The 72,089-nt window shown below is 39.2% G+C and overlaps 1 protein-coding gene across 2 annotated transcripts; it reads right to left on the reverse strand.

The window, feature by feature from the left end:
• Nucleotides 1-38,187: 38,187 nt before the first annotated feature.
• Etaa1 (ETAA1 activator of ATR kinase) lies at nt 38,188-59,368 on the reverse strand. 2 transcript variants are annotated; one of them, XM_038331191.1, is made up of 6 exons: nt 59,067-59,368; nt 58,038-58,166; nt 57,509-57,585; nt 54,344-54,456; nt 51,621-53,560; nt 38,188-39,720 (listed from the first exon to the last, which is right to left on the reverse strand). In XM_038331191.1, exons 1-6 carry the CDS (start codon nt 59,269-59,271, stop codon nt 39,590-39,592), a joined length of 2,595 nt encoding a protein of 864 aa, XP_038187119.1. In that variant the 5' UTR covers nt 59,272-59,368; the 3' UTR covers nt 38,188-39,589. The 2 variants fall into 2 exon arrangements, with proteins under 2 accessions (XP_038187119.1, XP_038187127.1); XM_038331199.1 differs by lacking the exon at nt 59,067-59,368 and having other exon boundaries at nt 58,043-58,166.
• Nucleotides 59,369-72,089: the final 12,721 nt, after the last annotated feature.

Genomic DNA, 72,089 nt, shown 5'->3' on the forward strand with positions numbered 1-72,089 from the left:
TGGCCCCCCCAGCTGCCATCAGTCTTGTAAGCTCACCCAGCAGAGGTCTTAGTGCAGAACTTGAGTCTGTTCCTACCAGTAAAGGGTCGGGAGGTTCATGGCTTTTTAATTAGCTGGGCTTGATTTCAGTGGTGTCTCTCCCTTACATCCAGTCTCTATGTATGTTTCAGTGTACGAGGAACACAGCCTATTCTCCATTCAGAGACACCATACCTTTCTATACAACCCTGTTATCCAAATATGTCTCATACAAACACCTTAAAATATATGAGGACATTTACTATTTTAATCCTTTCAGAGAGCTTAGATGGTTTTCCTAACATGTTCTCAACTCACCTACTGGCAAACCTCACGTCATTCTACAGTAGTCTAATGGGTTTGACAGGACGAGAAACTTGTTCTTCCTATTGGCACTTATTATCCATCTTTTCAGGATGCTCAGCGGAGAGGACAAAGCACAAGAAAGCAGGATTTGCTCAACACTTCAGTGTTTACGCTCTATCAGGTTGACTCAGTACAACCTGGCAATAGAACAATCTGAATCTAGGGTAGCCCATGAAAAATGACATTTTTTTGAGACTGTCATCTAATAAGTAGATGAGGAAGAAATACTACATCCATCTTCCCCATACATTTGCAGTGGTTATTGAGAGTTCCAATATATCTATGCTCTTTTCGAATTCATTGATGGGATCTGACAGTGGATAATACTGCAAGTCAAGTCCTCTGTCTGCAGGGGGGAATGAAGATGTGATTACAGGCTTTGATCATTGTAAAGTTAGCCCCAAACATTCCAGATATTTCGTGGAAAGTGTAGGTTGAAGTACAGAACTGATAAATGCGATGGGGAAATGTTTTATTTGTGAACATTTAACAATTTCCTCAAAGAGTAAAGTTTTCATAAGAGGTAGTGATTCTTGTGAGCTTAATACAGGTGGAGAAATAAAAAAGGAAATAAGAATGAATTTATCTGAATATATTATTTAAATACCTAAAATACTTTAATTATTTTTAATGATTAAATTATGATCAATAAGACCCTTTAATGTGACGAAGGGATTGCTAATCAGCAACAGTCAAACTGCAGTTGTGGTAGACTATATGTCTCTAAGGATGGACATCCAGTCTTTATGGTTTAAACCTGTAAAGATGTCTGCATGCATATCTGCAGTCTTGCCCTACATATGTGTCTACATATGCATGCATGCACATGTCTGTAAGGAACACCTGTTTTCTGACACCTCCTCATCTGCCCACAAGGGCTCTAATGCCTTCAGTCTGTTGCTTGAGAAAGAATGTTCCTGGAACTAATTAATCCTTAAAGAGATCAGCTGATACATCTCATTGTTAGCAATACATTTTTAATTGTTCATTTTAGTCAAGCCCCATTTGAACACTAGTCAATTTGCAACTTCATTTGAGAACCCAAAAGGCCTGGGGTCTATTTTTTTTTTTTTAAAGAACAGAATAAAAAGTGGGCACAATTTCATAAAGGCTGTTAATCCTCTAATTAATTTTATGTATCAAGCAAGAATTAATGTGTCCTGCTATTTGAGCAGAAGTCTTCTTGCCAAGATGCCCATGTTGTCGTGCCCTCTTCCCAGGGAAACCTATTCACAGGCTTTGAAGCCAAATCCGCTGGCAGCTAATGAGGAGCTTTGAAGCAACGTTCACAGATCGTTTGCTTTGATGGCATTTCGGGGCTTTCCTCTCCTCGTTCTGATTCTATTGTAAGCTGAGTACACATGCAGCCTTTGAGAACTCCACCCATGAAGTAAAGATCTGTCAGGGGACAGCTGACTAGTATTACACATTTCTATGCTCCTCATAGATGACTTTGACACACTTGAAAGGTAAAACATATGAAGGGTATTGAGTGGGTTGACCATATTCACAGGTGAGTTAGTAACACATGTCTCTCTCCACCATAGCTTTACGCCAAAACTCATAATATGCAAGTAAGCTTTCTATGAAACTAAAATGCCATGGTTATCATTCATAATCTGACGACTGATTACCATTGCTATAAAGTCATAAATTCTGGATATTTGCGACAATTGCACTTCAAAATTATTGCATCCTTTAAGAAAAGTCTATCAAGAGAAAGCGGGCAGCTAACACACATAAACGGCAGTGTGAAAGATGCATGTTTTGTGTTTGACTTTGGACTTTCTTAAAATCAATGTTAAAACCCTTACATCTGACTCTTTTCATCCTGTTGTCTTTGTGTAATCCGCCTCAGCACCACCTGATCCAATCTAGGAAGACACAAGTTAAGGAAGTCCTTCAGCTACTTATCAAGGGTTTCAGATGACACATTATAACTATATTTAAAAGTCAATATTTGCTAATCATGTTAGGACAGGAACTGTTCCAGGCCCACAATTCTTAACTTGCAAATGCATTCAAGATTAATTAAACTCCAGTGCCCTGGTGCTCTCCTTCTGCCTCTAGGGAAGGAGAAAATCAATGGCAGCCTAAGCAAGCCTGAAGAACCAGAGTTTCAAATCAAAAGCCACCAACATCTCTTCAGCCCATTTGCGTCTGTACTCCAGAATCCTGATTTGTGGTTTCTTTGCAGGGTAAGGAAGCTTTTATGTTTTAAAATCAAAATCACTGAGTTATCTGCTAAAGAAGAATGGCCACTCCAAGCTGAGAACATTGAGTCATTTGTTTGGGGTTTTTTGTTTGATTGTTTGTTGTTTGTTTTTAATCAGAAGAATGCTGAGATAACACGATTTGGTTTCCCTTGTCCTTTGTGACATATTTTGGCAAATTTGTGGACCACTAAATTTGAAAGCTCTCCTGTTTTTGTAAGAACAAATGATTGGTTTTGTACAATGTTATGTAGGTATTTTACCCCCTGAATGTGTTCCGCTCTTAAAAAGTTGTTGCAGTAAGCTCCTTTCTCCTCTTCTGTACTTTGGAATGAGAGACCAATGTGCAAAAGCCAAGGTTTCTTTACTGTAAAGCCATTAATTAACTAAGATCCATTTGTAACCTGATACTGTGTGCAGAGCTCACGACTTGACTGAGATTGGGTGTCACATAAATTTTAAGTGTTATTAGCCTGCATGGGCTAGGAGAAACCTGGACAGCTCAGTCCTTTAGTGGGAAGGACAGCAGCTGCTGGTGCAGTTCCCTTGGGGGTGAGAAACCAGTGCATTAGGCCAGCCTAACACCCAGGATGTATTGACAGGTGGTTAGTGAAACCAATATCCTGTGAACTGAATATCTAGAATGTGAATCAATATAGAACAGTAATTAGGTTATAAATACATTGATTTTACTTTGTATATGTCCTCAAATAGAGTCTGCAAGTCAGCATACTAAAACGAGACTCTCAAGCTAAGAAAAGGGGTGATCAGGTTATTTGCTTCATTCTCCAATCAGTCCAGAAAGGAGAGGCAAAACGCATAGGCGTAATCAGAATGATGTACCCATTAACATCCCAATTACTATTGGATCCAGTGTGTTAGGGCCTTAGAGCGGTTGTCCCAGAAATCTTATGTCAGCTTTTGTATCCGTTCTGTTCAAAATGAAACAACATTCCCCTTTGAATGATGATATTAAACATGATTCTATGCAAGAATTTCATATCCTGATTGATTCAGATGGACTCAGAATTCACTCCCTTAGTTTCACTGAAGAAGTCAGTGGCTATGATCTTATTTATAAACTTAAATGTCAAAATGTCAGTTTTTAGCACAGTGAGAAATGACTAAAGTAATAAGTATCAATGTCTGCACAATTTTCTATGCACACTGTAAAAACAGGGACTATAGTGCTTTGATAAACTATTCCAGAGAAAAGATACACAGACTGGGTTAGCCTGACCTTAGACCACAAAACTCGAGCAATGAGTCAAGCTAAGCACCACACATACGAGTTTAGTCACTGTGGTAGCCTTGAATGTAATTGGCCCCATAATCTCATAGGAAATGGCACTATTAGGAGGTGTGGCTTTGCTGGAGCGTATATGACCTCGTTGGAGGAAGTGTGTCATTATTGGGGTTGGCATTGAGGTTTCCTTTACTCAGGATACCACCCAGTGTCTCAGTCAGCTTTCTGCTGCCTACAAAATGTGGCACTCTCAGTTCCAGCAACACATCTGCTTACACACTGCCATGTTCCGAGTCTTCCTGATAATGGGCTGATCTGCTGAAACTGTAGGCGAACCACCCCAATTAAATGATTTCTTTATAAGAGTTGCCACTCATGGTGCCTCTTTACAGCACTGAAAACGCTAACTAAGACAGAAGTCGGTATCAAGGACTGGGTATTTCTGTGATATGCCTGACCATGCATTTTTTTTCATAGTAATATGGATTTTGGTACTTTGGGTTATGAAATCAGCAGGATGCTTTAAGCACTGCTTAATGGGCCATAGTAGTAGGGGCATGGAAGACAGAGGTGCTAAGAGTTATTTGAACTGTCAGGAACTCACTCCAGAGGTTTCAGAGAATTTTAGTATGTTGCCTAGAGATCATTCTTTCGATATTTTGGTAAAGAAAGTGGCTACCTTTTGACCCATACAAAAAGTCTGCCTGAGGCTAAAGTGATGAGCTTTGGATTAATTTCATTATCAAAAACAAAATGCCAAAGTAGCCCCAGTATAGACTCTGTCATGTGGTTACTAGGATTTATGCTTATAAGGATTTATAATGAAAAGAAGCAAGCTGAGCAGGGCAATTACAAAATGTAAATTTTGAGGAAAAAAAAGAGTACCAGGAAGTGGAATGGAGCTAAATCCTGTGACGATAAAAGAATTAATAAATGGAATAGAAAGAGTAAGTGGTGAGCTCAGGGCAAGATCTCACCCAGCTATATTTCCAACTTGTGAAAAGGACCTAAAGAAGAGCTTAGAGCTAAAAGGGGGGAACTTTAACCCTAGCTCTGGGAAAACAGAGACTGGTGGATCTCTGAATTTAAGGCTAGTCCTGGTCTACAGAGCAAATTTCAGGACAGCGAAGCTTAGGCAGTGAAAGACAGAAAGATGATGAAGATGTAATTGATGATGGGGCCATGTTTCAGCCACAGCAAATAGCACAACTTGGCAGTTTCTGGCATGTAGTTCTGTGTTTAGAATTAAGGATAGAAGGGAGTTATGGAATAAAGCCACTGAGACCAGGCATGTATTTGGATATCCCTGACTGGAGATCTAGTAGAAAGACCATTTTGTGAAGCTATGAAGGAGAAGCTTGGAATGCCTTGGAGAATCTAAGATGTCAGAGATGTCTAGAGTCATAAGATACCTGCTGAGGAAAGATGCTAACAGGGAGTGGAACCACCCAAGTGAATGATGTTGTAGTCAACAAAGCTGAACAGAGTTGGAAATCTGAAGATGTTTTGACCATTTGGCATTTGCCTAGCTGGTTTTTGGTCTTGCTTTGGTCCAATATTTCCTCATTATATTCCCTTCTCTGTGTTTTGGAATAGTAATATATAGTAATATATATCCTGTGCCTTTATATGTTTGAAGTATGTAATCTGCTTCTTGATTTTAATTTTTTTTTACAGACAATTACAGTTAAGAGATGAATCTCAGAAGAGATTTTGAACTTTAGACTTTAAAACTGTGTTGAGATTGTGATAGACTATAGGGGCTTTTGAACTTAAACGAATTTTGAATTATTATATTGTTACAAGTTTATGGGGATTAGTGAGTGGAATATGGTAGTTTGAGTATAATTGGCCCCCATAATCTCATATGATAGAGGCATTAATTGGAGATATGGTTTTGTTAGGGTGGGAATTGCAATGATATAGGGTGCTAGAAAGCAGATTATTTTGGGAGTAGGTTTATTCCCCATAAGTGAGGCAGAAGACCCAATGGCTTTTATCAAGCAAGGATCAAATGAGAAAGACACAAGTCACCCCGGAGAGTTGTCATTTGAGGAATAGGGTCTATAGGGCAAAGGTTAAAGGACCCAAGGGTTCATGAAAGGCACAGGCCACTCAGTGAGTCATCACACAAAAAGTGGGGTCTAAGACCTCTGAGCCTAAGACAGTCATGGTTGCCTGGTACAGGACTTAATAAGGTCAAAAGGTGAGAAACCATGCTCCAGAGATGAGACAAGTCCTTACTTGTGGGAAATAGCCAGTGGTGGAGAGGTGGGGTGTTTACCAATTATGCCACGGACCCAGCAATCTGGAGAAGTGAGGCTGTCCTATATGGACCATATTACAAGATCCTGGGGTGCCTCAAACTACCTGCAGGAAAAAGAAAGTGCCAGGAGAGCCTTTCCTGGTCAGGGAATGAATGTTGTAATTTTAAAAAGCTGCAGGAGAGAGAAAGAAGCCATGTGACAGAGTTTACATGGAGGGGTTTTTATTGGACGATAGTGAATGGGAAAGGGGGGAAGACCAGCCTCTGCAGACAAGAGCAGTAAAAGAGACTAGAGAGACAAGTTCTAATTGTCCTTAATAACCAAAAGCTGGAGTAAGTTGTTAGGGGTGGAAAGTGAAAGATCCAAGAAGCAGAGATCACTAGTTCTTACCTCTATGAAATCCTCAGGCTGAGTGAGGTACCCTACCTCTACAAGTCCTCAAACTGAAAACCTTCTCTTTGAAACCTCAGACTGAATCCTGAGCTCCCATCTCCTCCTGCCTTATAGTCCTCTCTCCACCCAGCTATATCATATCCAATCTCTACCTCCCTAGTGCTGGGATTAGAGGTGTGAGCCACCACCACTTGACTCTATTTCTCTTTTAGATTGATCCAACCTCAATAGCCCAGGGTGGCCTTGATTTCACAGAACTCCATCTGTCTCTGTCGCCGAAGTGCTAGGATTAAAGGTATGTGCTAGCACTGTCTGTGACTAATAGTTACTCTGTGACTAACTATTGTGGCTAGATCCACAACTCTGATCTTCAGGCAAGCCGGATTTGCTAAAGCACAAATAAAATATCAGCACAGAAAAAAGTCTTAGTTCTTTGAAAAGATTAATGTATTCTTACATAAATTTACCAACAGGAAGAAAAGACCCAAATCAGCAAAATCAGAAATGAAAAGGGAGACATTACAACAGATACAGAGGAAATCTGGAGAATCATGAGGACATATTTTTAAAATTTACATTTCACTAAACTGAAAAATCTAAAATATGTGGATGAATTTCTAGATGCCTATGACTTACTAAACTTAAACTAAGAGGATATAAGTGTTTCAACCGACTCATAACAACCCAAAATACAGAAACAGTAATTTCAAATCTCACAACTAAAACAGCCTAAAGCCAGATGGATTCAACACAATTCTACTAGATATTCAAGTAGAAACAAACACAAATATTTTTCAATTTTTTTTCTAAGGTAAAAATGAAGGAACACAATCAAATTCTTTTTTACTGGAGCCAGTATTACCCAGAATCAGATAAAGACCCAATAATAAAAAGAAAATTCTAGGTCATTCTCCCTGATGATCATAGATAAAAAAAAATTCTCAGTAAAATACTTGCCAAAAGACTTCCAGAACACAATAAAGATTATCCACAATGATCAAGTCAGCTTCGTGCCAGAAATGCAGGGAAAGTTCAGCATATATAAATCAGTAAGTATAATTCACCACAAAAATAGGCTCAAGGACAGAAACCACATGATCATCTCATTATATGCATGCAGAAAGAACCTTTGATAAAATCCAACACTCTTTCATCATAAAAGTCCTAGAGATTCTAGGGATACAGGAGACAAACCTTGGAATAATGAAAGCAATATACAACAATCCCGCAGCTGAGCTCAAGCCAAGTGAAGACAAGCACAGAGTAAGTCTACTAAGAGGAGAAAGAAGACGAGGGTGTCTACTTTGTCCATTCTTATTCAATATAGTGCTAGAAGTCCTAGCCAGAGCAATAAGACACTGAAAGGTAATAAAAAGGATACAAGTACAAATGTTAAATAAAAGGTCAAATATCCCTATCTGCAAATGGCATGATTCTATACATGGGAAACTTCAAAGATTCCATCAGGAAATGTGTATAGCTGATAAATATTTTCAGCAAAGTTACAAAATTAACAGAAAAATCTGTAGTCTTGCTGTAGAACAAAGAAAAATACACAGAAAATGCACAGAAATAGGAAAATACACAAAAATCAGGGAAACAATCTCATTTATAATAACTCAAAGAAAATACAATGGGACAAACTTAACTGGTTTTTTTTTCTGTTATTTTAGCAGCTGCACCTGAATCTACTGATCCTTTCACTTCCGTGAATGACCCCACAGCAGCATTCAGCGCCCCACTGCTCAGGACACGGCCCAGCAGGAGATCTAGTCTTGCTGGCACCAGCTCTGCTGCTGCTGCCAAATGTAGTTTTTAACTAAGTCACTATCATTTTACTTACCAATAAAGACTCAGGAGTCAGATGCTGGGGTAAAAACTTGCTAGCTCAGAGAGGCCAAGAAACAACCAGCTGATCTTTCTTTTTGGCCAGAACCCAGCAAGAAAGAATTTCTCTAGTCATCCCAAATCAAAACTTCCAATCTATCCCTACTCTCTGGGCACATCTCTCCATCCATCTGCATGACTCCTCCATACTCTCTGTTGTTAAATCCTGTCAGCTAGTTACTGACTCTGCCCCCTAATTCAAGGTTGATTATATTAACTCAGTTTCAGGTTTGAAAGTACAATCAAATATCCTGCAACACTTCACTGAGGAGGTGAAAGGCCTATGCAATGAAATCTCGAGGAAAGAAACTGAAGACACCATAAGATGGAAAGAGATTTCATTTACATAGAACTGTAGGATTAATACTGTGAAAAATGACCATCCTATCAAAATTAACTTACAGATTCAATACAAACCTATCAAAAGTCCAATGCATTTCTTCTCAGAAATTGAAAAAAAATCTTAAAGTTGGCAAAGAAACACAAACAACCTCTGTCAACCAAAACAACCCTGAACAACAAAAACTGCTAGTTATCCCCATTCCTGAACTCAAATAATACTGCAGAGACAAAGCAGTAAAAGTAGCATAGTGCTAATATAAAAACAGACTCATTGGCCAGTGAAACAAAAGGAAGGACTCAGATATAAGTCTATGCACGGACACCCCCTGGTTTTTGACAGAAGCCAAATGTACACATTAGAAGGAAAAAACTCATCATTTAATGTATTGTGTTGGGAAAACTGGTGTCTGCTGTGGACTATTCCTTTACACTGTGTCACTGTGATTGGTTTAATAAACAAGCTGACTGGTCAAGTGCTGAGCAGAATATAGTGAGGTGGGAAAGCCAAACTGAGAATGATGGGCTGAGGAGGGTGGAGTCACAGGAGTGATCAGCAGAGGGCTCAGGAGATGAATGTGCCACGCTAATAAAGGTACTGCCACATGGCAGAACATAAATAAGGAATATGGGTTAACTTAAAACATAAGAATAGCTAGTAACCTTACCCAAGCTGTCAGCTGAACATTTATAATATTAGGCCTCTGAGTGGTTATTTGGGAACTGATGGGCAGGGGAGAAACGTCTGACTGACTACAGTGTCTACAAATAGAAAAACGACATTTGATCCTTCTCTCTTTGTCTTCACATAGGTCAGTTTCAGAGACTCAAAGCTTTCAATGTTTGACCTGAACTTCTAAAAGAAAGAGTAGTAAGTATACTTGATAACAGGTTTAAATAGAAACTTTATGAATAGAAACCTACTTGCCCAGAAAATAGGACCAAAAATCAATGATTAGACCTTCATAAAATTAAAATGCTTCTATATTGTGAAAGAAAATATTGATTTATTTAAAAAACAGCCTAGAAAATGGGGGTGGGTCTTTGCCAGCTATACATCTCACAGAAGATTAGTGTCAAGAATATACAAAGAATTCAAAAGACCTAGCACCAAGAAAATGAACAACTCAATTAAAAAGTGTGCCAGAGAAGTGAGTAGAGCTCTCAGGAGAAGTAAAATGGTCATCAAAGAAATGCACATTAAAAATCTGTGTGACTTCATCTTATCCTGGTATTTAAATTTTTAATATTTTTTAATCTTAATTGCTAAGATTGAGAAAGCAAATAACATCAAATACATCCATAGATGTAGGGAAAGAGGAGTAGGGAAACTATATTCCCGATTTGTGGGAGTGCAAAATGATGCAGCCACTATGGAAATCAGTGGGATGGTTCATAAAAACTCAGAAATATATTTACCATATGACCTAGATAGTCCACACCTGGGCATACTGTATTTTCTATTGCAGAGACACATATTTATTTCTGCACATCACTGCTTTGTTCAAAATAGTTAGGACATAGTAAGAGTCTAGATGTCCATCAGCCGATGAATACATAATGAAGTATGGTACCTATACATAGTGAAATTTGTTTAGCTGTAAAGATAAATGAAATTATAATTGATTATCGCTTGAAACGCACAAGTGTAATGTACTCTGATTCATTATACCAGAGTCTGGAAATCTAAAACTAACTCCATTCTTTGTAAGACAAAGGAAGGAGTAGTAGGTCTTTTTGCAAGGGCGCACTATACTACATTTTATAACAACTGACAGGACCCAGGAGTGCAAACATTTGAAAATGTATGGAATGCCGGGGTAGCATATCATATCAAGGAAATAAAGTAAATATTTGACTTAAACCACTTAGAATCTGGTGAGGTGCACTTGAGCAACTCCGACACCCAGTTAAGCAGTGAAAGCTAATGATGAGGGCTAAAGCCAGTAGTCAGACAACTTCCCCAACTGCTCAGAGCATAGAGTGTGGGTGCAGAACTGTGAAAGCACTGGCGAGGGGCTCCTGGTTGGCTTCCTGCAAATAAGAAATTAAATAAAATGGGAAGTTTGAGGCAGAAGGAAACTAAGGGGGTGCCATGATTTAGGGAAATTGGTCACCAGGGTAAAGGAAAGCTGTGTGCCTGTGGTGGCATCACTGACGTCAGCACCGACAACAGCTGCTCTGAGGGCAGGTGCCCTGGAGGGACAGGCACTTCTAACAACTCAAAAGAGAAGCAGCCAAGTCCCCACGAGGCAGAAATGTGTACAAAGTTTAATTATCTCTCACACATCTTTTGATATTAATTAACGTGGGAAAGAAAAACTGAGACTTGATTAAGATGTATGTAAACTGTCCAAATATGGCCTCTACTTGAGCAGTTTAGAGTCTGTTCCCGAGATCTTGTTGCCTGTTTTCTTCACCTGGACTTCTAGTTCTGAACAGTTCCCTTGATGACAAGAATCACTCTGTATTGTCTGGAACTGGCTGTGAGTTCGGGCTCTGAGATGATTTTGTCCTCTCAAGGTTGTAATATTGTTTACATAAGATGATGGGAACTATGTGGCTTGTGATAACTGCTACGCTGAGGTTATGGGCCAGTGTTACACACCACACTTCTTTAATCCCCTGTGAGCAACAGTGGCCTCTGAGAAGCTGGTTATGAGGCCTTCCAGGTGTGAGGCCTTCCACCTGTGCGGCCTTCCATATGTGAGGCCTTCCAGGTATGATGCCTTCCAGTGTGAGGCATTCCACCTGTGAGACCTTCCACCCGTGAGGCCTTCCAGATGTGATGCCTTCCAGGTGTGAGGCCTTCTAGATGTGATGCCTTCCAGGTGTGAGGCTTTCCACCTGTGAGGCCTTCCAGGTGTGAGGCCTTCCAGATGTGATGCCTTCCAGGTGTGCGGCCTTCCACCTGTGAGGCCTTCCAGGTGTGAGACCTTCCAGGTATAATGCCTTTCAGTGTGAGGCCTTCCACCTTTGAGGTCTTCCATCTGTGAGCCTTCCAGATGTGATGCCTTCCAGGTGTGAGACCTTCCAGGTGTGCCTTTGCTCAAAACCTGCATCTAGTCACACCTGTTTCATCTTTTAGTGAAGGAGAACCCAGGAGGGGCAAGATACCCAAATTTTATAAACCCAGAATAAACTGAACAACAGTGGTTGAAGTAAACACTCATTTGAGGAGCAAGGTTAACCAGAACAGCTCCTTGGGATATTTTTAATGCTGACTCTCAGAAATACTTAGTTCACACCCTGACATTTGAAAAGCAGACATAGATGATGTTAAAGAGAGCCCTTGAGCATCCCAAAATTTACCTAAAAATAACTGAATGAAACTCAAGTGCTCTTATGTCTCACCATTTGGGGATTGAAAAGTAAAAAGAAATCACATTTTAGTCACGGTCAATGTATTTGGAGCTCGAGAGGTTCTTGTAACATTGTGTAAAACAGCATTACACTCAGAAAATGTAATGACGGGCATCTTATTTCCAAAAATTTTGAGCTTCTATATAGCAAATGGTAAGATTTTTATATTAGCATCTCCATTTAATGCACTCTTCAGTGGTTAAAAAAATTATGGGGAATATTGGGAAGATTACTTCCAGAAGAGATTATAATGAAACAAAAGCAAATATAGAGAGCCCTGGAGCCGCAAGAAACTCTACAGATAGGTTGATAAAATTAAAATATTTCTCTGGCAATTGATGCTACCAAGTGGTAGAATTGTAGCTCAGGGAATGAAGAGAGGGCCAATACTATCTTGTTTTTAAAAATCGTGAGTTCTTCATCCATTTCTCTCTTAATATTTTATTTAGAGAACTTAATAAAATCTGTGCTCACTTCATTCAGAATAAAAATACAAGTGCCTATTGTCATGGCATTTTCTAGGTGGGCAAGAAGACTGTGAGCCTTGGAAAGCAGAAGAAACTCCAGCAGATACAATATTTTGAAGGAATGACTGTGGTAAGGAAACTCATATACCCATACCTTAGGGGAAAGCCATTTCCACACATGGAGATGGGGACCCCAGGAGGTCTCTAAGTGAGGTTCCAGCTGTGCATGTGTGCAGGCAGTCCAGTACTTCTGCCTCCCTCCTTCAAAGCAGCCCATCTGAGTCCATTTGTTTATTTCATTGCTTTAGACCACAGCTGTTCAACCCCATGAAGTATTAATGTGGTCTTTGAAAAATATATTTAACATATAACCTCACTTTGTTTTTCTGCACAAACAACATGTATCCCTGTTTCCTAAGTTTTAGAGTGTTTGGTAGTTGTGGTGGTTTGAGTATGTATGGCCTCATTGACTCATGTGTTTGAATGCTTGGCCTACAGAGAGCAGCACAATTAAGAGGAATGGTTTTGTTGGAGTAGGTAAGTCCTTGTTGGAGGAAGTGTGTCATTGTGGGGGCAGACTTTGAGGTATCATATGCTCAAAATATACCTGGTGTGGGAGACAGTTCAGTTCCTGTTGCCTGTGGATCAAGATGCAGAATTCTCGACTCCCTTCTCCAGTACCATGTATGCCTGCATGTCACCTCAGAAACTGTATGCCAGCCCCAATTAAATATTTTCCTTAGTAAGAGTTGCCTTGGTCATAATGTCTCTTCACCGCAATGAAACCCTAACTAAGACAGTAGTCCTGGGCAAAGCTTTATTTTCTCACCTGATCATGGCGTTTGTATGATAAGACTAGAAGCACATGGAACGTGTGTAGCAAAATGTCTAGTAAAGAGGAAATACTTAATAATAATCCATTAATCATGTACCACATATTGTGTTAAGTATCAAATAACAATACTTGTATGTACATAGTTGAAACAAAATGGGTATTATTAAATTAGTGGAGGTCCCTTCCTCTCTCCATTTTGTTATTATAAAGGGAGAACTAGGCAACACACAGTCCATTCCCAGGGAACCATTGATCCAATTACATGGTTAAAGTTGAGTCCTGTGTTCAAGTCAGGAAGCATCTGAAGGCTCACTCCAGCCTGAGTTTGCTAAGGTTTGCTGAGATTTTCTTTTCCAGTTTTGCATTTGGTTTTTAGGCTCAGCAGACAACCATTCTGATTCTTGTGAAACAGAATCCCCAAGCAGTTTTGATTTTCACTTCCCTGATTGCCTAAGCACACACTATAGCGTTCAACTATTTGAGGAAAGTATCAAAGCCATACTTTGAAAACACTATGCAATCACTTCAAAAAATGGTGCGAAGAAAAGATACCCACCTGCAGAAGAATGGAACTAGATTCCTATTCAGTTCAACATCTCACTTACTTATTGACGTTTGGGGGGTTCTTGTTTAATTTTTTGCAGTTCTTTATATATTCTAGCTATCTACTATTTTCTATTTTGTAAAAACAGTTTGAGAGGCACTGATTGTTCTTCCTTAAACATTTGCTAGAATTCATCTTGAGTCTATCTGGTTCTGAGCTTTTCTTTCTGTAGATTATTTTACTCCTTCAGTCTTCTTGCATTTTAGGACTCCATTTAATGTTCTTTTGATTTAATTTTGGTGCTCATATGTGTTTAGGATTTACCCATTTCTCCCCGATTTTCCAGTGTTTTAGAACATAAATTTTCAAAATACCTTGTGTCCCTGGATTTCACTCGAGTCTATTGCAATATCTCCCTTTTCATCTTTATTATGTCTGTTCTTAGTAGTTCAGCTAAAAGTTTGTCAACACAGCTCCCCGCCTCCACCCAAAGCCAAACTGCTTCTTAACTGATTCTATTCATGTGTTTTAGTCTCTATCTTTGACTTGTTGTCATTATCTTTATTATTTCCTCTATTTTGTATCTTCTAAACCTTTATGTACATCCTCCTGATTGAGATTTCTCTGAAGTTTTTAATGTTAATATTCAGAGCTGTAAACTTTCTTCTTAGACTGTCTTAGCTATGTCTCAGAAGTTCCAATGTGATATGCTGTCATTTTCATTTGGTTCTAGGAATTTCATAAGGTTTAAGTTCAACAAAAATTACCATATGCCCAGGCATGGTGGCATGTATATAGAACCCAGGAGAGAAAGGAAAAAGGGACACAGGAATTCAAGACAAGCCAGCCTACTTGGTGAGTTCCAGGTCTGTCCCATATACAGACAAACCCTATATCAAAAAGAAAAAGTCAACATTATGATTTATGTATACATGTATGCAAAATATATTACTTATATAATTATAATATATAGCATATATCATATATAATTTTTCTTCCATTTATTCATATTTCCAGATGATATTTCTATACATACCACTTTTGATGGTCAGATTATCAATGGCAGCACTTGGCAGGCAAAACTGTTGAGTTCTGATCGCCAAGGGGGCAAAGAGACATTTTATGTGTCTAATTATGACCAATAAATTGTATAAAAATGGCATATGTCCAGGCTAGACTGTTTAATTACCCATTAAGACCTTCTACAACTCCTAATTTCATTTTTGAACTTTTGAAATTTTGCTCACATAATGACTCCCTACTGTTAGAATAAAGAGTGACTTTGATTTGTTTTTAGTGTATTTCACAGTCGTCATCATAGGTGAGTATCACTGAGTTATAAATTAAAGCCCACAGTGGCATTCTTAAATGTCCTATTCCAAAGGTTGGGACACAAAACCACTGGCACGACCGTGCTGGAGGGATATGTGTTCTGGTATTGTTGGTTCTCCTTTCAATGTTTATTAAACACTTAGGCTGTGCTAGTTACTATCAAAATTATTGATTAAATTAATTCTTGCAGGATTGTTCTGAGGAAAATATTAAGGATCCACGTAAAGTGTTCAGTCATCCAGCTAATGAAAGGCATGTTGTCCAAGTCTAGAATACAAACTCCAAATCCGTCAATGGTATGCAGAACCTAAAGACCCTCCATAATCTGAACCAGAGTGTAATGGATGTTGTCTGGGTAAAGGCAATGATGTTCCTCAGAATGTCTCCCCTTCCTCCTTTTTGAATTTCTCTACATTCTCAGATGACATTTCCCATGAAAGGCGTTCTTCATCACTCTTGCCAAAAATGGATCAAGTTAGCACATCTTCCTTGGCTTCATTTTGTATTGTTTGTTACTTAGGTTCAGTTCTTTAGGGCTCACCATAAATTCCAAGCTCTTTAATGTTGGTAAGAAAAAAAATGCTAAACTTGAAGAGGATGCAAAAAGGTTATAAGAGACAAAGGCCGTGGATAACTTTGAGGAGACAGATTTCCAGACACAACAGAGCCTGTGAAAACATGCACAAGGCCTGTACAAGAAATGCATGTACAGTATGTTCTAACAAAAATAATCTTAACTTTGTATCAATAATCAAAAAAATCCAAGACAAAGTTAAATATTTAAAACTAGTAGTTGCTTTTTTGTTTAAAAGTAGATTCAATAATCTACTTTTTAACCCTATTTCTATATCCCTCCTAATTTCTTTTCAAGTAGATTCAATAATCTATCATTATATTCTATCATATTTATATCTCCCCTTTTTTCAAAACAAGAAGTCTGAATCTAATCTACTTTGTATAACTTTCTTCCTGACCATAACCAATAACAACTTGTAACCAACCCCCCTAAACATTACAAATATCCATAACCCACTGAATTTCATAAGGTTTAAGTTCAACAAAAATTACTGTATGCCCAGGCCAAAAACTACCTCTTGGGAATGTGGGCATCATTTTATTAAATTTACTTTCTGCTATCTTGGGGTGACCATATCTTTAGGGAATCCTGAAAAGAAAATTTTGCATTGTCAAGTCCGGGGAGAGGTAGTTGTATTATTTGTTGTCCAGTCTCTGTGTAATGGGAAAGTGCAGGACTGGTCTCAAGTCCTGGCTAAAGTATTCTGTGAGACTAGATCATCTCAGCTAGCCACCTCAAAATTGCCCTGAACAGTTCTTAGTACAAAGTCAGTCTTTAGGTGATGTTTTCAGCTTGGCGATGTTATCATAGTTCTGGTGGAATCATTATTCTTCCTCCTTTTGGAGACTTCAAATATCACTGTTAAGCATAGTCTGGTTCACTGCATAAAACTTAAAACATTTTAAATGGCATCTGCAGCAGATCTCAAAGAGGTTAAAGATAACCTTCAAAGACTCAAAATAGAACCAAGGGATTATGAGATTAATGACAATAAAGTAGTTCTTTTATCAGGTGGCTTTTCTGACACGAGACAGAGATTTTGGATTATACTTTAACAAACATGCTTGAGTTAGAGAAGGAGAGATCCACACTCAAATTCCAAACCCAACTTTAATTTTTAATTAGACTGGGACTACAGAAAAACATTATATGTATGTAGAGAATGGCAGAAACAAACACTTGGGAAGATTTATCAAATTTTATCCTGTTGGAAATGTGATTAAAAAAAAATGGGACTTTTTTTTCACTGAATGATTGTCCCTTTTTTTCCCTCAGAGTCTCATTTGTCCTGTGGTCTTTGGATTCCTTAGCTAGATATCTTTACTCTCCTGAACAGACAAAAATAAAATCCTTCCTGAAGTTGTATCTGATCAAATGAACTTCATTTGTTAGATTTAAAGTTAGTTTAGATTGAATAGTCATGCAGTTTGATTAAATATTATCTCTTTTACCAATTTTGATGATATTCATAGCTTTTTTTCCCTCTGTGTAAATAGAAGAAAAACCCCTTCTCCAATTTAACACATGGCCTGGTTACCTTTCTGAAGTCAACCCAATTTTAAAGTATACCAGCTGACTTAATTTCATAGTTTTTTCACTATCCAATGTCTCTCTGCAGCTATTGTCCTGTTCTCATTATCATTTAGAAAATTTAAAGTTAATAAAGCATTATGCCATCTATTTCTAGGAGATTTGCTCTTTCTATAACTGTCTGCTCTGTAGGGTTGTGTAGTATACCTGTAATATGCTTTATATTATAAAAAGCAAAAATAAACCTGTTTTATTTTCTTATAGACATATGCTGGAACATTGTCTGCCTTTATTTGTACATAATTTCTGGCAATGTGTGATTACCAAATCAGCCTTTTCCAAACTCAAAGCAGTTGCCCATTTAAAACCTGAATATGTATCAATAATATAGTGTACATATTTTAATTTTCCAAAATCTACAAAGTGGAACACATCCATCTGTCAGATTTCTTTCTTGGTGTACCCATTGGGTTACTTCCTGCAGCTAGTGGTGTTTGTTGTATTAAAAACAAGGAAAATGTTGACTTGTTGACACATGATGAAAATATCTATTTTCTTTTTTTTTTTTTTTTTTTTGGTTTTTCAAGACAGGGTTTCTCTGCAGCTTTTTTAGAGCCTGTCCTGGACCTAGCACTTGTAGACCAGGCTGGCCTCGAACTCACAGAGATCCGCCTGCCTCTGCCTCCCGAGTGCTGGGATTAAAGGCGTGCGCCACCACCGCCCGGCTGAAAATATCTATTTTAAAACTTTGCTGTTGACATGATTTTTTTTATGAAATGTTGAGGCCTATAGCACATATCCAATCAACAATTGACCAATTTCTGCATTACCTTGTGCTAGAGGACCTAGCAGACCCATATGGAATCAGATAAGTATTAAGTATATGGGACAATTTGTATTCCTGATAATTTCTTGTAACTTAATAAATAATAAAATCAATTCTGTATCATCTGGTATAAATTCAGCAGTTTCAATATGCAAAACTGCAAAACAACTCTTTCTGCATATTGTGAATCAGTAAATATGTCAAGAAGTTCATTAGAATCCATTGGTACCATAAGAGGAGCATATAATTCTGAATTTTGAATAGAAACATAAGGACTTGATCCATTTTGCTTAAATTTTCTGATTCGTAACCTACCTTTTCCATTTGCTTTAGTATAGAATGTAGGTTATTGGTGTTCCCCAACAAGGTGAGGAAGGATCCAGTTAGTTGTCTTTATAAGTTGAATTCTCTTGTTTGGGGGATATTTGTTGTTAATCTCTCCCAAAAATTACTGTAAGTTCTTTGCTAGGGTTCAGCTTCTGCCCATAACTTGTCATTTTAACTTTATGAAAGGTACTACTGGGTCTATTCCTGCTAATTGACAAAGTCTCAATTTTCCTTTAAGAATTAATTTAGAGATTTTTTTCCACTTAAGTTTCTCAGTTTTTTTTTTAACTTGGTTTATGTGGTAAAGAGATTCATTCTAAGATAATATCTTCCCTCTGCATTAAAATTCCTATAGGGGCATGCTTAGAGGGTAATATGACCAGAATGCAGTTTAGCTTCAGATCCACACAATCTACATGTGAAATCTGTAATTTCTCTTCCACCAAAGTTAATTCTCTTTCAGTTTATACTGATAGTTTCCTGGGAAGATTTAAGTTCTTGTCACCATCTAAGGTTTTGTTTAAATTAATCAGGTCATCAAGTTTTATCCCAACAAGTGGGATATAGATTGTAAATGTATTTTAGATGTCTTCAAAAGTCATTAAGAGTCTGCAATCAATGTCTTATAATTTGTATCTCTTGGGGTTTAATTTTTTTGTAAACCCATTTCATAGCCTAAATAAATAAAACAAATGGTCTCCTCTTTGTATTTTTTTCAGGAGCAATTTGAAATCCTCAACAAGGCAGAATTTTCTTTACTTCCTTAAACGTTCTTTCTAAAGTATCTATACTTGAATATCATCCATGTAATGGTAAACTATAGATTGAGGACATTGCTTATGTATTATTTCCAATGACTGACTAAAAAATATTAGCACAGGGTAGGGCTATTGAACATTCCCTGTGAGAGAATCTTCCATTGATATCTCTTATAGGGCTGAGCATTATGATAAGTGAAGGCAAATTTTTATCTTTTGCTTGTAAAGATATAATGAAGAAGCAATCTTTTAAATCAATAACTATCAGAGGCCATAACTTAGGCAATAGAGATGGCAAATGAATGCCAAACTATATAAACTCCATTGACGTAAACACCTTATTAACAGCTCTTAATTATTTTTATCATTATCAATTTTCCAGATTTCTTTTTAGTGACAAATACAGAAGAATTCCAAAGGTTGCTTGATTCTTCAATATGCTAAGCATGTAACTGCTCCTATACAAGCTTTTTTAAAGCCTGCAGTTTCTTTGTTATTACAGGCCATTGCACAACCCATACAGGTTTGTCTGTCAACCATTTTAAAAGTGTGCTGTTGGTGCCTTTGAAATATCAGCAGCTGTTGTGACATGTTCTTTACAACCTGAATGATCAGTGACTGTTCTTTATAATACTTTCTAATATTTTTCCCAGAAACATGTTAATGTATGGTTTGTTTCTGAGATTGAAAGAATGTCAATGTGAGTATTCCATTGCTGTAACAAATCAAGTACCCATTGCTATGTTACCACATATATCTTAAATTTCCTCTCTGACCTTCTTGTCCTATATATTCAATCCATCTTGCACTCTGTTTTACTTGAGACAAGGTTCCAATCCCTAAAGGGTGAATATAAACCTCCTGAAGAGGTCAATTTGGATGCCAAGATTATGGTACAATTATCTTTTCATCTGCACCTGTGTCTACAAGGCTTCAATGACAGGGCCATTAATTCATATTTTTTGATGTGGGAGTCTTCTGTTTGAGTTGATTTCATTGGCTAATAAAGAAACTGCCTGGCCCATTTGATAGACCACCCCTTAGGTGGGTGGAGTAGACAGAACAGGAAGAGGAAGTGAGGTAGAAGGATCAGTAAGATGCCACACCTCTCCTAAGTTAGTCAGACTGCCTTGCCTCTCCTCAGAGAGAGATGCGATGAAGCTCCAGCCCAAGATGGACGTATGCTAGAAACTTCCCGGTAAGACACCGCTCATGGTGTTACATATATTATTAGATATGGGTTAGTCAAGATGTGAGTAAGAGGCTGAAAATAATGGGCCAGGCAGTATTTAAAAGAATACAATTTGTGTGATGTTATTTCGCGTGTAAAGCTAACCATGCGGGAGCCGAGCTGGGCGAAAAGCAGGCCCGCAGATACTCACTACAGAATGGCACCCAACGTGGATAACTGAATCCACAGAAAGCTTGAGAAAGCTTGGGAAAGAATAGAGTAAAGCATGGCTTCTTGGTAGCAGCAATTTCTTGGGTCCTGAATATGTGTTTTTCGGTTTTCAGCCATAGCAGGAAAAAAGCTGTGCTGTTTTAAAATGCCAGCTTTCTGGGCCATCCTGGGCCACCTCTTTCAAGCAGGAGGTCCTGACTATGGAGCTTTTGATTGTTGTTTGACACTGTCGCAGCTTGCTTGCTGGCAGGGACCTTGAACAGCCACAGAGTTGTGGTGATAAACAGGGCTACAGCCCGTACCTCAGACACTAGGCTGGAATCGTAGAAAGCTAAGGAATGGGCTGGATCTAGCTGTCAAAGCCATGGCTTTAATCCTACTTATATTGCTTGGTAAATTAAAGACTCGTGTGGTCAGAAAAAGAGAAATATACAGTAAAGAAAGATTCAAAGACAAAGAAAACCTCTAAATGGTTTACAGCGTGTTAAAATTATATGCAGGCTAAAGGTTAAAGTTCTTAAAAAACAAAAAAGAGAGAGAAGTTTGTTGTGGTAGTACACACCTTTAATCCCAATACTTGGGAGGCAGAGGTAGATTGACCTCTGTGAGCTCAAGGTGTGGTAGCACACACCTTTAATCCGAATGCCTAGGAGGCAGAGACAGACAGATCTCTGTGAGTTCAAGGTGTTGTAGAGCACACCTTTAATCCCGGCACTTGGGAAGCAGAGGCAAATGGATTTCTGAGAGTTCAAGGACAGCCTGGTCTACAGAGTTATTCGAGGACAAAGATATACAGAGAACCTGTCTCAAAAAGTAAAAGTAAAAATAAACGAAATAGAGGTTAAAACAAAACTGCACAAAGATGGAAAATATACGGAGAACCTTGATACTGTATGCTATTATGCTCTCTTTGAATTGTTTGAATGCTGAGGAAGGAGCAACAGCTGCTAAAAGATATTTGTTTATAAATGCTGCTGAACTAATCCAAGATAGATATTTTGAAAATACCTTGACTTCAGAATTTGGATCTAAGGATATGATACTTTGGAAAAGAGATTCTTTTGTTTTTACAGAAAATGAGACCATATGGATTGCTTCTATCCCAATATGGTATGATAGACCACGCCCTCCTGAAAGGTTGCTACGAATACCCTCAAAAAATTACTTTGCGCAACTGATAACTGAGATGAACCTGGCACACACAGGTTATACCATGAAAGACCTAAATAACAGCGTCCCCATTCAGCAGGAAGCAGTTTGGAGAGAAATAACTGCGCCCATATTCCCAAATATTGCTTATGAATGTTCTTTTACATTTAAAGGGGGATATGATATAGATATGAATAATTTGTATTGGTATAGATTTTAAGGTCAATTTTGTTATATGTATATGTATTTCTGCTCTTGATTAAGGTATTGTGATTGTGTAATTCATTTAAAAATGTAATGTATAATTAGGAAATATAGGTTGTTAATGAATAATCATTGATAATAGTAAAACTTGTAGTCATGTTAGTTAGATTTTCTAGATATATAGAGATATATTTCAGTTAGATAGGCATACTTCATATCTTTCAAAGACTGCAAAATATGGCATTTAATGTTTTAGTAACTTAGGACTTTTCATGACAATGAGACATGTCTGCTCCTGGCAGCACCAATCTACTTCAAAAGGAAGATGGGCATCAAAGAGGATCCTTATGGAGTTTGATAGCCATTTGGGCAAGAAACTGCTCTTGCCTGGACTATTGCATAAACTGGACATAGAGAACCCTCAGAGAGAGGACTGCTGAACTTGCCTAAAAGTGAGATGATCTTTCGGGATTCCTGATTCATGAAAGAGTCTGCAAGACATTCTGCAGGACACAGCAGAAAGTGACTGAACTGTCTTTGAAATTTCTTGCTTTATGGAAATTTCTGCTGGAAACTATGGGCCTGAAGGCCGAAGATAGATGCCCCAACGGTACAGAGGAACTTTGGGTGACTGTCCAGGCAGCGAGATGTCTCTGTCATTTCTAGAGTTTTGTAAGTTGCTTACTTCTTATTTACTTAGGTAATATTATATCCTTCTGGAGTCTTTGATGGAGTTGAAGAATGGATAGATAGTTAAAGTTTTCCTTTGTTATGATAAAAGATAAAATGGATATAAGTATTGTAACTAATTCTTACTTGATAACTATTTTGTTATATGTAATTTTACTATGTTAAAGTTAAAGCCTTTCTTTTATTGTTTAAACAGAAAAAGGGGAAATGATGTGGGAGTCTTCTGTTTGAGTTGATTTCATTGGCTAATAAAGAAACTGCCTGGCCCATTTGATAGACCGCCCCTTAGGTGGGTGGAGTAGACAGAACAGGAAGAGGAAGTGAGGTAGAAGGATCAGTAAGATGCCACACCTCTCCTAAGTTAGTCAGACTGCCTTGCCTCTCCTCAGAGAGAGATGCGATGAAGCTCCAGCCCAAGATGGACGTATGCTAGAAACTTCCCGGTAAGACACCGCTCATGGTGTTACATATATTATTAGATATGGGTTAGTCAAGATGTGAATAAGAGGCTGAAAATAATGGGCCAGGCAGTGTTTAAAAGAATACAATTTGTGTGATGTTATTTCGGGGCATAAGCTAGCTGGCGATCAGGAGCAGGGTGGCAGGAACGCAGCCTGCAGCTCTACAATTTTTAATTTTGATCTTTGTTCATTTATAGAAGTTTTTAAAAAATTTGCTTTATGGTTTCCCCTGAATTTTTTCTCCTCTATAGATTTTCTATCATTCAGAGCAGTATGGTTTCTTATTTTAAGCATTAGGTCCTTTAATTGCTGTAGGAAGGAATTTCTTCCACAGTTACAGGAAATGATTGAACCAAATTTGGCATGGAGACCTGCAAGAGGACCTCAAGAAGTTTGCCAAAGGCAAATCATTACCTTGACTTTCCCTTGTTGACCAATGCTCATTGATCCAATGCCTGCATTTACCCTACATTCTGCATAATACAGAAGAAGGGGGTGTTCTGTTTGAATTATTCTGAGAAAAACATTGTTTCTAGGAATTCCACATTTACAGTCCATTTTTTGGTGAACATGTTTGCCATAATTGAAACACCTAATGTTTTGATTTTTCTTCAAAAATCATCTGTCCTATCTATGCACCATCATTGTCATGAGACAGAATATTGATTGTATCTCAGATCATTCCTCCAATGGTGCTAATCTTACCTTTAACAGACTGATTACTCTTTTGCATTGAGAATTAGCATTTTCAAAAGCCACAGTTTCAATTATTCATCTAGCTTCCCAATCTGGTATTATTATATTTACTGCTGATGTCAGTCTTTGTACGAAATCTGCAAAGTCTTCCTTTGGGCTCTATATAACCTTAGCAAATGACTTAATTTTCTTTCCTACTTCTCCAATTATGTCCCAAACATTCAAAGCTGCTGTATGGCATAAATCAAGGATGTAGCCATCATATAGAGATTGTCTTTGTATATCAGCATAATATCCCTCTCCAAGTTAGTCTCAGAAGAGTTTCATACCTTTAGGCCCAGTTTATTGTTCAATGGCCTTAGCTTCTTTCAACCAAGTTATCTATTGCAATTGAGGAACAGACTCCAAGACCACTTTAACCAAGTCTCCCCAGTCTCTAGGGATAATTCTATTACAAGTTGACTGTGAGTTTAACATCTGCTTCACAAAAGGTAAATTCATGCTATATGAAAGTATCACTTCCTTGATTCTTCTTAAATCTCATTTTTCCACAGGAGTCCATTTAACTCCTGCACAGCCTTAGAGATAATCTGCTATTGGGTTCTTGTAAGATAACTGGATAAATTAAAGTTGGTTGTTTGAAAACTTTATGTTGTTCCTTTCTAACAGTATAATGTAAGGCTGAAATTGGTTCTATATTAAACTCCTCTGTCTTGATCTGAATATCTCTATGATCTGTTTTAAGTTTTTCTAAAACTTGTTTCTTAACACTCATATTAACCAACGTTCTTAGTGAAAAAACAAAAATGATAAAACTGATAATGTTTATAATTGACATTACATAAGTCCAATCTAAATTAGTTATCCTTTCATTTTATTGTTCCATTTTCAAACTGTCTAGTGTATTATTATACAGAGACCCAAATCCTTCCACAGAAATAGTGTTTCTCATTTTTTTTTAATGTGGGAAAAAGAAAACATCTCTTTTAACTAATTCCTCCCTTTAAGAAATCCCAATTGTCACCAGGAGGTGGTGGCACATGCCTTTAATCCCAGCACTCAGGAGGCAGAGGCGGAAGGTTATCTGTGAGTTTGAGTCCAGCCTGGTCTATAAGAGTTAGTTTCAGGATAGGCTCTAAAGCTACAGAGAAACCCTGTCTCAAAAAGTCAAAGGAATAAGAAAAGAAGAAAGAAAGAAAGAAAGAAAGAAAGAAAGAAAGGAAGGAAGGAAGGAAGGAAGGAAGGAAGGAAGGAATCCCAATTGTCTTACCAAATCTGCCAACGTCAGTGAAGGCTGAGGCACAGCACATGTGAGTGGAGAACACAGGCTGTGAAGAACTTGACTGCGCTGCTAGCCTTTAACCATAGCTGGGAGTGGCAGCCTGAGAAGAGGAAGTGTAAGGAAATACCAGAACTCACGGTGTGGACACAAACACACACACACACACACACACACACACACACACACACACACAGAGAGAGAGAGAGAGAGAGAGAGAGAGAGAGAGAGAGAGAGAGAGAGAGAGAGAGAGAGCTGGTTGTCTGAATAATGCACAGGGGAATTGTGCAGCAAAAGCACCTGTGGCAGGAGGCTGCCTAAAGCCAGAGCCAGCTGGTCTAGGGTAGGTAAGTTCTGTGGCATTTGAAGGCCGAGTGCTTCTGGAGCTTGGGTGTTAGCTGGAGGCTGTTTCAAAGAGGCTACAACAGGAAAGTCCCAAACTCATTCATTCAGAGGTTTGGGAAAAAGGAAAAGACCTAGCTGGGTCCGGCAGGATCTCTGTGTGCAGCTCTGGCAGGAGCCCCACTCGCAGCTCTGGCTTGTGCCAGTGGCTATAAAACTACAGGCAAGCAGTGTTTTGGTGAAATTCTGCCTTTAAGTTGGTCGCCAATATGTATCACAAGTTCTAATAGGCCTTAATAATAAAATCCTGGAGGCAGAAATTGGGAAAAATGAGGAGACATGAAGGGGCAAGCCACAGCCACACTTACCTTTCAACTTTCCAATTGAAAAGAGACTGAGTTCCTGTTTCCTCTTGCCTTATCACTTCCTCTCTCTGCCCATCCATGTCACTTCCTGTCTGTCTGCACAGACCTCCAGACCTCCATGGATAGGTAGTGACTCTTCAGGCAAGTTTTATTTGTATAAATAAGATATCGTCATTGTTAATGACAAGCCTAAGCTCTTGGCTGAGCATTTATAATTAGTAGTAAGTATGTGTGGTTATTTGGGATCCAGCTGGTGGGATAGAACCAACCAATGGACCAGAACAGTCCACCTACACACACACTTACAAATACTTGATTTTTACCTAAAATGAAAAAAAAATATGGACTGGAGAAAAGACAGTACTTTCAAAAATGATGCTTGCCAAACTAGATGGCTACATAAAAAGAAAATTAAAAGAAATCCATATCTATCTAATTTCTACAAAGGTTAAATGTTGAATGTCCCTAGCCATCCGGGAAGTGAAAACTAAAACTACTTTGAAATTTTATCTACCCCATCCCTAATGACCAAGATCAATCAACAACACATAGTGGTGAAGATATAGGGAAAGAGAAATACTTACTCATTGATGTTTGGAGTGCAAAGTGATACAGCCACTATGGAAATTAGTATGGCAATTCCCCAGGAAGCTGTGAATTGATCTTCCTAAAGATCTAGCTATACCACTCTTGGGTATATATCCAAAAGACTCTATGTCCTACTACAGAGATATTTGCTTATCCATGTTCATTGCTGAACTATTCATAATAGTCAGAAAGTAGAAACAGCCTATATGTTTGATGAATGGATAATGAATAGTATATTCACACAATGGAATTTTATTCAAATGCTGTGGAAAGCAAATTTATGAAATTCTTCAGTAAATACATGGCACTATTAAACATAATCCTGAGTAAGGTAAGGCAGATTCCAAAAGACAAATATTGTATGTTTTCTCTTATGTAGATGTTGGATATTTGTTTTCAAAATGTGTGCTACAATACCAGTAACAACGGAAGTTGTGCATAAAGTAAGGGAATGGAGACAAGAGATCTCCCAAGGAAAGGAAACTAGAATATAATGTTATAAAGAGAAAAGGGAAAACTAGACCAGGAGAATTAAGTAGGGAGGAGGAGGAAAGACAGAAGAAGGAGAATATGGGGAGGGACAATTCACACTAAAGTCCATTTGAAAAACCATATGGAAACTTATAACTGTAGAAGCTTCCCAAAATATGTACTTATATGAAAGGAACCTAAACAAAGTAACTGAATAACTAGGGAGACGACACCTAAACTAGACATCTTTTTCTACCATGTAAAACCTCCAGTGTTAGGAATGGGTTACATGTTGAATATACATTGGCCAAAGCCTCTCCCCACCAAAAAATCTAGCAAACATCGCAGGATATTGAAAAGGCCATTGTGGTAAGGCTCTATTGCTGAAGAGAACCCTTACCTATGTCATTGAACATGCAGAAATTAAGTTGATGCCTAACTATTGGGGCCACCCCTACTGATTAATATGCATAGTACTGGGAGGTATTCTGCACACTACTGGAGGAGAAAGATGATTGGTCTGGGACAATTCTGTATTCTGTCAATTATGTTTTAAATAAACGCTGATTGGTCAGTAGCCAGGCAGGAAGGATAGGTGGGACAACCAGACAGGAAGTAGAGGTGGGTCAGAGAGAACAGGAGAATTTTGGGAAGAAGGAAACCCATTCCTCCTTCAGTCCTGTCCAGACACAGAAGAAGGAAGATGTGACCTATCCTGCCAAAAAAGGTACCGAGCCATGTGGCTAACATAGATAAGAATAATGGGTTAATATAAGTTATAAGAGTTAATAAGAAGCCTGAGCCAATGGGTCAATCAATTTATAACTTATGGAGACCACTGTGTAATTTCTTTGGGGCTTGCTGGCTGTGGGAACTGTGCAGGACAGAAACCCCAACAAGCAAACCCACATGTTATAGATGATTATCATTATCACCCAGCTACAAACCCTATGACCTACAATGACTTGAGTGCTAGATATTCTGGTACATTAGTGGCACAGATGGGAGTAACTGACCATTATTTGATTGGATTTAAGGCCCACTCTATGAGATGGAGCACATATCTGACACTGCTAAAGTGGCCAAAAGCCTTAGACTATAGATAAGTCATGGTTCTACAAGAAAACTTATTACTATTTTTTGTTAAAGCAGTAAAATGATTCCTAATGACATACTGCTATACCCATATATCAGTTTCTCTCTCAACCCACATCAGGGTCACTTCTTGCATTAGGCAGGAATTAACGAGAGACATTGGAGTACTCAGTCCTAAATAATATGTCTTCATCAAAGCCTTCTCACCAATGCTAAGTGTTGTGGTTTGAGTGAGAATGGTCCCCCATAGGCTTATAAATTTGAATGTTTGTTTCTCCATTGGATTTTTCAGGAAGGATTAGATGTGGCCTTGTTGGAGGCCTTGTGTATCTCTGGGAATGGGCTGTGAGATTTCAAAAGCCCACACCAGCACCACTTTCTCTTCCTGCTGCATTCTAGTGGAACAGATGAAATCTCTCAGATATTGCTCCAGCTCTATACCTCTCTGTCTGCTACCATACTCCTTGCCAAGGTGATCATGTACTAACCCTCTGAAACTGTAAACAAGACACCCCAATTAATTTATTTCTTATATAAATTGCATTGGTCATGGTGCCTCTTAAGACTAAAGGAATAGTAACTAAGATACTCGGGGACCTATGCATGTGGCAGAAAAAATCCCTATCATTAAATGTCTGTAGGTAACTATTGAAATACAGACAACCTCTGAATCTTAACTGGAATGTTAGGTCACTTATGTTGCACATAATTATTAATATGATTTTGATCAATTGCTGTTTTCTATTTTTACAATGTTCCTCCCACTTTGTTTCTTCTAGAGTTGCTGGCGCATTTTATGGGTTGGGCAACTAATTTTCTTAGTTCTTGCTTCAGCATTAATTATTAGTATTAATAAATATTATAGTATTAACTATTAGCAACAACAGGGTATCTTCAAGTCATATTATACACCTTAATGCAGACTATGAGAAATATGGTAATGTGTATCTTGCATGGAAATGGAGGAGCATAGAAATGATCAAGTAAGATAAAGTCATACAACCTTAATAGCTATGAAAAACTAAGTTGTTGCATGACTTCAAGAAAGTTCTCAGGTTCAGTGACACTGGTTCAGGAATTTTTGAAAGCAAAAAATTTGGATCTATTCATAGGAAATATTGGGAATTACTTTTTCTGTAAAAACTAAGGCAAGTAGCATGAATGCTGTTTTCCATTCTGTCCCTCCAAATCTTATATTACTTACTATGTGGAGAGCACATTTGCGTCATGAAAGCTTGTATTTCTTTCCCATTGAATTACCTTCTGCAAATTTAAAAAAGTTTTCTTATTCTTGCTTGGTATTCAAGGACTGCTGGGGGATCCCACCAAAGGTCATGAGCATGCTAGCCAAGCACACTACAAGACTTTATCCCTAAGCCTAAACTTCATATTTTTTGTTTTTATTGAGTTATATATTTTTCTCTGCTCCCCTCCCATCCTGTCCCCTTCCTTTCTACCCTCTCCCATGCTCTCCATGCTCCCAATTTATTCATAAGGTCTTGTCTTTTCTACTTCCCATGTCGATTAGATCTATATATGTCTTTTTAGGGTCATCTTTGTTGTCTAGGTTCTGTGGGATTATGAACTGTAGGCTGGTTTTTATGTCTAAAAGTCACTTATTTGACTTTCTGGGTCTGGGTTAACTCACTCAACATGATGTTTTATAGATCCATCCATTTGCTTGTGAATTTCAAGATGTTTTTTCCTCTGTGTAGTACTCCGTTGTATAAATGTACCACATCTTCTTTGTCCAGTCTTCAAAGTTGAGGAACATTTAGATTGTTTCCAGCTTCTGGCTATTACAAATATTGCTGCTATGGACATATTTGAGCATGTCATTATGGTATGATTGAGCATCATTTGGCTATATAACCAAAAGTGGTTATGCTGGTCTTGAGGTAGGTTGTTTCCTAATTTTCAGAGAAATTGTCATACTAAGTTTCAAAGCAGCTGTGCCAATGTGCATTCCCAGTAGCAATGGAGGAGTGTTCCATTTACCCATGTCCTCTTCTGCATAAGCTATCAGTGTTTTTGAACTTGGCCATTCATACAGGTGTAAGATGGAATCTCAGAGTTGCTTTGATTTGCATTTCTCTGATGCCTAAGGATGTTCAGAATTTCCTTAAGTGTCTTTCAGCAATTTTAGATTTATCTGTTGAGAGCTCTCTGTTTAGGTCTGTACCCCATAATTGGATTATTTGTCTTTCAGATGACCAATTTCTTGAGTTCTTTATATATTTTGGAAAATAGCTCTCTGTCCAATGTGGGGTTGGTGAATATCTTCTCCCATCCTGTAGGCTGCCATTTTGTCTTATTGATCATGTCCTTTGCTTTACAGAAGCTTCCCAGTTCCAGGAGGTCCCATTTATTAATTGTTTCTCTCAGTGTCTGTGCTACTGGGGTTATATTTAGGAAGTGGTCTCCTGTGCCAGTGCGTTCTATAAGGTTCAGTGTGGATAGTTTTATGTTGAGATGGTTGGTCCATTTGTACTTGAATTTTATTCATGGCAATAGGTATGGATCTATTTTCATTCTACATGTTGATATCCAGGTATGCCAGCACCATTGGTTGAATATGCTTTCTTTTGCCATTTTATAAGTTTTGCTTCTTTGTCACAAATCAGGACTTTGTAGATCTGTGGATTGTGGATCTGTCTTCGAATCTATTCCATTAGTCCTTCTGTCTGTTCTTATGCCAATACCAGGCTGTTTTTTAGTACTGTAGCTCTGTAGTAGAGTTTGATGTCAGGGAATGTGATGCCTTCAGAAGTTCCTTTTTTATACAGGATTGTTTTGTCTATCCTGAGCTTTTTGCTTTTCCATATATGAATTTGAGTATTGTTCTTTTTAGGTCTGTGAAGAATTTTACTGGGATTTTGATGGGCATTCCATTGAACCGGTAGATTGCTTTTGGTATGAATGACATTTTTACTATGTTAATTCTACCTACCCAAGAGCATGGGTGATCTATTTTCTGGTTTCTTCTTCAATTTCTTTCTTCAAAGATTTAAAGTTCTTGTCATACATGTCTTCCACTTGTTTGGTTAGAGTTACTCCAATATATTTTATGTTATTTGTGGCTATTGTGAAGGGTGATGTTTCTCTGATTTTTTTCTCAGCCCATTTATTATCTGTATAAAAAAGGGCTACTAATTTTTTGAGTTAATCTTGTATCCTCCTGCATTGCTGAAGGTGTTTATGAGTAGTAGGTTATTGGTAGAATTATTGGGGTCACTTTTATAAACTATCATATCATCAGCAAATAGTGAGAGTTTGATTTTGTTTTTATCAATTGGTATCCCCTTAATCTCCGTTGTTTTCTTATTACTCTAGCTAGAACCTGAAGTACTATATTGCATAGATATGGAGAGAGTGCACAGCTTTGTCTTGTTCCTGACTTCAGTGGAATCACTTTGAGTTTCTCTCCACTTAGTTTGGTGTTGGCTGTTGGTTTGCTGCATACTGCCTTCATTGTTTAGTTATGCTCCTTGAAATTCTGCTCTCTCCAAGACATTTATCGAGAAGGGGTAATCTTTTTTGAAGACTTTTTCAGCATCTAATGCGATGATCATGTGTGTGGGTTTTTTTTTCAGTTTGTTTATATAGTGGATTACATTGACAGCTTTTTGTATGTTGAACTATCCCTGCATCTCTGGGACAAAGCCTACTTGGTTATAGTGGATAATTTTTCTGATGTGATCTTGGATTTGGTTTGCCAGTATTTTATTGAGTATTTTTGCACCAGTGTTCGTGAGTGGGAATGGTCTATAATCCTCTTTCTTAGTAATGTCTTTGTGTAGTTTGATATCAGGGTAATTGTATCCTCGTAAAGAGAGTTTTGCAATGTTCCTTTTGTTTCTATTGTGTGGAACAATTTGAGGAGTTTTGGTATTAGTTCTCCTTTGAAAGTCTTGAAGGTTTCCAATTTTCATTTCTGATTTTGTTAATCTGGATATTCTTTTTCTGCCTTTTGGTTAATTTGGATAAAGATTTGTCTATTTTGTTGATTTCTCAAAGAAACAACTCTTTTCTCAATGATTCTTTATATTGTTTTCTTTGTTTCTATTTTGTTGATTTCAACTCTCACTTTGATTATTTCCAGCCACTAATGGAGAAGACCCACGCTGAAATTGTATACAACCAGCCAGTAGCTGTGGATAAGGATGGAACAAAAAGAGAAAAAAAGGACACACCTACTTCTTGGAAATTCATGAGGATGTGGCCACTTTGTTGTTATTATACATACACAGCTGTATTTGTATTGTCTAGAGAAATAGAACTGACAGAATGACATATTAAAATTGGATTATATTGGTTTACATGATAAGGTCCAGGTAATGCAAAAATTGCCATCTCACACCAGTTAGTCCATGGGGCTGGATGTCTCAGCAGTCTCAATCTGGAACTATAGGTCTGTATTCCTGGAGAGCCACTTGTCTTCATTATATACATTGGATGCTCAAGGCAGTTGTTTCTATATCAGCAAAGGAATGGAGTAGGAGGAAAATAGATTGCCAGTAATGGGGAAGGCAGGGAGGTATCACATAGTTTAATTTTTCTATGTTCTTTTCTATGGTCTGCTACCAGAGGGTGTCACCCACATTTAAGGTGGGTCTTCCCACTTAGAAGTAGCTGATTAAGGGTCTTTCATAGGAGTTCCAATGGTTTGTGGTTTAGTTGCTGTGATATCCAGCTAATTTATCCAGGATTACTCAACAAAACATCAGTCTTCAGTTCCCTCAGTCTTTGAACATGGTTTCACACTAGCAGCTCTCTAGGAGCTCCTAAGCTTGTAGCCTCAGGCTGAAGATGTATCATTGGTTTCTCTTTATGAGGTGTTAGATCCTGGGGCAGAGGAACTACTGGTTTCCCATTGGATGGAGCCATCATGAAACTGTCTAGTCTCTAATGATAAAACCAATCATTTTTATAATTGTTTGTATTGTATTGTTTTCTACAGAATCCTATTATTGTAAACAGGAAATTGAAATACTGTTGCCAATACCAGGAGTTAAAAATGGAATACCTAGCCATCTTAGCTCTTAAATTTCACCAAGCATTCAAAGTTTACAATATGTTTTCTTTTAAATGTACCAACAAAGATATTAGTTCAATATGGCAAACATGGATAGATTCCTCACAAAGCAGTTTTTAGGAGACTTCCCCTCCAAGGTATAAAAAGATCCCAGTTTTAAATATTTGTTGCCTAAATAAGAGGCCTTAATTGTTACTACTTCAATAGGGCTTTTCAAAGACTTTCAGGTAAGCTGCTCTGGTTTAAATGCAAAATGTCCCCTCAGGTCCATGAGTTTCAACACCCATTCTCTCAACTGGTGGCACTGTTAGGGAAAGTAGACTTGCAGGAAGTGGGTCACTGGGGCTGGTTCTTGATATTTTACAGGCTAGTCCCATTTCCTATTCAGTCTTCATCTTGACTGTGGATACAGTGTGGCCAGTTACCCACCTCTCCTATTGAATGAACTTTCCCTGTTACAACAGAGTGGATCTCCCAGCAATGTAGGTCAAAACCAACCCTTCTTACATTGCTGGTCAGTTGTTGGTAACAAGGAGAAAAATAACTGAGAATATGGACCTCAATAGTAGGGATATTGAACTAGAAATGTCCTAGGATACTGTAAACAGAACTTAATTGCAGAGGGCTATGGGAATGTACAGCAGTGCCAACTAGTGTTTAACAAGTTAACCCATCAGACTCATGATTCCCTGGTTGGGAGCCCCACCTGGTAAGGCCAGTGGGCTGTGATAACCAGTTATTCCTTCCTGTTTGTAATTTCTCCCATGAGTCACTTCATTTCTTCTCTAAGAACTTCATTTCTTCCCTAATAACAGCTTTGGGTGTATTCCTACTGCTTGTGTTTACTTCATGAAAATATTCCATCTACTAGGCACACAAATAGCTGTGGGTGGTCAGGAAGATGATCCTGATGAATATTAGGATATTTTACATTACTCAGACTGACATAGGATTCTCACTCATAAAGACAGCCTTTTACACAAACAGCTAATTTTAGACTTCAGAACAAATTCAAAGCAACTGGTTGCCCCTACAAACAAATACATGAGGTCATTTTCCCAGGTGTTGTTCTATTGATTCAAGATCAGTTTGCACATACTCCCCAATCTTAAGGTTCAGCCAACTGTTCACTGTCTGGGAACCCTCATCAACTACGTGCAAAGCCGTGGTGGCTCACTGGTTGGTCACTGTGATCCAGAGTTTGTTTGTGAGAAGAGCAGAGGCAGCGGAGGAGTGGCCAGGCTGAGTGAAGGAGCAGTGATCAAAGGGTAGCATCAGCAGAGAGAGAGCAAGAGAATTTTTTCAGAGAGAATCTTTCTCAAGATGAAGAGAAAGCACTTGTGTTTCTTTTTTTACCCTCCAATGGAAGTCTAACCTTTAGCCAGATAAGAATTTTTCCCAAGCTATTGCTGCATTTGCGAATTTTCTTATTTACCTTGGTGCTGACTGAAGACTTTATATGGTACCCAAAGAGGGAAAAATACAGGATTTTGTAAGAAATAATTAAGAGAGGTGTGTATGTAAGATCGTCAAGAAAGTAATTAGTTAAATTGAAGTAAAAAAGTTTACCATCAGAAGAACATGTGCTTGTTCCTCTTTTCTTAGGTTAGCAGCAGAAACTGTGCTTGTTTATTTCCCCCTCAGATAGAAAAGTGTAGCAAGCCCCAAATAAGAATTTTTCCTAAGTCCTGCTACTCTGAGGTTTTCTCTCTTTCTGGAACAGACCTTGGAGCTGGCTTCCCATGGTCTACATTACTTAATGGCCCATTCTGATGAGTTTAGAAAACCAAAAGGTTAAAAGAAACATGGACAGTGGAGACCCAGCTTACCAAGGTTCAGAGATCAAGGACTCCTTCTTAAATTGGGCTAAAGGACATATAGCTGGGTGGTGATGGCACATGCCTTTAATGCCAGCACTAGGGTGGCAGAGGAAGGTGTATCTCTGTGAATTCGAGGCCAGCCTGGTCTACAAGAGCTAGTTCCAGGACAGGCTCCAACCAAAGCTATAAAGAAACCCTGTCTCAAAAAACAAAATGGGGGGGGGGGAACTAAAGGCCGTTTGTGTGCTATCTTGACCACTCTCTCTGCAAAATGCATTCTGCCAAGGTCATAAAAACTTTAATGAAGATGAATACAGGAGTATAGGAGTAATTATTTTGATCAAAGAAATAGAAATTTCAAGACAGGATAATAGTCAAATTGTGATGTGGTTACTACTTATTGTTCTGATCTAGGTCTACACACATCAAGAAGTGTGCAGTTTGGTGAGAGAGTGTCAGCTTAACTTTATAGGCAAGGCAATGTTAAAAAGTAACCGTTAATTATTAGTGTCATTAAAGCCACACTTGACACTATTACTGTACAACAGACAAGCTGTGCAATTGTGATCCACAGGGGCTAGGCCCCATACTGAGCTGGCAGCAGAAACTGACTACAGTATCCACATAATGGAAGTTTTACAAGCATAGAAGATGAATTGAGAAGACCTATGGTCTTTTGCTATGGTTCCAGAGAGCTGCCGAGGCTATGCTATGTGGCAGGGTTGATGTCCTTGCAATAAGGCCCCCCAAGGGCAATGTGTGAGGATACAAAATGAAGATCCTAGGATACTGGAGCTGCCAGAACTATGAGATGTGCACTGAAGCTGCAGTCATGAAGTGAAACCATCTCAAGGGCACTGTGTGCTCCAGGTGTGGGCTCCCACCTTTGGAACCCACATAATTAATTCTACTGCAAGGTTCACTCACTCAATAGTGTTAGAGTTGACAGCATGGCTACTGTTACACTTTAACTACTATAAATGAGGGTGTTAGCCCCGGTTCTATAGCAATCCAGGTTTCAAGGAAAAAGTTTGTTTTTTTTTTTTTTTTTTTTTTTTTTTTTTTTTTTCCCAAAGGCTCATGAAAAACAAATGGTAGCAAGAGTTTGGAGGTTGCTGTTACCAATACCCTTTTATTACCAGTCAGATACCAGAAAAACTCATGGTCAAGCTGAGCTCACTGTAAATACTGACCATAACACATAGAGAAGGCTTTGAAAGGAGAGATTAACCCCAACCCCAGAAGCAAATGTGAGCCCTGGTAGGAAGTCTTCCCTCATTTTCTCCGATAGGCTCTTGTGCTAAGCGAAGAAATTGTTAGGCTCATAATAGACATTCTTTCCAAAACATGGATATTCAACTATTTAGATATTTTGATTTTTATTTGTGCTCTACCTTAATAAATTTTACTACAAACAAAACCAAAAAAAAAAAAAAATCCTTACATGAACTGGCTTTGCCTTTGACTAATTTTACTACACCTGTTCTTAAGAAGAAAAAATAAATAGAATGGAAACGGCTAGCTCAAAGTGCAAATTCGTATTTTATAGATGTCGATTTTCCATGCTGCTAAGTGACCACCTATGTTTCACTCACGCTGTGTAGGTTGTTCAACAGTGTTGCATCACCTGAGGAAAAGCGCACTTTACTTAAAGGAAAACCAATGACTACTGACTTCTCGCTGCACTTGTGTTCTGTCACAAGAGCTTTACCGCTAAGTTCAGATGACCTCCTAATGTGGGAAGTGATGGAGGCTGTGAGTATGTTTTATTGCCATGGGTTAATAAAGACGCTGCTTTTGGCCAACAGTTTAACAGAGTAAAGCCAGGCTGGAAGGGACATAAAGAGAGAGTAGGTGGAGTGAGGAAGAAGCCATGTAGCTGCTGTGGGAGACTGAGGCCAGACAGAACCTTACCAGTAGACCACAGCCACAGGCAACACAGAGATTAATAGAAATGGGTTAATTTAAAAGAGCTAGCTAGCAATATGCTTAAGTGATTGGCCAAGCAGTGTTTTAATACAGTTTCTGTGTGGTATTTCAGGTCTGGGTGGCCAGGAACAAATGAGCAGCCTCTGCCTACACTCTCCCAAGACAATGTTTGCTCTTGTAAGATATATAACAGTGACCTTATTTTGATTATGGAACTTTATAATCTCACTTGGTATTAAACTATTAACTGAGTTTGAGAAAGTCATTTAATCTATTTACTAGATTTCCGTCACATACAAAATAGAAGTGTTACATGATTGTACTGAGAAGAATTAAAAGGGAAGCTTAAAGCTATTCAGTAAGTAAAACATTTAGCAATGTTAAATGAAGCTCACCAACTAAGATTTATTACCCAAAGAACTTTAGAAAGACAAAAGCCTACAATCAACACCTATGCATGTTCACTTATGACACCTAAAAGAAGGCACAAGACATCTGGTGCTCTGTGAATTCACAAGCGCTTATGAGCACACTGGTAAAGCTGAAAATCATAGTCTAATTCGAACAATTTAAATTCAGTTTAACACTTGGATCAATTAAATGTTAAATAAACATCAATTAAATGTTTAAACTTTTCCAAGAAACATTTTCCAACTCTAAAGCTGAATGACTCATAGTTACAATGATTTCAGTGGAAGAAGAAAAAAATTCACAAACAGAATCTGACTACAAATCATTCAGAATATAATTAGTAGCCATCACATATCAGTAGTAAGCATACAGACGCAGAGGAAGGTACTCGTTCTTTGTAATTTAAAAGTATGATAGGAAAAAAATGTGGTTCATAACTAGATATAACTATTTCTGCAATAACCAACTCATGTTCTTGTAGCCAGTTATCTATCTAAACTCTGCAACAATGGTCTTGCTGAACTAAACTTTCTGTGAAACACAAACAGCAAAAAAGCTTCCAGGCCTACCAGCTGCGCCTTGGACTTTTGTGGATAACGTCCCTTGAAACTGGAAAAGTGCCAACCCATGCAGTCTAGGCAGCTCGTCACATGCTAGTGCTTCCAACAGCAACTGAAGAATGAAGACAGTAGAGAGGTGTGAAGGCAGAGGTAGCCTGCTGGAGGGGCACACATCCACCATCTAGAAGTGCTTTCAGTTTTTATGAAAGAGATGACTTCCTACTGAAGCAGATCAGGTATGCGTTCCACAAAAACAGATGCAACAGGCCGGTGTAAAAAGACCAGCAGAACGACTTAAAGCACTCCACAGAAAGAAGTTACAGGAGAGAGAAAGAGAGAGAGAGAGAGAGAGAGAGAGACTTAGAACAGATTGAAGGCTCATGAGAAAAGCAGTCTCTTCACTTCTTTGCATCAAAACTTGCAGCATTTATTTAGGTCTTTATAATATACTCTTTGGTAAATAATAAGAACAACTAAAATATACTTATATGCCATCTGAAAAATGATACACACTTAATAACTATCAGATTGTCACAGCTCAAAGACACCTGAACAGTAGTGAACACCTTACTAAGCTAAACTTTTCTTCATGCCTTCTAAAAGCCATTTAGAAAAACACAAGCATCCTTACCGTCATATACCCTCCCCACTAGTTAAGGCTTACATTACTGACTTATATTTTAGAAGACAAAAAGGAGGTAGGGATGACAGAGGGGAAAAAACAGTGAAGTCAAATAACTGATTAGAAGGAAAATTACAGTAATAAGAAAACTGAAAATAGAAAGTCTAATTTGGAATCCTGGAAAGATCAATTAATTCTATAAAATAAAGAATATATATAAGCACTGTTAATAAGCAGTCCTTAATGTGTTTTAGATTATATTTTAGTGTTAATGCCCCTTCAAATTATTTTAAGTACAAATAGATTGAAACAAATTATGTAATTCTTTATATGTTTAGAAAAATCAATTCTAACATAAACAAAGGTTTGTCTGTGACTTTGAAAGGAAAAGCATGAGCTAGGCATAGTGGTACTCATAGCACGGGGACACTGAGGAGAATCACTGTGTTTGCAGTCATCTGCGTAACAAGAGTTCAAGGCCAGTTAGGACCACATAGCATGACCCCAACTCAAATACACATGAATACAAAGAAAAAGAGCAGCTTGGATTGTTCTATTTAACCTATATGATAAAGGAACTGGATCGGACAATATGTTTCTGTCAATTCTAATATTAATGATGTTTTATGGCTTTGCTTAATCTATTATCTTTTTTTTCCCTAACAGCGACATGTTTTTCAAATTAAATCACATATTGAGAAATATTAAAATTTAAACCTACATCTGGCTAGCAAATGAAAACAATAATTTAAAAAAAAATTAAATAGAAGTTACCTACTTTTCAGCAAGGTCACTAAAAATATGGAAAAATTAATTAAAAATTGTACTAGATAACGAAACCTTAAGTAACTGAAAACACTACAGAGCAGAGTCACTGTTTACTCATTTAATCTGTTAGAAGCTTTACAGCTGTCTAATATTGATGCTCAGTTGCTATCATGTAATAAAGACACATACTTCCCTCTGTAGACACATAATTGCTAACTTTTCAAAAACTTATACATAATTCACATACATAGCCAAGAAAGTTTCATTTATAATGGTAAACACTGATTTATTAAATAATAAAGTAGAAGCCCATGCTTTATAGTCAGCATTAAATTTCTCACAGAGAAATCAAGAAAAAAAAGTCCTATCATAGATAGTTATTAATAGTTGTGAAACCGTCTGACTCCAATTTCATCAAAGCAGTGAAACGGAAGCTGAATGCAGAGCAGGCAACGCCTGTGCTTTTGCCTTTCTTCGAATCAGTGCTTCCTGTCTTTTTTGTTGGATTTCTTCAGGAGAATACTTTCTATTCCTCTCCTCTTCACCTAAAAAGTAAACAAAGCATAGGGATTTAATCTTACAACCTGTTAAGTTATCCTGAATATGATTTAACTTTTGCTTTTCTATTGCACTGGTTTGATCGTTAAATAACACAGAACCATTATACATACATGCACATATACACACACAATAAATACAATGTGCTATGTCAAGATGATGCCAAGCCTCTACCCAATATCCACATTCAAGGATGATAAAAACTGATTTTTGAACCTGAACAAATAATTCTTGAGAACAATGACATCTAATCCACGACTATATAAATTTCTTTTACTACCAACTTTTAAATTATATAAACATTGATACCAAGTAAGAACATTATGAATTGAATCGTCTATCAATCCTTCAAACAGAGCCGAGTAGTGAGTCACGTTTGTAATGCCAACACTCTGGAGATGGTAGGAGATCCAGTGAACACTGCCTGCAGTATATACTGCAAGGTCATTTTCTGCTACCTAAGACAGTCTTGGAGAAAAAGGAGAAGGGAAGGGAAGGAAAAGGAAGGAGACTCCAAAGACCTATGAAGGAAAGCTGGATATTAACAGTTACTTTTTTCCTTAAAAGAGTCACTAAGTTTGCATTTCTTCTACCAGAAAGATTTGAGTGACACAATGAAACTTCTCATGTTCAACTGTGTGGGAAGCACGGAGGTCAATTGTGCTCACTGATAAACACTGGGAGAACCAGTAATGTTAAACACCCAGTTTCTTCAAAGAAAGGGATGCACAACTTATCAGCCCAGAAGGCTGGGATTTGACATGGTAACAGCCTGGAGTTTTGTATGCTGTTTGACTTGAGACCGCACGGAATCCTCTCCCAGACTCTTAGCATGAGGTTGTCAATCTACAGAATATATCTTTATGGAATCTCTATATAGAACCCATATATACTGACGATGTCACATGCACTTTACAAAGAGTTCTTCATAGTCACAACTTAACCACTATTTCGCACATGGGACTGAGTTAATTATTGCAAAGACCCCTAAAACACAAGCTATTTATAACTGTTTAAAATTTTATTTTCATTGGAGAACGTATCAGAAAATTTAAGTCTCTATATGTGTGTATGTGTGTAAGTTAAAGCTTTAGATCAGAAACTACTCATTTAAATGACATGTAATACCTAAGATTATAACCCTAATATACATTTATGTAAATTTACTGATTAAACCCTAACATTTTAGCAGAATCTATATTATTGTTAGAGGAGGAGAAATATTTAGGTAGTGAAATCAGAACCATTTTACACAAATTTCTCTTGTTCATGAAAGGGGACTCAAAATATATCTACTTTCTTGGTATAATCAGAAACTGGAAAGGACAAAGTATTTTTATTTCAAACCAACTATTACATTACAAAAAACAGTGTAACTCGCCACTGGAATTAAAAGTATATGTAGTAGGGCTTTAATCCCTACTTGATGGCGCACACTTTAATCCTAGCACTCAGGTATCTGTGAGTTCAAAGCCAGCCTGGTCTACAAGAGCTAGTTCCAGGACAGGCTCCACAGCTACAGAGAAACCCTCCTCAAATAAATAAATAAATAAATAAAAGTATGTGCAATAGATTCATTTTAGAAACCTCACTGAACTAGTTATAGTTACTTTAAAACAAACTTACAATATTTACAACTATAATACATTGACAACAATTTTTAACATTTCAAAGCACATTGGGCTGTAACATGGAAAAATACTCATTGTACCAAAATTTTCTACCTTTTTGGAAGAAATCTGGTGATAGCTGTCAAATTTCACAACATTCTCTTACATTGTATTTTTAGGAATTAACAAATACAAGTCCACAAAATTCATAAGTTTACATAGAATTCCCACTGTACTGTTTGTAATTGTAAAAAACCTAAGCTTCCCTCAATAAAACAAATCTTACCCAATGTGAACAATCATATAATTTAACATACAGCACACAGGCACTAAAGGACTAAAGGAAACCTACAGGCACTAAAAGAAATGACAGTAATAATTTATTAAGGAAATGCAAAAATCAAACTTGTGTTATCCAATTCCGTCTATTTAAATAAAACAATAGATACAGAAACACACTTTTTATATGCATAAAAAAATCACTCAAGACAAAAAGCATAAAGACTTGAAGACAAAGTTGAAGAATAATTTCTAAAAGTGTATTCCAACAGCAATTTTAAAAAACAACTGCGACATGTAGTACCTCAGAGAAATAGTTAAGAGACTAAACTAGACAGCTAGGGCTGTTACACAGAGAAAACTGTCTTGAAAAAAACAAACAAACAAACAAAAGAAAAACAACAACAACAACAACAAGAGACCAAACCAAAGCACTTGTAGTCTAAGAGAGGGAAAAGACTGAAGGCTCTGAAAGTAGAGCAGTGGTGGCGCACGCCTTTAATCCCAGCACGTGAGAGGCAGAGGCAGGTGGATCTCTGTGAGTTCGAGACCAGCCTGGTCTACAGGGTGAGTTCCAGGACAGGCTCCAAAGTTACAAAGAAACCCATTTTGAAAAATAAACAAATAAAAAAACCTCAAAAACAAAAACAAAACAAAAAGAAAAACAAAAAAAGTAGGGTATAAAAGATCCCAAATCTACAGAAGTAAATACTGAAAGCTGGCAGAAGTACAAGTCACATTTAATGAAAAGCCTACCAGAACAGCAGACCTCAAAAAAAAAAAAAAAAAAAAACAAAACAAAACAAAACAAAAAAACCAACTAAAATCAGGAGATAGCATGTCTGATGTATTTCACATAAAAATTACCTACCAACCAAGATTACTATGAATACGTATGTACATATACAACCAAGTTATCCTTTGAAGTAGAAGGAGAAACAAAAATCTTCAACGATTGAAATAAACAAAACCAACTGATGACCACTAAGTCATCACTGAAGATGACAAAGTAGTGGTTCTCAACCTTCCTAATGCAGCAACCAATTTTTAATATCTCAGGGCCTGTACCTCGAGGCCTATAAGACATAGAAAAGCCTGGCTCAAGTCTGAGTGAGGATGAGACAGCAGAAACTAGGTAGACACCCTTCAGCCAGGGGGTGGGTTTGGCTGCATCTCACTGGCTGGAGGTACCCCCATATCACAAGATGTCACTTAACATATATAAGCTGACATTCACAGTAATAAACTGATTCCTGCTTTGAGTTAACTCTCTATTGTGTCTGACTGTTTGGCACTGTGGGGCTGCGGAATGGGCATGGGGCTGTGGAATGGGCGGATAGCACTCAGCTTTCTCTGGGGGAATGAGGAGGCTCAGGAAGCCTAGCAACTAGCGCCAGAATGTGGGGCACTGGTCCCACTGCCAAGTGATCTTCAAGATGAATGGGACCCCACGATGGGTAATGCAGCTTCATACAAAAATGACCCAGAGCTTAAGGCATGAGATATAAGCTTCTTTCCCAAGGCCTGGAATTGTCAGACCACAATGGAAGATATACTTACCCTGGCCCTGGGTACCCACCAGGAATCTTTTCTTATGGGACACATGGAACCAGGTGGGGACTCTGGCCATAGAAAGGGAGAAACACTTTGCTATACCCCCATCATTGGAGTTCAATCCAACTATGATAACCCTTAAGGCATGTTTTCACACTGTTGCTCTGCCTCCTTCAACATGCAGGTAAGGAAAAGGTAAGAGACCAGGAGAGGTCTAAAGAATCTGAAAATAACTGGCTAGGAGGGTGGGGGAGAAAGAGAAAGAGTGAGAGATTCCAGGCCAGAGCGCTGAGAGGCCTGTGGTCCAGCCAGAGCCTCCCCACCAGGCTCTGTTCTGTGTGTCCTTTGCCACACCCTGGAGCGTGTGGCTGGGGCTGGGCAGGCCCGCAGCTACCCACTGGGCTTAGGCAGGGAGCAGGGAGGCAGTGGGGACCCATGGCATGCCACCATGGATGACAAGGCATTCACCAAGGAGCTGAATGAGTGTAAGCAGGTGAAGGAGAACCAAGTGTGGATGGCTTTTAGAAGGTAGAAAAAAAAAAAAAAACATATATATTTAACATCTCAGAGGACACCAAAATCTCCCTGGCCTCATTTACCAAGGGAATGCTGCTGGGGATGCTGCAGCTTCAGGGACCTATCTCAAAGAGGTCTGAACTCTGCCCATACAAAATGCTACACCCAAATGCATAACTTAACTCATGTTAACTGGAGAGGACTCAAATAGCTATACCCACAGATCCCCGCAACAGAATTAAAGAGAACCGTTCATACATGCAAGACTTGCCAACAGTTTCTCCACGTCTCCCTGCCCCTTTATAAGGGCTGGGGTAAACCCAAAACGGTTAGGACCTAATATCGTCTGGCAAACAGATGTAACAAATTACCCTCTGTTTGGCAAACTAAAATATGTTTGTGACCATAGACATGTACTCTAAAGGATGCTAGGCTACCACCCACTCGGGAAAAGGCAACCCACGCCAAAAGCCACTTCTTACAATGTTTTGCTACGTTGGGACTACCACAACAGGTCAAGACTGACAACGGACCCTGTTTTATAAGTAAAACATTAAATGAATTCTTCCAGATGGAATTTATCCCATACCACCAGGATCCCATACAACCCTCAGGGTCAAGCGATTGTTGAAAGACATCACCAATATCTTGAAGAGGTCCTTATACAACAGAAAGGGGGAGAAGTCTCCCCTCATCTACAACTGCAAAAGGTGTTATTAACCATCAATATTTTAAATTTTCAAAAATCAGATGAACAAAATAGATTCCTGAAACTTGGGGATCCCTACCAAGGAGGCCCTGCCTAAAGGTTAAGTGGAAGGATCCTCTCACTAACCAACGGAGGGGCCTAGATCCCTTGTAAACACAAGGCTTTGGATTTGGATGTGTTTTCCCAGGGGGGAATATGCCTATATGGCTACCCCTCCCCTCAGGACAATGGGGAAGACCAAGGTGACCAATAAAGAACCAATAAAGAGAGAGATTATGGCAAACAACCCTTAAATTCAAACACAAGAAAAGAAAAATAACCACTGCCCAAGAGAGATTAACCCTTTAGGAAAGTGCTTCCAGTCTATTTATTTCATATGGCCCTCCCAGCGGTAATCATGTTAACTCTTCTCACAGGGATCGAGGTCCAGGCCCCCACCAACCACAAAAGGTGACGTGGATCCTACTGAGCGCTGGCACTGGAAGGATCCTAAACCAGACTTCTCAGATGACAACACTCTGGACATGGTGGCCTGACCTCATGTTTGACCTCTGCAGTTTCGCACATGGGAGCTGAGATATGAGAGTCTGGATTCTGGGGATGGAAGGAAGACTTGAATGCCGAGGCTCTCAGGGGTGCACCCTACCCCAGGCATTTTACCCTAATGAGCCTGAGTGTTCTCATGTCCTTAGGAGACACGTCCTTCCCTGCAGACATCCTTTTATGTATGCCCAGGGAGCAATCAGACTGCTTCCACTATTGCTATTAGAAACTGTGTGTGTGTGTGGGGGGGGGGGGGTCAGGGCTACTGATTACTATTGTTCTTCCTGGGGATGTGAACAGACTGGGCTGGACAAAATTAGAAAAGACAGAGACTGCATTACATTATTTATAAAAGGTTTTGGATTCCTTAGCAAGGGTAACCTTACAAAATAGGAGAGGCTTGGACTTGCCTTTTATGGAACAGGGAGGAATTTGCAGTGCACTTGGGGAAGAATGTTGTTTCTATACAGACCATTCTGGGATAGTTACAAGAACCCAAGATGAGTTTTAAAAAAGATAATAATTCATTTAAGTAAAGAACCCCCTATGAGACCTGGTTTAATTGGTCCCCATGGCTTACCATACTCATCTCTTCCCTAATTGGGCCAATGGCTATTTGTTTACCGATCTGTATTTTTGACTCATGAGTTTTCCAAAGGCTGAAACAAGCATTTCAAAAACAGATACAACAGGTACATGGCCCTTCGAGTACATTATGATAGACTCAATACATCTCACCCCACGGATGAACTCTCAATTTGAGGGTATCCAGGCCCAAACTTCAGATGGGGTAATCCTGACCTGTACTCTCTCCCCGGTGGGCAATTCTGGCTTGGTAACCAGGGTAGAGGGTGGGATCTAAAACAAAAGGGGGAGATATTGGGCCAAAATTGTCTCAGGGCCTGTACCTCAAGGCCTATAGGACAGAGAAAAGCCTGGCTCCAGTTCAGGGCCTAGACTTTAAGGCCTGTAGGACAGAGAGAAGCCTGGCTCGAGTTTGAGTGAGGCTGAGACAGCAGAAACTAGATAGATGCCCCTCCAGCCAGGGGGAGGGTTTGGCTGCTTCTCATTGGCTTGGAGGTACCCACAGTAAGAGTTCCTGCTTTGACTTGACTCCCTATCACATCTGACTGAACCGGCTGATAGTGCATTCACCTTTCCCTGGGGAATAAGGAAGCTCAGGAAGTCTAGCACTAATTAACAGAGTTTCACATATTGTGGTGACCCAAACTATACATTATATCCATTGCTACTTTGTAACTGTAATTTTGCTACTGTTGTGAACTGTAATGTAAAAATGTGTTTCCCAATGCTTTTAGGTGATCCCTATAAAAGGGCCTTTTTACCCCCAAAGGAGCTGCAATCCACAGGTTGAGAACTACTGTACTAAATGAATACTATGCACAGATGAAGAAAGATTTACAAGTACAAGAGCTATAGAAGCAATATTAAGCTGGGCGGTAGTGGTGCACGCCTTTAATCCCAGAGGCAGAGGCAGGTGGATCCCTGTGAGTTCAAGGCCAGCCTAGTCTGCAAGAGCTAGTTCCAGGACAGACTCCAAAACTACAGAGAAACCCTGTCTTGAAAAAAAAAAAAAACACAAAAACAAAAAACAAACAAAAGATTTAATAAATTTTAGAAATAACAAATTTTAATGGACGAGACAATAAAGAAACTAGTTTTAGGAAGAAATCAAGCAGTTGTAAACAGGTAAACCAGAAAATCTTTCAAGATAAAGAAGGAAAGCCGGGCGGTGGTGGCGCACGCCTTTAATCCCAGCACTCGGGAGGCAGAGGCAGGCGGATCTCTTTGAGTTCGAGACCAGCCTGGTCTACAAGAGCGAGTTCCAGGACAGGCTCTAGAAACTACAGGGAAACCCTGTCTCGAAAAACCAAAAAAAAAAAAAAAAAAAAAAAAAAGAAGGAAATTATTCCATACTGTGAACAACCACACTAAATGTAAACAATCGTGATTCTCCAGTTAGAAGGTTATTGAACAGAATCTAAGTATTTGCTGGATCTTAGGAGGTGATAAACAGAGAATGAAATTACAAAAACAAAATGAATCTGAAAGCCCAGACCACAAAGCCAGGCTTCAAGCCAAACTGAAGGGGTATAAAGCAATTCACTGTGTATTAATAAAGGAAGCAATCCATCAGAAAATTATGATGAAGGGTCCCAACACTCAAGAAGACTAAAATCAAAGCACTGCAATTCTCATGTCTGCCTGAGGCTACAAAGTGACAGCAGCCCAAACCACAGAAAATCCTATCTCAAAATCCAAATTAAAACAAACCAAACAAACAAGAAAAACTTGGCCGCCGTACAGATGGTTTGGTGGGTAAAAAGGTTACACTTCATGACCTTATTGTAAAAGACCCGCATGGTAAACAGAGATCTGAGAAGGTGACTGCCACCAAGACTGGGGGCCTTGAGTTTGATCACTAGACATGGTAGAAACTGACTTCCAGAAGTTGTCCTATTGACCTCCATACTTGTGCTGTGGCTTTTATGCACCCATCTACCTTTGTTAACAAGGTAAGCCATCCTAAGAAATATGATGGAGAGATGCAGTCACAAAGAAGAATTTCAGTACCATAATATTCAATTTTTGTCACTAGACAGATCATTCAAGCAGAAAAACAAGTAATAAAACAACTCTCCAAGTTAACTTTTCCACAAATCAAATGGATTTAAAGGATAAATACCACTGCAGAAATTCTTCTAGCAAACCATTAAACTTTCTCGAAACACGTTATGTCCTTAAGTCTTAATACATACATACACAGACACACAGACACACACACACACACACACACACACGAGGGGGAGAAAATAACTTCTTCTGTTATCAGATCCATTGGAGCGTAAAAAGTGTGTCATCAAGAAATCAGGAACTTAGAAATTTCTAGACTCAAGTAAAAATGAAAACACAACTTACTAGAAATTTTAAAAACAGCGAGGTCACTGCTAAGAGAGAAGTTTACAGCTAGGAGTTGCCTATATGCAAAAACACCAGAGATCGTAAAGTAATTCAAGTTCACTCTACAAAGCCAGTATTAACTTTGATATCAAAATGGGATAAGGATGTAACAATACATTTCCCTGGAGAACGTAGCAAAATTCACTTAATAAAATACTTGCAAATCAAATATAGTAACTTATTAATAAGATCGTGATCAATCTGATTTCATTCTGAGGATGTAGACATGACTCTGCCTACACAAATCAACAAACATAAAAATAGAATGAAGGATAAAAATCACATGATCATCTCAACAGATGTGGGGAAAGTTTTAGACAAAACTGCTTACTACTTCATGATAATAACCCTAAAGAATCTAGAACAGAAATATCATACCTCAACAAACTAAAGAATCTATGAGACAAACCTAGAGTCAACATTATACTACTGGAAAATTGAAAGCATTTCCTTTAAAATTAGATATTTGGTTGTGAGCCTAGCCTTTAACGGTTGAGTCATCAGAGGTATGATCTCTAAAATACACAAGGAACTCAAGAAATTGGTCATCAAAAGAACAAATAATCCAATAAAAAATGGAGTACAGACCTAAACATAGATCTCTCAACAGAGGACTCTAAAAAATGGCTGAAAGACACTTAAGCAAATGCTCAACATCCTTAGTCATCAGAGAGATGCAAATCAAAACAACTCTGAGATTCCATCTTACACCTTTAAGAATGGCCAAGATCAAAAACACTGATGACAACGTATGCTGGAGAGGTTGTGGGGAAAAGGGAACACTCCTCCATTGCTGGTAAGAGTGCAAGCCAGTACAGCCCCTTTGGATGTCAGTATGGCGATTTCTCAGAAAATTAGGAAACAACCTTCCTCAAGACCCAACAATACCACTTTTGAGTATATATCTAAAGAATGCTCCATCCTGCCACAAGGACATGTGCTCAACTATGTCCACAGCAGCATTATTTGTCATAGTCAGAACCTGGAAACAACCTAAATGCTCCTTGACAGAATGGATAAGGAAAATGTGGTACATTTACACAGTGGAGTAATACACAGCAGAGAAAAATAGCATCTTGAATTTTACAGGAAAATAGATGGAGCTAGAAAACATTTCGAGTGAGATAACCCAGACCTAGAAATACAATTATCATATGTATTCAATAAGTGGTTTTTAAACATAAAGCAAAAAAAAAACCCAAAACAAAACAAAAAACAAAAAAACAGACTACAAATCACAACCCCAGAGAACCTAGACAACGAGGACCCTAAGAGAGAGATACATGCATCTAATCTACATGGGAAGTAGAAAAAGACAAAATCTCCTGAGCAATTTGGGAACATGGGGACCATGGGAGAGGGCTGAAGGGTAGGGGAGAGAAGCGAGAAGGGGGGGGGGGGGGAGCAGAGAAGCAGAGAAAAATGTAGAGCTCAATAAAAATTTTTTTAAAAAATTAGATATGAAACAAAGTTGTCTTCTTCTCTCTCGGCTTATTTAATACAGCAGTGGATCTATTAGTCATAGCAAAGAAGGAACAAAAACGACAGACGTCACCAGATATTTCCACTTGTTAACCATATGACCACATACATAAAGGGCTGCAAAACTATCACTAGAAAATCTTAGATCTGATAAACATTTTCAGTAACACAGCAATATAAAAAACTAACATATAAAAACTCGATTTTCTTCTATCTCAAACTGTCTAAGAAGACAATCAGCAAATAAATAAATAAATAAAGCTCCAACAGTAAAATTACCAAGGAGGTGAAAGACCTACACAATGACAACACAGAACAATGACTAAGGAATTTAAACTACTAGAAGATGGATACTTTTCCAGTGCTCATGCACTAGAAGAATTAACACTGAAAAATGGTCCTATTACCAAAATGGGTCTACAGACTCAAGAAAACCCCATCCAAACTCAAACGACATACTTCACTTTAGGTGGGCACACATGCATGTGTGCGCACACCCACACAATTCCCAACAGTTAAAGCAATCCTCAGCAAAATGAGTAATGCCAGAGACAACATAATTTCAAATTCCATTAAAGTAGCAGTAATAAAATCAGCATGGTACTGTCACAAATGCAGACATGCAGATCAACAAAAAAGAAGACTCAGACCCAAGCAGCTTATTTTCTACCTAGGGTCTAAAAAAAACCCAAAACAAAACAACAACAACAAAAAAATGGTGCTGGAAAATTAGGATATCCATATGTAGTGCCTTCCATCCTTTATAAAAACCAATCAATAGGGATCAAAGATATTAACATAAGATCTGAGCTTTTGAACTACTGGAAATCAGGTAAGAAGCTTCAAAATACAAGGATGGGCAAGAGTTTCTGGAAAGAATCACAAAAGTTCAGGGAAAAAATAGAATTAGCAAGCAGGACTACATCGAATTATAAAGTGTTCGCATAACAGTATGTAACAGCCACAGTGAAGAAACAACTTAGATAACAGGGGAATATCTTTGCCAGGTACTTACAACACGGGCTAATGTTCAAAAAATATAACGGATTCAACTAACTACAAAGAAAGACCCAGATAACTCAGAGAACAAGTGGCAAATTAAATAAGAATTCCAGAACAAGTACAAGTCAACAAATTTATATATTAAAAAAAATCAACATCTTTAACCATGAAGGAAATGCAAAACAAAACTACTCTTGGATTTGATCTCACTACAGTTAGAATGGTTACCAAGCTGGGGGAAAGACAACATATACTGGCAAACATGGGAAGATGAGAGGAACCTTTATACTCTGTTGGTGGGGAAAAAACCACATACATACATAAATATATTGGTGTGGTCACTAGGGCAGTCAGAAAAGGGTCCTCGTAAAGCTAAGATTAATTAAACTATTGTTGGTATATTAATGAAGGAATCAAAATGAATATGCAATAGATACAGTCGCATACCTGTTTATTATAGAAATAAGCATTCAAACTAGCCAAGTCATGTGACCTTATTTTCCATCAATGAATGACTAAAGAAAGTAGCAAGCAACAAAGAAAAATTAAATAAAGGGTGACTATTTGGGATGAGGAGGAAGCCAGTAGGAAAAAGAGTAATTAGAAGTAGCAACTACAATAAAGTTATTATTACAAGTATGAAAATGTCATAATCAAACATCACTTTATATGATATAAACTGACGATAAAGTTTCATGACATATACAAAACTGGTAATAGCGCTTTTCTCAGATAAAATTACTCCAAATTATTATATAGTATTCTATTTCGATATTTTAGTATGTGAGACTGGTTAAGGGTTTTTCAGATTATAGTTTTAGATTTTATTTGAAATATGAGTCATTCACTGAAGGTTGTTTTACACATGTAAGTGTTTTATGTGGGTTAAAAAGCCTAGTTTGCTTTTTGAAGATTAGAATATAAAGGGGACATAGAGGACACTGTAAGGTGGTAGCAATATTGTAAGGTGGACAGTTTGAAGATACAATTGCTGAGGTGTGATTAAGGGGATTTATGAAGGAATAAGAACAATTAGAAAAAAAGATCAAACGGAATGATTTTAAAAAGGTTGCATCAAGTAACATTAATTTTGTCACGAGTGCCATGAACTGTCTATCAGATACTAGTTATACCTGGTTAGGCAAGACAAGTAAACAGCATCAATCATTTTCAAGATCACACTTTTCAAAGAAAGCTATTTCATACATACCTTTAGAACATGGTTTCAAAGATTCAGAATAATTTACTGAAGATTGGTATTGATTAGCCTCAAGCAGTGAACTGACAGTTTCTTTTTTTCCTAAATCCTGAAAGATTTTGCTAACAGGTATACTTCCTGCTATACAATTTTGGTTTATCGGAGAAAGGATCTGAGGATTTTTTGTCTTAAATGTAAATTTTGAAACCCTCAATAATTTGTTGTCATTCTGAGCTTGAGTTGCTGAGGTGCTGTGGGAGAGCTGATGAGTACTCAACTTCGTATTAGTAATTTCCGTGCTCGCGGGACCCAAACTAACATTCAGACTTGAACTTCCTGCAAGCATCAGTTGTGATCTATTCAACTGGACTGGTACAGGTTGATTATCCCTTGAATGCTTAAAGCACACAGACACATTTGTTGCAGCATCCAAAATACCGGGATAAGCTCCACACGTGTCTCTTTTTTCTACCTTCAAAGACTTATGTGTCTGTGAGTTAGCTGTGAAGGACGAGGAACTGGTAAGATTCCAAGGCTGTTTAGATGCAGTAGCAATGTTTCTGGGTCCCGGTTTGGAAGTGCTATTTGTGCTTTCTGACTGCTTGTTGCCCTTGTTGTCTTCTTGAGTTAGTCTTTCAATGTCATCACACGCCTGATAGAACAGATCGTCATCGACATCATCCGCTTCCCAGGTAGTCTCGAACTCATGGCATGCTTCAATCATTTCACTGGCCACCAAAGGGTCATTCCAGTCATCGAGGGAAGAACTGAACTTTGATCCATTAGTATGATTTGTGTTTTGATCCATTAGTCTGTTTTCTTTGCCCAAGAGTACAGAACCAAGGGGAGCAGTATCAATAGGTGCTTTCAAAGGCAGGTTAACACTAAGCCCACTGTTTCGTTCATTAAGGTATCTTGAGTACGAACCAGAACTATCAGAAGCACACTTAACTGTACACTTACTGCGACTATCTTCTTTTACTCTTGCGGTATTAGAGACATCAACACAACCTTCATCTTTAATGTTACTCAAAGATTTCTCAAGCCTCATTTTATTTCCAGTTAATGGTAACTTGCTTGATTCATCACTTGGATGTGATAAAAATCTATATCCTCCAGAATTTCCTAGTTCTGTGTTACATGGCTTTGAAGGAAGGTCCAGGGTTACTTTCGAATCTCCCGACTTTCGACCTAGATTATTCGTATTTGTTCTTGATGTGATTGTATGATTTTTAGCAGTAATGGTACACGCTGCATTCTGACTCATACCTTGGGCAGTTGTCAAAGGAGGGGGTTGAAGCATTTCAGCATTTTCCATGAGGAAAGGTTCATTGCCTAGCAAGCTTTCCCAGTCATCCTCAAAGTCACTAGTAGTCAGCCCATCAGGATGTTTAGAAGATTCTGGCATCTTAGCACAGGGAGTCACGCATGATTTTCGCAGTAAGGCAGTATCTACCTGAGGGGAAGGTGATATTGGAGTTCTGTTTGGCAGGTTTTCAGTGACCAGAGTTTCATTAGTAATAATTTCCTCTTCTATTGAACTGCTTTTCGTCACAAAGGTAGCTTTGCTATTGTTCAGAAAAGAATTCGTCACACCTTGGCTTAGCTGTCCGCTACACATCTGAGTGGAACCATCAAAAATAGCATTCAGGGCTGCTTCAACATTTTGGTCAAAGGGTTTCTGACCGCTGTCTTGCTCCTTTGCCACAGACATTCTGGTGTTTCCTTCCATTTGCTTCTTCATTAGAGCACAATCGATTTCAGGAAATTTATCATCCATCTCCATCTGTACAGAATCTTTACGGTGGTGTACATGTCCCACTTCTGAAGCTGCCTGGATAAAATCATGATTCTTTCCGTCTTGCTCTTGAATCACATCAAGTTGCTCCATATTTTTATCAAACTGCTTAGCCAATTTCATGAGTTCTTTTTCTCGAGTTTTTGTTTTTAACCTATTAAAATATCATTGAAACATTTTAATTAAAAAACTGTCTAAGAATTATTCAATTATCATTTAGTATATTTTGGTGTAACAAAACACCAAACGTTTAAGTCTAAGAAAAACATGTCTTTAACTCAGGAATTTTACATATCAAATCAAAAAAGTTTACTAGCTTGGTTTATTCTAAAACCTACAATGCTAGTAAGTGGTGTGGGACAAGTCTGTATTCTGTCAATTATGTTTTCAATAAACGCTGATTGGCCAACAGCCAGGCAGGAAGTATAAGCAGAACAAACAGACTGAAGTAGAGGCGGTTCAGGAAGCTCCTTCTCTTCCCTAGTCCTGTCCCAACCACAGAAGATGTGATTGTCCCACTGAAAAAGGTACCGAGCCATGTGGCCAACATAGATAAGAATAATCGGATAATATAAATTATAAGAGTTAATAAGAAGCCAGGCGGTGATGTCGCATGCCTTTAATCCCAGCACTCGGGAGGCAGAGGCAGGCGGATCTCTGTGAGTTCGAGGCCAGCCTGGTCTACAAGAGCTAGCTCCAGGACAGGCTCCAAAGCCACGGAGAAACCCTGTCTCGAAAAACCCAAAACAAAACAAAACAAAAACCCAAAAAAGTTAATAAGAAGCCTGAGCTTATGGATCAATCAGTTTATAACTAATGTAGACCGCTGTGTGATTTTCTTTGGGACTTAGGAATGTGGGAACCGGGCAGGACAGAAACGCAGTCAGCAAGTAAGGACATCTGCCTCACGGAATCAGAAGGCGGCGTGTGAACTCACTTTGTGCAGCGCGTTTTCACTCTTGACTTCTCTTTTGCTGCACTAGGAGTACAGGGAATAGCAGCGTCGCCAATCCACACACCCAGCATGGAGTTTCTCACTGGTTTTTCGTCCTTTGAAAGAGGAAAGAAAAAGAACATAAGAGCACCACAAAGTAAGAGACTAACCCTTCTCCCCAAGGAAAAGGAAGGAGAGTGGAGACTAGAGGGGCAAGAGAAGAATGTGATACCAGTCAATAACAAACTCACACAACGGGAAACTGGAGAAAGGCGGGAAGCGTGATCCATTTATGCTTCCACAAGTAAAAAAAGAAATATTCAAATTTTTATAAACACTCAAACCATATTTATAAAAACTAGGGTTTGATGTACATTACCTATCAAATGCATTTTGATGTCATATACATATAAAGGAACATTTTATAAAAGGGACTAACATTTCAGTTGTTGTAAGATACTCATAAAATCAGAATAAACTATGTACACCTATCAGAACTGAAAATATGAATATATCCAGAATTCTTTCTGTAGCATTGGTTCTCCGATTTTTTTCTTATTCTCGCTAACTCTTTATCTAAGAATCGAGAGTTCCATCTTGACTTTAACTGAGCACAGAGAGAGTAATGTCAGGACTAGATATTTTAGAGCAAGGTCAAGGCTTGTAGATGGAGCAGCGGGCTGCGTCCCGCCACCCAGCTAGCTTTACCCCAAACAATTACACAGAAACTGTATTCATTTAAACACTGCCTGGCCCATTAGTTTCAGCCTCTTATTGGCTAATTCTCACATCTTCCTTTAACTCATATTTAGTAATCTGTGTAGCACCATGAGGTAGTCGCTTACCAGGAGAGATCTTAACCTGCGTCTGTCTTGGAGAGAAGCATGGCTACTGTCTATGGCGACTGCCTGAAGTGTCTCCCCGACCCCCTTCTTCCCAGCATTCTGTTCTGTTTACTCCACCCACCTATGTTCTGACCTATTGGACCAAGCAGTTTCTTCATTAATCAACCAATGAAAGTCCTCCATCAAAGGCTAAATCTAAGAATGGGGAGACAGACAAAACCAAAAATTTTAAAGTAGGAAGTGGTCTTAGATTAGGATGTTTCTGCTGTATTTTTCTGTTCCTTAATCCCCCAAAAGCTATGGAATGAACATTATATTAAAAACCAGCAGTTCTCCATCTGTGGACTATAACGTCTGGCAAACCTCTAGCTCCAAAAGCATTTATAATTTTATGGCTGGAGGTCACCACAACATGAGGAACTGTTTCAAATGCTGCAGCATTAGAAAGGTTGAGAGCCATGGTTATACTTGATCTTAAGGAGCACACCGTATAAAGTTATATAAATGATGAAAACAAAGATATCACCTTAAACACCGCTTAAGTTATCACTACAGAAAATGGAATGACTGTCTAATATGCAAATGTATCTTTAAAAATGAAATCTGAAACCATTAGGAGGGAACTAAGTGATTTGAAGATAACTAAGAAAACCTCAAACATTTGTAATTATGAGGGTCTGACACTTGGAGATGAGTGAATTAACTAATCCCAGTGCAGTTTTCCATGACTCCAGCTACCAAGGGGCACTGCTGCCATTTCTCCACAACAGCTGCTATTTCCAGCCCATCTCATAAAGCCAACAGGATACTCAACATTATACCACTAGTCAGGCTGGCCGGCCCAAAAGTGTTTTATTGTGCTTCTTTGACTTAGTTAATGAAGATTTACTGCTGACATACGGAGTAATTATATTATGGCATAGACGTACTTAAACGAAGTGTTGGTACAATGAATCATACCAAGATAGTGGAAGAACTGATTTCTTGCAAGCTGTCCTCTGACCTTCACACATGCTGTGGGCATGCATGCACACACATGTACGTTAATACCTATGAGAGCATATATGCACATGCACGCACACACATGCATGCATGCACGCACACACACACACTTTAGAAAATATAGAAAGAAAATATTTAAGTAAGGAAAAGAAAGAAAAGAAACTCAGAACAGTTGATGTTCTCGGCCATGCTGCTCACTAACAACAAGACTAATCAAGGAATGACAGTTACTGGATTCACTAAAACTTCTATTTCATTTAAGCACCACAAAAATTAAAGTGAAGGAAAAAAAGTCTTTGAAGATGGGTTTATTACAATAAATAAACCATAATTAATTTATTTAAAGCACTCTACAGTTTATTATAAATTTTACATAACTTAATCCTAATAATGCACTGAAGACAGCAAGGCAGGTAATAATTCTTTGTGGCTCAATGAACTGAGGTTATGAGCATTTAACTACTCAGAAGAGGCTGTTTGAGGCCTACACCTAAGCCCAGTGATTGCCCCAGTTTTAAAGCATTTCTTGGTAACTTTATAACTCAATGGATACAAGCGCGAGCACTGCAATGAGGAAAATCTGTACTACAGACAGCGGACAAGCACTAACAACCAAAACTCAAATTTACATTGCTTGTTCTAGTATACAACTGTTCAAAATACAATGCGGAAAATGCTGTATGGTGTTAAATATATTAAAAATAACAAAAGTAAAATGCTAGTCAATAATTACTACTCCAAGAGAATTAAAGCAAAATATCTCCTTGTATGTGCAGGTTCTACATCTAACCAATGGCAGACGAAAAATAGGGGATACAGGCATTTTCTTTGTTTTTTTTTTCCCTCAACAGTACAGCATGACAACTAACTGTATTACTTAAGGAATAAAGAAACCAGAGATGACTTAAAGTTTATGGGGCAGGCTGGAGGCATAGCTCATGGAAGAGCACTTGCCTAGCAGAAGGGAGTCCCTGGGTTTGAGCTCCAGCCCTGCAAAAACAACAAATAAAATAAATAAATACTCTACACGGGAGGATGTGCGTAGGTCACCATGCAAAACCACACCATTATCTGTAAGGACCTTCAGAATCTGCAAACTCGGGTATTCAGAATAGTCATGAAACTGTGCCTCATGGACACTAAGGGGCGACAATACTATCCACTGTACAATTTGTCTCTTCTTTCAAGACACACACCCAGAAAGAGAAAAGCTAACTGCAACTTCTCTTGCTCTAAATACGTTATTTCGAATAGGAAAGAGGACACAAGCAAGCAGTAAACAAATTTTGCTGTTTTATAAACCATGAACGGCTGTCTTTACCTGAGGAGCAATACGGTTGACAATATGTGAAATCTCATCTGTGTACGGAGTGGGAATCTGCTTTTTTCTTCCTTTACCTAAAGAAACAGACATTTCTATAACTCTTAGGTCAAGAATTTTAAAATCTGTTGTTACCTTTTAGAAAATGATTATAACCAGTGCAACTTATACTACAGTGTATATAGTGACTCTGCACTAACATCATGTGCATATTAGAGAGAAAAATCACAACAGTCTCAAGAACACAACAAAACATCCACTGTGTCGAAGTTTCTGATGTTACCTGACTAAAATGTTACAAATACTAATCCTTCACCAAACATTTAACCACATAACAACCTTTTTTTTTTTTTTTTTCCCTTTTCTTTCGAGACAGGGTTTTTCTGTGTAACAGCCTTGGCTGTCATGGAACTCGCTCTTGTAGACCAAGCTGACTTCGACCTCACAGAAATCCCCCTGTCTCTGCCTCCCGAGTGCTGGGAGTCGCGAGCACCACCACCCAACTTCCATATAACAGCCGTCAGATTACCTAACTGTTTGGTCATTGGAGAATTCTGATCCCAGAAGATATCAGTCTGTCCATCTGGATCATTAGGAGAACTGAAGGTACAGGATAATAAATCCACTTTCACAACTCTTGTTGGAGTCTCATACTTTTCTGTACAAAATGACAATTGTCCCGTTTTAAGCATTCACAAGAGCCAAAGTCAAACAGCAGCTTAGACAAATTATTTTTATGCCCAATATAAAACTTCTCTTAAAAACAACCATTTTAAACACAATAGAAATGTTTCACTAAAATTGATACTTCATAAATTTAACACTGTAGTTAGTATTTTTTTTAAATTCCATAGGCCCAGGAGTGATACCACCTGGTCAATGAGTTACAACGGCCATGGCTTCAGTAACCTCTTTGCTGTTAGCAGATACACTGCCAACTATCCAAACAGAAACCCTAGTTAAACTCGTTTAAGCTCCTCCTATCAAGTCTACCCAAATTTTATACTCTAACACTCTAATGAGTGATCTGTTTCTAGAGAAGTTCTGTTTAGAATCACTTAAATTTTTACAATTGCATTGTTCTTTCTCGGATTTGTTTTTGTCATAGCAGAGGCAAACAAGGTAACAGAAGTTTTGTTATTTTAAGAACACACTCTAGAAAAGGTCCTTATTAGGTTAGGAATCTTTTTTTAAAATTCTAACTCCAAAAGTTATCAGAAAGGAACGCTCCATTGGTTTGCTATTTTGACCGGATGTTATTCCTAGCAAGTTCCGGAAACAAACGACAGCTTTGAGGTGACCCTTTTTGAAAAGCAAAACAGGGCAAAAAAGAAAGAAAAAAGAAAAGCTTAGCCGCCCAATCCCCCGGGGGTAGATTAAGGCACAGGGTCCGCCCAGAACCAGAGTCAACCCGAAAACAGCCGCCGCCGCCCGGATCAGGGGCTCCGCTCTGCAGCCTAAGCCTCCCGCCCACTCCAAGGCCCCGGAGCTGCTCTCCCTGCCTTCTCCGCACCCCACCCCCACACCGGGCTCGGCTCCCCGGCCGCCCTCTCCTCACCCCCGGGGCTCCTCCGGTCGTCAGCCGCCGCCCGGCGCTGCTCCCGCCGCAAAGGCCGAGCTCTCGCCTTGCAGGGCAGGGAGTCGCGGGCCGCCCTGGACCACCGGGACCCCGGCTCCACCGCCGGGCAGCAGTCGTCGGCAGCCGCCCTGCGCGGTGTGCTCCTCCGGCCAGGGCTGTCCGCATGCTTCCTTCGCCGACTCATTCCGGCGGCACCCTCCTCCCGCCGCGTTCACATTTTGCAACCGAGGAGCTGTGCAACGGCTCGGCACACCGCCTGAGCGCCAAAAGCCACCGCCATCTTTGCAAGTAAGGCGCGCAAAAGACGCTGCCGCTGATTGGCTGCGTCCGACTGGGGCGGGGTGGCTGAGCCTGACGCTGGTTGGCTGCGTCCGTTTCACGGGCGGAGATACGGAGGCTGCCGCAGTGCTAGCATCAAAGGCAGATCCAGCTGAAAAGGTTTTCCTGGAGGTCTAGCTTCATCCCTACCCAGCTTAGGAGGGATTGCAGAACTCTCCTCTGGACAAGTGGTTGTGGGGTAGCATGTGAAGGCAGTACTGCAGTGGCAGATTCCTACTGAATTTACAACTTGTACTGGCTGCTTTTGTGTGTCAACTTGACACAAGCTACAGTCATCGGAGGAAGGAGGAGGAAATGCCTCAGTGAGATCCAGCTATAAGGTCTCTTTTAGTGATCAGTGGGGGAGAGCCTGTCCCCTGGTGGGTGGTTTTATTCCTGGGCTTTTGGTCCTGGATTCTCTAAAAGATGAGTTGAGCAACCTCGGGAAGCAAACCAGTAAGCATCTTCAGTCCATGGGCTCTGCATCAGCTCCTGTCCCCGGGATCCTTCCCTGTTTGAGTTCCTGTTCTGACTTCCTTCAGTGATGAACAGCAATGTTGAAGTTTAAGCCAAATAAACCCTTCTGCCCCAACTTGCTTTTTGGCTATGGTGTTTCGTTGCAGCGATAGAAACCCTAACTAGGGCACAACTTCAATTGCATATTTCCAAGATTCAATTGATGATGTGTTATTCGATAATTTGAGAAAATAAGTGATGTGGTTTAGGAGGGAATACAAGTGACTGTGCATAGACGTGTGACTTGCATAGGAAAACCCAAAATGTGGGGAAACTTTCTAATTTAATTAACAGTTGTTGGAAACTGTACATGCAAAACAAAGCTGTCATCTCTGGGAATAAGACAGTGTTTATTTCGAACCAAATAATCATTATGGCCAGGGAGCCTTGATTTAGGTTGCCGTGAAAAAAAAAAAAATGTTTCTACGTGAAAGCATTTACACAATCTTTAACAGTTCATAGACCAAAACACAAAGGAAGCATTTCTCGGACACTTTGCTGGGGACAACAGGTGATGGGTGGGTTAGAGCAAAACAAGGTATTAATTCTTCCACGGGCTTTAGGCAAGGATAGTTGATGATATCCTCCCCTTTTGGTTGATGAATGGTAGTGGTCTCCTAATAATAGTCAACAGGCTGTTAAGCCTGACAGAGCTGGACAATCAGTGACTAATTAGGACACTAAAAATAGGCATAAAGATTATTTGGGTATATCTGCAGCATTCCAGTTTTCCTCATCACGAAGTGAGCCTGTGTCTTTTTTTTTTTTAAGACACTGTTTTATGTAGCCCAGTGCACGCACCCCCTCAAATAATGCACCACGGCCTTGAACTCCTGGTCTTCCTGCCTCATCCTTGCCAACACTAGTATCAACAGGTGCAGGCCCCTAATAGGTCAGACAGTCAACGTTGTAGACTCGTCAACATAGCTATGGCCTTTTTCTTCCATTCCCAATACAAAGTGAAATTCAACTGCCAGTTGTGTTTTAATAGGTTAGTACTAAACAAAATTTTAAGAGAACGTGATTTGCGACAAATAGTGAATTTAAAGAGTGCCAGCTTTGCAGAGAGAACTATAAGACACTTTGAAACAAATTGAAGACCAAAATAAACAGAGGTTATGCTGCGTTTGTGGCTGTGGCACTTTAACAGGGTCAGTTCTTCCCAGGTTTGTCTATAGTCAGTGCGACTCACAGAACAGGGTGCATGCATGCGTAAAGGGGGGGATAACTTTAAGATATGTATGGGAATAAAAAAAGGAGGAAAATAACCAAGAAACTCTTGGTCTCCTGAAGAATAGTAAAACTGGATAACACCCAAGTGTCATGACTTAGAGTATTTAAGAGTTAGGATGGTGTTCTAGTAGTGAAGGGATGGACAAATAATTAGCCCTTCTCCAGATTGCCACCGAAATACAGACTTCTTTATACAGATGTGAACCATCTCAACAATGACAAAGGGACTTTGGGAAATAAATAGTACAGCCAGATGGAATGGTGGGTCGTACCTGTAATCCTCCCAGCACTTGGGAGGCTGAGGCAGGAGGATTAAGAATGTGAGACCATCTAGATTACAATGAATGATTTTAATCTCAAAATATGAAAAATAATAAGGAAAAAGTATGAATGGGCACACAGAAGGAAGAAAGCAAGCTGAGCACCCGCACTCATTGCTTTTCTGCTCCATGACCGCAGATGCAATGTCCCCCCCCCCCCCCCCCCCCCCGCTGTCATGCTGCCCCACTCCCAATATGGTGGACGGTTCCCTTCTTAATCCACGTACCCCAAAGAAACACTTGGTTCCTTAAGCTGCATATGCCAAGAATTTGGTCACAGCAAACGGAACAGTGGCTGAAACAATGAATATAAACCTTAATATTGAAATTTTAAAGAAAGATCTAAGAAGTGATTATCATCAAAATCCGAATATTGGCCACTGTCAGCTTTGAATAACTGTCACCCTCAAGCTCACGGATTCAAACAGTTGGTTTCCATTGGTGTTGTTGGGAGGTTGTGGGGCCTTGAAGAGGTGGAGCCTGAAGTTACTGGGTGCAGGTGAAAAGGAAACACGGAAGCATGCAACAAACCCGCTTGACTGCTTCCTGCTGATTTTGTGGGTGCCACCTGGTCTCTTGAGACTGCTTTATGCTGATTTTGTGAGCATTGGATAGTTGAGGTGCTTGATCATATCCTGGGGGTGGCTGATTTTTTTTTTTTTTTGGTTTTTTGGGCTCTGTGGTACTGACTGACTGGCAGCTTGGACCTTGCAAGATGCTGGGAAGGCAGAAAATTATGTCTGCAAAAATTTTAGATCCTGGTGATTGAGGGAGGAGAGTCCCAAGATGGAAGATGGAGAGGATTTTTTGTGGGGTGGAGGAGGGAATTTCCCAGGAGTTCCCGAGACCAGGAATGATAAGGGAAGAATTAAATGATACTTATTCTGGGCAAGTCTGGTCTGTTTAGATAGGTACAATTGGCTCCCTAGAGCTTATTTTTAAGCATTATGAAAAGAAGATGTTTAAAAATAAATAAATTTTAGACATATTAAAAGCTTATGATTATGATAGTATAGTGTTGGAATAGAAGATGGTGGGGAGGAGGGAAGAAAAGAAGGGGGAATTATTGGATAGGCGAATTATTATACCACCCCTGTCTGGTACTCTCAAATTAAGAGCCCAAATCATTCCCGCCTCTCTCATTTCTTTCAGATAGTGTCGACAATGAGAAAAGCCATTAACACAGTGACTTTTGGAAGGGAGAAAAAAGGACAGTGATTGCAAAACAGGGACAAGTCTCGGAGACTTGTCTTTACTGTCAGAAAAGTAACCATCTGGTGGTAGCTCATTAAGTTCCGCGTCATACGTCTGTTCATGAATGCATTATATTTATCAGTCAACATGTGTTAATCCCAACATTGAGAATAAGACCACTACCAGTAATTTGAGTCAAATTTGAAACGAGTTTGACTTTTCTTAGGGTGCACCCAAGAGCTGACCAATGACTACCTCCTAAGTTGGGTTAAAGAGAGCAGCCCCAAATCCATCGCTTGGACCCCTTTTAAGGAGCAAAATCACAAGTAGTTTTAGGGAGACAGTGGGACAATAAGGAAATACAAAAAAAAAAAAAAAAACCTTAAGAAAACATCACGTGGTCACCCACCATTAAATTAGGGAGGGGTCAGGGAGGGCTAGGGTATTCTCCAAAACAAGTCAAGGTCATGGGCTGGGGAAGGTCAGGTTGTAGGAAACAGAGCAACTCAACTCTCACTGTAAATAGAAACTTATTTTTAAAAATACAGCATAATGTCTCCTGCTTCCAAAAATGGAGTCATGCAGGTTGCTCCTATATTGTAACTTTTCATCTAAAATTCTTAGTTCTCCGGAAGAGCTCATCCATTTCTTCTCTCCTTGTTTCCCCTGCAGTTTGGCTGAAGGTAGTCTTAAAACTAGGTCTCGGTCCTCATCCTTAGGTAAGACCTTTGTGCCTGTGGGGCCCAGGGTAACCTGGCCACACATAACGGGGCTCAGGCCATGTGGGGCCCAGGGCGGCCTGGCCACACATGGGACCTGGGCCGCATAGCGGCCACAGCAGGCAGCACGCAGTTCCATGAAAAGCCTTAAGCTGTCACCACCCAGGGCGGGCCTGCATCTAAGGGGGAAGTACCTGACATTCCAACCGTTAGATAAGATAGATAGCAGTGTCTGAGCCCAGGACTTAAGTATTCCCCTTTTGCCAAGACCCCTAGACAGATGTCAGCCAATCAGGGTTCTGAACCCTGGAAATTTCCTCACCCCAACCTCTACTATGATAAAGACCTACCCTGACTGGGCTTGGCACTCTCTGCTCTCAACCGCTGCATCGGACAGATGGAGCGTACAAGCTTAAGTTTGAATAAAGGCTCTTTGCTTTTATTTACATATGAGAGCAGACACCAAGGCGGTTTTTTTTTTTGGGGGGGGGGAATCCCCGTGACAGCGATCTGGGCAAAGCAGTGCCCACAAGAGCTGCATTCTTTCCCATTCAGTGTTTGACCTACTGCGCATGTTTTCCCTTTCTTCGATAATATCTATAAATCATATGTTTGAATTTGACTTCATGACTTGAGCATCCAATTGTCTAAATTAGCAGGGTCAATGGTTTTTTGCTCTTCGGATCTCTCCTGCCGCCCAACTGACCAGGGAGATTCTAGAAGCACATATTCCCAATGGCTTAATTCACACCCCTCTGACCCAAATACCCAACTGACGTTTAGGAAGTACTTAAAAAGGTTCTGAGTGATTTGAAAGTGAATGGCTCCTGTAAATTCATATTTGCTTGGATGCTTGATCCCCATTTGATGGATGCCACCTGAGAAGAATTAGGAGGTGTGGCCTTGCTGGAGGAGGTGTGTCACTGGGGTTGGGTTTTGAGGTTTCAAAAGCCCAGCCATGCCGAGTTAGGTCTCTCTGCCTTGTGCCTGTGGTTCAGATGTAAGCTCTCAGCTGCTACTCCAGCACCTTGCTTGTCTGGCTGTTGCCATACTCCATGTCAGGATGGTCATGGACTCACCCACCCTCTGGAATTGTAAGCCCCAAGAAACTCTTTTTTTTAAGTTGCCATGGCCATAGTGTCTCTTCAAAACAATAGAAAAATAACTAAGACAAATCCCAGCGAATTTAATGGCACCAGAGGAGTAGTAAAATATGTCAATCCTTTAAAGCTTAACAACGTCGCGCAAATTTTACACTGTTCTTATAATTTTAAAAAAAGCACATTTAGGATGGCCGTACTCTGTGATCGCTGCATGGTAGGAAACAACCAAGTCATGCGCAGTCCCTTACAGTTGTCCATGGTTTTCAAATTAAATACCCCTTTTGAATTTAGTTCCTAAAATAAATATAGTACAGCTACTGTGTAAATGATCTGTGTGGTACATGTGTTTGCAAAAGTGCCACGGTGAACACGTGAGGTCACATGACAATGTTGTGGAGCCAGTTACTCCCTCCCACTTTACGTGGGTTTTGAGGTTGAACTCCGGTTATCAGCTTAGCACAGAGAACACCTTTACCTGCTGAGCCATCTTACTGGCACAGTAAAAATGGTTTCATATGAAATATGAGCTGAGTTTAGAAGATAGTTGAGCACACTATGATTCAAAACTGTAAAACATAACATTTCTCTACACTTGAATAATTTATACATATAAGTAACATCTAATTTGGGAAACGTTTTAATAACAAACTAAAATTTGTGCTTAGCTCCTATAGAGAAATGGCTCATAAACATAATGGTGATTATTAATCTGTGTTCCCAGGGAACCTTCTCTGCTAGAGATTCCTAACATATTCACATTACAATCCTATTATCACATGGATTAATGGCTAACTCTGAGGAACATTTGTTTCAAGAAAAACAAAACAGTAAAACCAATAATTTAATCATAGTTATATATAAAATTCTTTTTTTCTTTCAGCTTTGCTAGAATGTTTCTACGCAGAGTCTACCTGTGTCCTGAGATAGTTGTGGTTGTAACTGCCCCCATTTAGTGGTCCCCTCAACTATCGGGATTCCATGGGCATCTCCAGAGGAGTTTCCGCTTCTTGTGTCCCAGAACAAAGAATTGGATGGAGACATTTGGAAAACAGAAAAGCAAAGCACGAGCATTTATAAAGTATGAATACATTTCATTTCCAAGTGTGGAATTGGGCCAGAAGGGGTGGGAGCGAGTTTAGGAACGCAAACATCAGTACTGTAAAAGAGTTAGCTTTTCACACATACTCTTGGCTGGGGATTTCCAGATTTCCTCTTTGCCAACAAGTTTTTCTCATGTACAAACTCTATAGCCTTCGTATCAGGACTTCTGGACCTCATTCTCCACCCTGTTCTGCTGTCTCATCTGACCCTGAGAGCTGTGGTCCAGGCCATTCTGTGGAGGAGCTGAAGGATGACAGTCTGTTTTCTTGTAACCACTTCCTGCTGCTGAAGGGCATGATCCTTGCTTACAAGGAACTACAAACTCTCTCCCTAGACAACTATCAAGTGGAAAGGATGAGTTGGATTCCTTATAATAGGAATTGGCAAGAATTCCTGCTATAAAAGAAGCTTAATCTGAAAGTTACATATTCTAGAAGACACAAATGTTATATAGAGGTTAAAAATATAGGGTCCAAATACGAGTAAGGCGATTATACCTACCCATGGTTTCAAACAGTGAAAAAGGCAGGAAAGACACAGAAATGACTACCCCAAGAAAGAGTGGTATATCTGGTTCCCAGGCATCATCCTTGGATATATATATATATAGTGTGTGTGTGTGTGTGCTTATATATTAAGAAGGAATCTGATGCTTTGAAAGCAAAATAGCATGAGGTTGTAAGTCATGAATAAATAATATAGCAGCAGTGTCAGAAGAAAACCAGAAATATAAAGTAAGATTGCAACAACCTACAGATTAGTGAGTAGGTCCCATCGTTGTCTGTAAGAAGGTTAGGCATCTGCTTTGTTTCTGTGTTTGAAGAGAATGTAAGTCTTTGACCACCATGCAATTGGAAGCTGCCTTGTCTTCAACATGATCTTGAGGCTGTGGAGACTCATGGGGGAGAAATTTTATTCCATAGAATAATCTCTTGAATTTGTCAGTATGGCTGCGGGAGACTCTTATCTGTTCTGTGGTGTCAGCAAATATCAGAAGACATTTATATCATTGACAGTGCTCGTCTCCAGCATTGCAGTAACTTCTATAACTTATGAGTGTTTCAAGTACCCAAAAGTTATAGAGTAACTGGAAAAGTAATCTAAAGTCCCTTTGGCTTAGGTAAGAACACTTAGTGTAGTGTTGTGTTATTGGGGTGCATTCCCTGAGGCTGGGGATGACAGTCATTTCTTTAGCTTTGGGGCGTTTCTGCCAACACTTGTCATTACACAAGTTTATTTAGTAAGTGACCCTCTGTTATTAAGGCTGAGAATGAAGTTCCAATATTTGAAGAAACGGTAACATTTTGACCTGTCACATGAAGAATTGCCTATGGTATTGCAGTGTTTGTCTTCGGTTGCTTGAGTTAGGACCTTATCGAATGTCTTTGGGCACCTTTAGTCTTTAAGGGCAGCCATCAGATTAAAGGGCTATCCTTCCTCCACGAAGTGGGACTTTGTCCCTTACAGTGGTGTCCCTCTTTGCAGAGGAGGCAAAGCTCTATTTCTTATTGCTGTCCACGTGTCCCACAGGCAACCTTGCCCCTTTAGAATTCTCTGGGGTTTCTTTGAGGTAGCAGAAAATTATATATCTCCACAAATTCAAACACATTAAAATTTCAGTTCTTTTAAAACATCCAATTTCTTTAAAAAGTTCAAATCTTTCGTCTGTGAATTCCTTAAAAAATCAAAATTAAATACCTTCTTCAAGAGGGAAGAACCAGGGAATTGTCACGATCTCAATCAAGCAAACCCAAACTCCAACAGTCTAATTATCTGGGATTCACTCCTGATCTTCTGGACTCCTCCTAAGGGCTTGGGTCACTTCATCAGCTCTGTGCTCTGCAGCACACACAGTTTGTCATCTAGACTCCAAGCTGGTTCTACTCCATTACTGTTATTGCTTTTGGTGGTCTTCCCACATGGTACTGGCATCTCCAAAATGCTGGTGTCCCTTGATGCTGCAACTGGGCTGCATTTTTTCCCATATTTTTTTATTAAAAATTTCCATCTCCTCCCCTCCTCCTCCCCCTTCCCTCCCCTCCCTTCCACTCATACCCCCCACTCCCTCCCTCTCCAGGCCAAAGAGCCATCAGGGTTCCCTTCACTATGTTAAGCCCTAGGTCCTCCCCACTCCCCCTATGTACAGGAAGGTGAACAACCAAACTGACAAGGCTCACAGTGAGCCCGTCCATGCTGTAGAGTCCACGCTCATCGCCATTGGATAGCCTCTTTCAGGCTCTCCTCACAGTGCCAACCCTCAGCTTCTTTGCATGATACCTTCAATCCTGGGCCTTCAACTTCCACTGAGGCTTCATCAGTGGCCTCTCCTGGCCTCTCACAGTGCCAAGCCTCAGCTGCTCTGCAGGACTCCTTCATGCCTTTGAAACCAGTACTACCTGGGTGTCGTTTACACATGACAAAGTACATCTGCCAGCGCAAGGTACAACCTTGGTTCCCCTCTGGCACATAGCTTCTCTGTGCTCTCAGGAAACACTTCCCAGAAGATTTCATGTCAGTGATGGTAGTCTCTTCTTAATCACCACGAATTTCGTAGCTCCAGTTGATCAGTGTGAAGTATCCCAACAAAGCAAAACATTGCTGTAGTAGTTCTGTTATCTTGTTATCGTAGTAGATTCTCGAGTCCCAGCTAACCAGAACCACAAGATCGTAATTCGAAATTGCAAATGGCCCTGTTAGAGTCTTTAATATTGCCTCTGAAATTTCAAAAACCAGGCCTCCATCTTCTGCACTGCTCTTAACATGCTTATCTTCCAAGTACCACAGAACATCCCCCAGAGCTCTTCACACTCAATGAACTCTTCTCGCCCAAAGTTCTAAAAGCCTTCTACAATCCTCTCAAAAACATAGTCAGGTCTGTCACAGCAATACCCCACCCCACTGGTACCAATTTGTCTTAGAGTTTCTGTTGCTTCGACAAAACCCCACGACCAGAAAGCAAGTTGAGACAGAGAGTATTTATTTGGCTTATACTTCAACATTGCTGTTCATCAGCGGAGAAAGTCAAGTCAGATTAGGAACTCAAGCAGAACAGGATCCTGCAGGCAGGAGCTGATGCAGAGGCTGTGGAAGGAAGCTGCTTACTGGCTTGCTTCCCAAGGCTTGTTCAACTCACCTTCTCTTAGAACCCAGTATCAACAGCCCAAGGATAGCACCACTCACCATGAGCTGGGCCCTCCCCCATTGATCACTAATTGAGAAAACGCCTTACAGCTGGATCTCACTGAGGCGTTTTCTCAACTGAGACTTCTTCCTCTGATGACTCTAGCTTGTGTCAAGTTCACACACAAAACCAGCCAGCACAGCATGGTAAGAGTCCTAAAGAAATGTCTGTTTTTTTCCTCAACAAATGCAAATTAACCAATTTGTCAGAAACTAAGTTCTATTGTAACAGACCTCTGAAGATGGTTTTGGTACAGGCATTTGTTTCTAAACTTGGGCCTATACGACAATTAAAAACAGGGAAAAAAGCTGGCATTTCTGCCTTCATTTTGTTCATGACTAATGTTCTTTGTTTCAACTGTGTACTTCCATATTAAGTAACTTAACACACAGAGATATGTCATTGTCTCAGTCCTCGGATCCAGGAATAGCAGAGCTGAGTGGGGCCACCTTCCTGACCAGGGCAAGGCTGCACTCCAGAGATGGGATAGTGAACTCCTGAGAACTAGTCCATCCCCTCAAGTAAATATGATTTCTTAAAGAACCAGAACTGAGACACCCATCACCTAGGTAACACCCTGGCCAAGCCTGCTGATTATGTAAAGCTTTTCCTTTTTCTGTTAAGTGTAAAACACATGTCTGTTTCTCAGATGTACCCGGGTTCATCAGACTTCTCCACTTGCTTCCTCCAACATGGCTACATTGATTAAATCTCTGTTCTTCACCATTACTGTCTCTTTAACTGCTGTATTCAGACTGACGGGCAAACTTAACCAGTGGAGGCTGGCATAGCCAAGTTTTATCTTAAAGTTCCAACTGCAAACTTAATAGAATTTAGGCCAACTTAACAGTTTATATATATATATATATATATATATATATATATATATATATATATATAAAACCACTCACTTGTGGACCAATTAGGTCCATGAAGGAAATATACAAATGTAAACACATATTCATAATCTGTCTTTTAAGTCTTTTGTCTGAAATTTCATCTAACTCACTCTTAGATACCATTACTATAGAATTACCATCTTTTGGAAGAGTTGTATTGCCTTGTTTTTGTTTGTTTATTTATGTGTGTATGGCACTCAATTTTTAGTAGTCAGACACTTTGTTTTCTTAGTCCCTGTATTTGTGCCACAGAGTATGTTGGAGAGGTTCCTCCGTATGCCACCATGAATCTATTGTCATTAGCTGAACTTTCACAGACAATAACAAACCATCACTGATTAGCTCATCCTCCAAACTAGAGAATCCGAATTTCTTCAACTTTCTACAAGTTCCTTTCCAATTCACATTGTTTCTTGACTAAAAAGTTTGACATTCTATTCAAGATGAGACTCACCTGTAACTTTTTCTAAAACTTTAAAGGAAAGCAGTCTGTCATGATTTGTACCTGAAATCCCATCAATTGAAAGGGTGAGACATGGGGCTCACTATGAATTGAACACCACTTTGGACTGCATTGCAAGTTCCAGGACAGCCTGAACTACAGACTGAGATCTTGTTTTGAAACAAAACAAAATTTAAAGGAAACAAGAGTGCCAATTATAGCAAATATTTACTCATAATGAAACATATCTAAGTTTAAAATTATGCAAACACAACACAAATTCTCTTCTTAGTCTTTCTACCTCTTAAAAGGGGTCTACACGGCAAAGTTCTGGCCTTAAAGCAAAGAAAGTAACAATCTATAGGTGTAGTTTAGGAAACAGATTTTTAGAAGCTAACCAGCTGTTTGTTCATTGTGCTTCTTCCTGATGGACAGTTGAAGCCACAGAGTCCATCAGGGAATCTTAAAGCCACTTTCTGAGATGGTAGCTAGGATAATTCAAGGATCCTAGATTTCAAAAATGCTCAATAACATGTAACCCAGCCAGGACCATCTATCCATTGCCCTTTGAGAGGCAATATTTCTGAGTGTCATTCCCAAGCCTAGCAGCATCAGTACCATTAATAACTGAAGGGAAATCCATATTCTGATATCATTCTATAGTCATGGGGTAGAGACTCACTAAGAGCTAGATATCTGAACTTTGATAATCCTGTAGCTAATTTTTATGATTCTGTAATACTTAAACACGATCATCTTGGGTTTTCTAAAAGTCATGTGCAAATTTTCATTGTAGATAACATTTTTAGTAATATTTCAAAAAATAAACATCAATACACTTTCATTACTCAGAAAAAATTGTCAAGGTCCAGTCTTGAGGAGTTTGTATGTTCCACAGTAGGAGACTGTGGAGTAGAAATGTCAGGCAGACAGACAGAGATACAAAGGAAATAGACAGAGATGCAGAAGAGAGTTGGGAAGGCAACCTAGTGAAGTCCCTCATTTATTATACGCATGCCTTATGTACCCCATTTCTAAAGGTGGGAAGAAGGCAAAATAGTGGTTTACCGTGATACAAAGAGCAAACAGAGCAATTACTTCTTCAAGACCTGAAATACCAAACAACTATACCCTGAGTTAAGCATTCTGTTGTTTAGGCAGGACATGCAGCGCTAAGCATCCTGTAGGCAGCCATTTCCAGGGTCAAACCTCCTGTCATAACCTTGAAGGAGCAAGAATAAACATAAACTCTCTGACCTCTGTTCAAGGTGGAACAGATACACATCCAGGAAACCTCGCAGAAAATATAGCTAATTTTGGAATATTTCCTTTAGAATGAGTAAGATTGAAGCATATGCATAGTATATAACTGCTAACTTACTTTTCTCCTCTACCAAGATACATATTTAACACTTTGTTAAACAAAGTTCACTTTGTTATACAAACTTTTTATACTCCAGCTGTTTACATAGTAAGAATAAGAATCTCATATGTTTTAAAAGTTAGCACAGTGTCTCAGCAAGACCTCTACATTAAAACACACTGGGAATAAAAGAAACATTGCCAAAATCTTTTTAGGAGACTACAGTCATCCTAAAATCCAAACCAAACAAAGACACACCTAAGAGAATTACAGACCTATCAATCTTCCTCATGAACATTGATGCAAAAGCACTCAATAAAATACTGGCAACCTGAATCCAAGAACACATCAGAAAAATCATCCACTACGACAAAGTTGGATTCACCCCAGAGATGCAGGGATGGTTCAACATATGGAAATTTGTCGATGTAATCCACCATATAAACAAACTAAAAGGAAAAAAAACCCTCAAGTTCATCTCATTAGATGCTAAAAAAGGACTTTGACAAATTCCAACACATCTTTATGATAAAGGTCTTGGAGAGAACAGGAAAACAAGGAACATACCTATACATAATAAGGGCAATATACAGCAAGCCAACAGCCAACATCA

The sequence above is a fragment of the Arvicola amphibius genome, chromosome 1 (genome assembly GCF_903992535.2).
Source record: "Arvicola amphibius chromosome 1, mArvAmp1.2, whole genome shotgun sequence".
Lineage (NCBI taxonomy): Eukaryota > Metazoa > Chordata > Mammalia > Rodentia > Cricetidae > Arvicola > Arvicola amphibius.

Coding starts and splice junctions, on each gene's coding strand:
- Etaa1 (XM_038331191.1), bottom strand. CDS start 59,271: ATGAGTCGGCGAAGGAAGCATGCGGACAGCCCTGGCCGGAGGAGCACA. Junction 53,561..54,343: donor GTGAAAACGCGCTGCACAAA/GTGAGTTCACAC, acceptor ATATTTTAATAG/GTTAAAAACAAAAACTCGAG. Junction 39,721..51,620: donor TTTGAAACCATGTTCTAAAG/GTATGTATGAAA, acceptor TTTACTTTTTAG/GTGAAGAGGAGAGGAATAGA.